Here is a 69693-nt window from a genome sequence, read left to right as displayed (position 1 = left end):
ATCTTCAGACATTTTTGACCTTTTTGCTGGTTTAGATGCTGATTCCTGAAAGTGTAACCAAGTCCAACTCTCTCAAGTGTTAATGGTCTAATATTTCAGCAGAACCTCTTTGTCAAAATATTTTGAAAGAAATTTTATCCCAAACAAGTTTTACTTTGTAGTGAATCCTGTTTTAGAACAGCACTGAGTGTAACTTGTCTATCTAAGTCTAATCTGAGGAAAAATTACTGAAAAATAATCTGAGCTCTTTTTGTCTGGAAGTAAGGAATGTGCTGTGCAAAGTGAGCTTGATAATGCATTTTAAAAAATTAAGGCAAATCAAAGTATTCAAAGGAGAGGGAGCACTGCAGCTTCTAGACCTCACCTTCTGCCAAAATTAGTTACTTGAGGCCAGTCAGGTACACCCTGAGATCAAAGAATTTTTAAGTTCATTCTTGTCCAATGTTTTATTCCGTTGATAATTATTCATACTGTCACCTACCCACTGAAATGGAGAATATGTGCAGCTTTTCAGTTTTGTGTAGTGGTCAGCCTTATTTAGTCAGTAAAGAGTTGCAGGCAGAGCCAAACACTGTGCACCTCAGATGGAAGCATTTTGGGGCATACAGGGTAAATACTCTCTGTTTATAGCTAATAAATTCTTGTATTCATGATGTTTGTTAGATTTTGCTACATAGCAAAAAGTCTTCGAATACCTAGAAGTTTTTTGTTTTATACCACAGGAAATTTATCATATGAAAGGTACTAAAATTGTCTCCCTGGGTTGGTTGCAGCTGCTTCTGTTGATAATTGTAGCAGTCAGGGTACCAAAAAGATCCCCTTTTAAGTTGCTGACGTGCTGTTTGTGTTTTGGCAGCTCTGTCATGATACTGGATTAACCTAGTTTGCTGCTTCCATTAAAGAAAGCTTATGTGGAAATTTAGAAGGCAGAGTAAAGCCTTTCCTTAGAGCTGGCTGTAGCCTGGATCAGCATGGAAGTCATCACTGTGCTGGAGAGGACAGTCAGAAGTTATTACCTGAAAGTTACTCTTTGTCCATCTTCTCCCCACCCATTCTATCATTCCTGAAGAGCAGAGGGGAGATTTTCTGCTGGGTTTGTGCCTCAGCATTTGTCTGAGGTGTGCTCAGCCTTTCTGGGGGCCAGGAGGTGAAGCAGTGGGCAGATGAGCTGGTTTGGGCTGTTGGTACAGCTTAGCTAATGGTCTGCTGGGCTACCTGATTTTTATTACACCAGCAAAAAAGAAGAAATACATTAGTAGAAAGGAAGTCTGGCTGGCTCTGCTTTTCTCCCTCCTATTCTCCTCTAGTTTAGCCAAGTTCTGTTCTCACTGCTGCCTCTTGACTTGGGAACATGAGGAGCTTTTAGTGAGGGAACTTGGCCTCGTGTTTGCTTCCTTTGTTGAAAGGGAAAAGAAAACTGCTGGCAGCCAGGTAACTATGAAGATGTTGTTAGCTTGTAGTGATGCTGGGAAGAATTATCTAGTGCAGTGTTTGGTAAGATGTTAGATGAGAATTCTAGGAGGTGAGAAGCTTGTTTTGAGTTCCTTTCTGGGACAAACAGGCTGGAAAAGGAAATTCTGTTATTTCATGGGTACAGCTGAGATTGCACTTCCACAAGTACAGCGTGCTTCATTCTTCTTTTCTTAATTATTTCTGTGAGACTGTTGCTTTACTAAACCTTTCACTTATCTTTGTGGTTGATTGTCAGGGTTCCTTGTATTATCAGAAGGCTAAAAAAGGCTGTTGTTTGTTTCCCTTCAGTGCAATAGAGAATTCCCGTGCTGATATCCCTGTAGTCAGCTCTAGTGAAGCTGAGCAGTCAGAACCTGACTGTGATATTGGTGGGACACTTGAGGCTGACCCTCAGAGTGAGCCTTCCTCTTTTGTCAGTCCACCAGAGAGGTGAGTATCCAAGCAGGTTGTGTGTGACTCTGAATACTTCAAAGGGAGTTGTTCTATTCTGTGCTGGCTTTGCAACAAACATTTGCATGTGCTTGCTTATCTATGTACTTGTTTGAGTGTGATGCTGCATGTGGTGACCATGTTACAGATCCTGATACTCTTTAAACTTCCAGCCTTGCAGGCCAGCATATAGAGAACATATCATCTTCACATGGCAAGGGAAAGAAGACAAAATCTGAGTTTGAGTCCAAAGTTTCAGCAGCTGCAAAGGGGGCAGATGAGCAAAAATCTGCTCTTAATGCTTCAGAGAACCTAAAAAGGGAGGTAAGTTGGTATCCCCTCAGTACACACAGGAGTAATGCCCACTGTTTTTATTGTAAAATATATGGTGTGCTTTTGTTCTGTCCCAGAAGTATCACTTGGCCCTTGTTACGATGGGATATGTAACTGGCCAGGCCTGCTGTGCTTAACTGTATGACTTTTTTTCATGCTCTGGTTGTGAGGTACTTCCTTGTGTTTTTTAATAAGACTCTTTTTAAAATCAGAATGACTAAGGCCGTGGCAATATCATTTTTTGCTGGTTTAGGATCATGTTTAAGCTGTCACTTGGCAACTACCTCTAAAATATTGTCTACAAAATAATCTCTACACTTGAAATGTCTGCCAAAAGTGTTCACTCATCTGGTGGTGTGCTGAATATGTTTGTACAAAGGAGAAATGAAAACTTGAAATGGAATGATGTACAGTTTAGTTGACAGGGTTTTTGCTTTGTCAGGCAAGTCCAAAGCATTTTTTCTGAGATACTTAAAAATGGTTCCTTTAATATTTAATAATTCTGCTGGTTTTGACATGTTCAGAAATTCCAGAGAACCTCTGGAATTCTGTCATGACAAGCACTGATGTTTAAAGATTTTTGCTACAGGGAAAGCTCTCTTCATTAGGAAGAGGAAAAGCAAAAATTGGGAAGAAAATGCAGGGGTTGGAGAAGAAGGCTTACATTTTATTTAAAATGTGTTAACTTAGCCACAAAAATTGCCAGTATTTCAGTGAAATAATCTGTAATTCTGAGAGAAAATCATCACATGTTTTTTCTGGTTTATAATCTTGCTTACATTGGCTCTAAGTTGTTAACACGGGTGCAAATGATGTGTCTGCCCTTGACTTGATCAGAGCATGCTTTGTTTTTTCAAGTTCATCTTTGTTTTCATTGTTGGTCCTGAAAAATATTCACAATCAGTGGTTCTTTCTTTTGCAGAAAGACTTTAAGAAGACAGGAGAAATTGACCCTACATCAGTAATAACTCCGAAGGACCCTGGAGACATTCCAACATTTGATGAATGGAAGAAGAAAGTCATGGAAGTGGAGAAAGAAAAGAGTAAGTTCAGGATTCATTAGTTTGGTCTAAATACAGAGCACTGTCATCTCCTGGTAGAGCTGAATAGCAGGACTGTCTCCATTTGGAATGCAGCCTGGAACTTCATTTTTCTGCTAGAACTATGTAATTAATAGCTTTCATTATATAAAAGCAGTGAGCAGAAGTTCCCTGACAGTGCAAATACTGCTTGTTTGTGTGGTTTGTTGTAGTAGCAATATTTTCTTGTTCCTAGGTCAGTCAATGCACCCTTCTGCTGTTGGTGGGCAGCATTCCACTAAAAAGGTCCAGAAAAACAGGAATAACTATGCCTCTGTAGAGTGTGGTGCCAAAATTTTGGCAGCAAATCCAGAGGCAAAGGTAAGCATTTATTAATTATTAGTGTTCAGGTTTTAGTGTACTGCTATGCAACAAAGTACACTTAAAACTGAGCACTGGTTTGTGAAATTGTTATTCTGTGTTTGGATTTATTGGGATTTTGATTAATAAAAATAGGATGTAAACAGTGATCAGGGCTTTTTTTAAAGAGGGATTGCTATAGAGCTTTATGTCGTTTTAAATGATTTCAGAAAATGGGAGCAGAGTCTACTTCATACAGAAACTGAACAGAGTTATATTAAAGAGCTCACCACAGTAAATAATCCATGATTGCCCCAAAGTATGGCATATTGTGTCCTGGATAATTGTCTTGCTCAGAGTGTTGTTGATATTAGTCTACAAACCTAATTTCCAATATATTGTTGGAAAGAGGGGAAAAATCCTTGATGCTGTTGGTATCTACCATGCAATTCAAAATACAAATTATTTTCTTTTTACAGAGCACTTCAGCTATTTTGATGGAAAACATGGACCTTTATATGCTCAATCCTTGCAGTACTAAAATCTGGTAGGTTCCTGAGCTTTACTTTTGTGGCAGGAGTGATTACAGTTTTCCATTGCTGTGGGACTGACTTGACCTTGATGTGTTGCTCCTTGGAATGGGTGTGTGAAGAACTCTGACAGAATTAGCACAAGATGATTTATTATGTCTTCCATAGAAATCTAGCTCTGGTACTGACAAGTAATTTTAAGGTGATATTTTTATTTATCTTTAATATGTGTAAGTTTTGCATAATTATCTTATGGCAGATAAAGCACTTGAGCATTCAAATAAAGATTCTTGGTTTCTTTTCCTGACTGTCAAATAATTGCAGGACAGGTGAACAGAATTTACCATACATTAATTGGTACTTCAGGCATGATTTAAATTGTTTGCTGTCCTTAGTTTTTAGTTCTGTGATGTGATGCCTTTGAGTACAAGATGGATGAAACTCGTGTAGCTGCAGGTGCTACCTGGAGTTATTTAAGGTGATGTTCAGAAAAACATCACCAGTGATTCTAATGGTGCAGCATTTTTGTAGTGTCCTCCTTACACCCAGTGAAGGATGTGATAATGAGGGGAAGGGCTGAAGGTTTTAACTGCAGAAGGAAAAATTCTTTCTTAAAAAAATATTTACTTTTTGTCTTTAAGGTTTGTTGTTGAGCTCTGTGAACCAGTGCAAGTAAAGCAGTTTGACATTGCAAATCATGAATTATTCTCTTCCACTCCTAAAGACTTTCTGGTGTCAATTAGTGACAGGTATGTTACCTAAACTCATCCTTCTGAATGAAAAAATGAAATAATTATTAGATGCAAGGCTTTATGAAGCATGATCTCTGTATGCTTGTTATTATGAAAAGTGTAATGTAATGTGAAGTCACATGGTTTTTCTTTGTGTATATTGTCATTTGCTAGCAGGTTTTTTCCTTTGCCACCTTAAAAATTAAAAGGAGAAATTTGTTGAGGAGCAGAACTTACGCAGTAGCTGGGTAGTGGGTGGCAGACTATAAAATTCCTTAATAAAATGCTACTGAGTTTGTGGGCTCTCCCCTCCTTTGTCATTCAGACCATTTTCATGGTTTGAGCTGTCTTCAATGCTGAACTATGTCCAAAACCCCACAGATTATTCAAAAAGAAAGGAAGAGTAGTACACCATTGAGAAGTTGGAAGGGGGTTAGAGTGTTGCACGTTGGCCAGATGACTGCTTAGAGGGTGGCTTTAGGATGATTAAGGCAGTGCTGTGCCCTCACTGCTTTCTGGAGTGAGCAGGCATTCAAAGGGCATCAGGAAAACTCCTTTTCTTCTTGGATGCCTAAAGCATCCAAGACTTTGAACACTTGTTCTGTTGTGCAGTTCTGGCTCTGCCCAGTTTTCTGCTGCCTGCTTACAGTAATGCAGCCTGCCAGGTGTTGTGTTCTTCTGTTCATCTGGGGGGCTTCACTCTAAACTGGCTGAATTTCAGTGACTGAATAAGTCTGGGATTTTGTGCTTCAAGGGGTTGCACACTGTTGTCATTGTGTGAGGGTCCTGCTGAGGTTTTGGGTTGGGAACATTGCTGCTGCCTTGCAGCTGGAAAGAACAAAATGTATTTCTGCTCTGGAAAGGCATTAGGAAAAACTTCTGTAAATACCTGTAAATAGAGAGTTCCTGCATTTCATTACCTGACTCCATTGTTTCCTTTCTAGGTATCCAACAAACAAATGGATTAAATTAGGTACTTTCCATGCCAGAGATGAGAGAAATGTCCAGAGCTTTCCTCTGGATGAACAGATGTATGCAAAATATGTGAAGGTAACTCAATACTGCAGAAGCATCCATGCTCCTCAGGGAAGGAAGAGTTTGCTGGGTTTCATCTGTATAACAGCATCCCAAGAAATGTGTTATCAAAGCCTGCTGCCTTACCATTAATTGCCCTTGGTTAATTAGTGGCCCCAGCTGGGCTTGTCTGGGTGCTAAATCCTTGTCACAGTTGTGACCTTATTACCTTGCTCACTTTGGTAATTGAGAGGATCTTGGGAAGCCCCTTGGGTCCAAGTACATACTTAGCTGATACCTGAATTAAGGAAAATCTAGACAAAGTTCTGTTCTATTTGATTTACCCAACTGTCCCCTGAATGTAAGAGCAGAAGAATCTTGACCTATTTTGTTTCTTGGCTGTACCTGCTTTAAATATATATACATATATCTGTATCTCCCTATTTAGATTGATTTGTGGATATACACATGTTGCCCACTCAGTCCCTGGAGCACAGATCACAATATGCCTATTTCTTGTTATTTTTGTACCATGTTGGGCTGTACAGTTTAGTGAATCTGAAAGTGTGCAGGGTTGCATCTTGGTTCTCATTAAGAGACTCAAAATGCAGTTTTCCAGTTATTCAACCATAACTCTGACTCAGGCAAATTATTTATGCTCACTGCTACTGGAGCATTGCCATGATACCTCCACCTTCAAAACAGTTTGCATTAAGCTATCTTTACTCAGGAGACTCAGAGGGAATAAAACTCCATAAATAATTAATGTGGTACTTGAACTTGGATAAAAGCTTCTGTGAAAATACTGGGTTGTAGTGAAGGTTTAAATTCAAATAAAATACAGACCTTTTAGGTCCTCTTCAGTGATGTGTTATCTTCCAATTATGGTATGGCCAAAAAAAAAAAAGAGATTGGTTTGTGCACCTTAATTATGCTTTGTGCACCTTAATTATGCTTTGTGCTTTTATGAAAAAGTAGCTGTGAATGACAATTTTCTAACTTCTTTACCTAGAAATTCTCCATGAGTCATAGAACAGAGATTTCATTTATTTTTAATTCTGTTTTCTGGCTGAATTAATTAATGCCTTAAGGTAGCTGCCATTGTCACTGAAGTGGCAGAATTCCTGTAGATGCTGCAGCACTTAATCCCTTGGTGGATACAGTGCTCTGCCTTGAATAATACAGCGCAGTAAAATTTCCAAAGGTTTTTTCACTTCATAGTGCAAAAAGTAAGCAAGTTCTAAGTGTGTCTGGTCTACAGAATGAGTCCAAAATATTTTCCAAAGTTAAATTTTTTGAAGTGGATTAGTGAATTTGTATCAAATACAGTGGGATTTTTGTGGGATTATCTGTCTTGGTCTCACTTACAGATTATTCCAGTCCTTCAGTGATAGTGTCTCCATAGTGGTTTAATAAATGCTTGCAAATTAATTCAGATTAAATAATTACCAGTGCGTAGTCAAGGTTGCACTAGAAATAGATGTCTGAAGCTCCCAAGTCTGTCATCAGCTGCTCTGTTTGTTGCAGTTGTGCTTCTGTAAATGGAAGTATTTTATAGTGAGTTGCAGCAGTACATAGAGAGTGCATGCTACGTGGGTTTGTTTTTCCTTTTGAGTCACTTTCTGTAGTCTATGTTCTTTAAGGGGAAAAAATACACTTAGTACATTTAACACACTTCAGGACTCTATCTGCAGTCATGCTGCCCTGAAAAACTGAATAACTTCAATTGCCTAATGAAACACTTTTTGCATGTTACCTTCAATCTGCAATGTACAAGGGCTAAATGAAATCTTGCTACCCAAGGCAGATGAAGTTGTGTTACAACTTAATCCTTCCCAGCTTGTCCTCTTAGGCATTTATAGTACTGAATTAAACCCAGCAGGACTCTGTAGTTGCCTGTGGCATGTGTTCAGCCTTTGTACTGACATCTACTTTTTTGTTTTTTTGTTTTTTTTCTCCTTTCCTCTCTCTCGCTTCAGATGTTCATCAAGTACATAAAGGTTAGCAACTCTTCTGGTGGAGTGATGGATGCATGGGGCTGGGGGTGTTCTCTGCTGCGGCTCAGCTCTTTAATGCATGGCAAGAATAAATCTGGGCTTTTCTGCTCTGGGCAATCTGCAACTCCCTGGAGTCAACAAAACTTGCAATTTCAAGACTGAATGTTTATGTTCAGTGAACTTTTGGCTCGTGGGTCTTTGGAGTTTTATTTTAAGTACCTTTTATTCTTTAGGTGGAGTTGATATCACACTTTGGATCAGAACATTTTTGCCCTTTAAGTCTTATAAGGTAATATTTTGTGTTTTGCTTAGTCTTTCTACCTCCTTGCAGTGAGGATTAGTCTGCTTTTAGAATAGTTGGGCAACAATTCCAGTTTTAAATTCCACTTATTGTAGGTATTGTGGATTGAAGTAGTTGCCTGACCTGCCTGCTGTGTAGTGTCTTTCATGTCTGTGTAAAGAAGCTTTGAATCTCTTTATTTGCTTCTCCAGTATGTCAGGAATAGTTTATATTTGCAGGGGGAGTGGAGGAGCTTTAGAGCAGGACATGAGCATTTCAAGGCTGACCAAGCAAAGCAGGGAACAAGTGGTGAGCTAAAAAGAGCAGGTGTGGTGAGTGCTTTTTGGAAGCTGCTGGGTCGTTTGGCACCACAAGTGAATGCAGTCAGTAATGTTTGCAATAGCTGAGTAGAAACACCTGTGAATTTTTAATTTGGAGAACCATCAGCCTCTGTACTGCTCCTAAAAACCAGCTTTTGAACCTGGGAGGTCTCTAATGTTGCAAGTCAAACCATATTTTTAGTCCACAAGGCTGCTTTACATTGATTTAATTTTGGCAGAAGAGGTCAAAGAGAATGTGGCATGTAAAGGGAGGTAGTTCTGAAGAGATATTCCTAGAGCAAGTCAAAGGTGAAACTGAAGAGGAGGCATAAGAGCTCATGCACAGCCAAAGGAAGTCTAGGTGCGAGTTTAAAAGGAAGAAAAGAATCTTTGGAATTAGAATGAGAAACCAGATCTTGTTTAGGTTCCTTGTATATACAGGTCAGAGAAAATAAACATCCCTGCTGCTTGATCTTGCTTAAGTGACTGCATCTACTGTATCTCATTTACTTGTTACATAAAGTTAATACTGCTTATCAATTATGTCACATGATTCCTAATACTAGGTTTTTATTTTAAAACTTTGATCATAGAGTATTTGGTACTAGCATGGTTGAAGAGTATGAAGAAATAGCTGATTCTCAGTATCAGTCTGAAAGACAAGAACTGTTTGATGAAGATTATGGTAAGCAAATATTTTGTGCATCTTTAGCCATTCAGATAGCTCTTGTGCTGTTGATGGCTCGTCACTTCCTGCATCTGATGAAAGATTTGACTGTTAAATTCACTTGTTGACAGTGTTTCAGCATTTCTGGGCTTTTCCAGCAACCCTTTGAAGTTTTAAACAATGTGTTTAAATCTAACTACATAGAAGGTTGCTTTAAAATTACAGTTCTAAGTCTCTGTTTGACTTGGCAGAGTAGACAATTTCTTCACGTGCTGACAGTGGGAAAGGATTACTAAAATAAAGCAGCTTACATGGAAAGTTCTATTCTTAAGTGTCTATTTCAGTTCATAATATCTGACCTCAAGCTTTCTGTAGTTTTATTTCCACACTGTCAAGTTGACATAATTGAATGACATGTTAAATCTTGAGGTTCATTTTCTCTGCCCATGACAGATTAAATTCTAATAGTCACAAGTTGTTCTTCTTTATACATAGATTATCTATTGGATTATAACACAGGGGAAGAAAAATCTTCAAAAAATCTTCTTGGTTCTGCTACAAGTGAGTATGATTTATTAGAAAATATTATTTCTGTGCTTAAAACAAGATGTGCTGTTTGAAAGTGGAATGACATTTTGTTGTGCAACATCTACGACTTTTATATTCTGCTGAAGCAATTTGAGATTCTTCTTTAGTTTCATAGGAATAATTAAAAATTTGGAGTTGGGGGATCGTTCTTAGTGCTCTAAAAATGAATTTTCAATTTGTAAGGATATCTATTTAATGGAGACTTTTCTGTACTTAAAGATTCTGAATACTGAAGATCATGTAAAAGTTGCGTAGGGCTGTAAATGGCCAGTACTAAAGTGCTGTAGAACTGTAATTATATGGAAGTTGGAAATCTGTGTTTAGTTAAAATGCCTAACGTGCAGAAGGCAATATAAAGACTTCCTTTGTACAACTTTAGGGAGAGAGAATGATGGAGAATACTACAATTTCTGATATGGCTTTTGTAAATACTGTAACTTAGGCTCTTCGTAAGGGCTGTGTATTTTTTTTGAGAGAGCTAAAGGTTCTTGACTGTCTCCTCTCACTTTTCCCATTGGAAAACCTCCATGTGTAGGGTTAGTTTGGCTGAGAATCCTGGAATATTCAGTTTTAATGGTAGTCTTCACTGCTGCACTATTCAGGATGGTGTCACCTCCACACACCATTTCCTAAGGAGCTCTTGCACTGTCCCACTCTTCCTTCTGTCCCAGCTAATGAAGATTTGTTATTCTAGTGTAGATCTGCACTCAGTTAATGCTGTTTGGAGTCAGGCTTTGCTTTCATCCTGTAGTGGATCAGAGCCACAGAAATCTTTTATACTTTTTCCTAGAATATTTTTGTTTCCTGAGAATAAGGTCATGGCTAGGAATATTCACAGGTTGGAACAGTTTTCTAAAGGGAAATAGATAGTGGAAAAGGCAGTTTATTTCTACATGTGTGCCTCTCACAGACGAGATAAAGCAGTAAATTCTTCCCTGACACTGCTTATCTCTTCTTTGTGACTTTTAAACTTCTGTCTTCAAGCTATCTTGGTGATGCATATTCATTCACATGATCTGTCTGCAAGGGCAGTATTACAAGTTTATATTCACTGTCTGAAAAAGGCAGTGACTTTCTATTTAATTTTTTAGACTACTAAAGCTAAGATTAAAAGATTTTAAACACCTGTTGCTGATGGTGCTCAGCTGTCCCTCTAATGCACTGAAACGTTGCAGTGACCAGTATTTAGTTCTGGCTGGTGGGTTTTGACTGACAGCTTTCCTCTCTGTCTGGGTGGTCAGTGCTCCCCTTTTGGAAGGAGTAGAGTTTGTGGGAATTGTTTTTTAGTGTTTTTTTTTTTTTTTTTTTTAATGCACGTAGACAAATGTGACAGGTTCCCATTTTGCATCTTAAATGTAGAATGAGAAAGAGGGTCCTTTGAGGAGGAGGTGGAGGGTTCTCAGACAATCTCATAAGAAGCATTCTGCAGTCTTGTTCTCTCTCCTGCCATTCTCCCACATTGTAAAGCTTCTATACCAACTCTGTATTCTCCTTCATTTTCTCATTTTTGTAAGAAACCATCCACACCTCAAGTTCAGCATCTATTGGCTATTGTGACTTTTCTCATCATACATAGCCAGATAGATTGACATAAATCAGGAATGCAGCTTCTGGCAGCACCTTCTGCAGTTTCATTTTCTGGAGGAAAGGCAAACCAAAGTTTGAACACAACTTCCTGGAGCCCAAAGAGTTTGTCATTGCTGCTAAAATGCCTCTCTAAGATGATGACCTTGGCCATGTGAGATACACTGCTATGTGTTGGTGGGTGAGGGAGAAATGGGCAAAATCAAGCCAGCTTCTGTGGGTTTACAATATAGTGCTCTTTACCTGCTCCTCAGCTTCTAAATAAGCCTGGTCATTATGTTTGTTTTCCATATCAAGACCACAGAGGAGCTGTATTTAATTCCTGTGCTGATGTAGAGCAGGACCTCTTGAAATTTACTTCTGTGAATTCAGAGGGGAGAGGAACTGTTCTACTTAACAGCTCCTTAAAATAAATATAAGTGTAAGCCAGATCTGTGGGTGTTATGGTGCAGGTTTTCAAATACAGGTTTCTATCTTATACATTTACCTTAAAAAAAAAAACAGCTGCCTCCAGTGTAATAGAATCACCAGATAGTATGTCCTTACACTGTGATTAATTTCGAGCAAGTATGGTAAAACAGCAAATTTCTTGGTGCTGCTGAGCTCTGGGCCATCTGAGAATGTCCTTGTTGAGGAATTGTTGTCTCTTTTAGATGCTATCCTGAGTATGGTGAACATTGCTGCCAATATGCTTGGAGCCAAAACTGAGGAGTCATCTGAAGCTGAAGGTACTGTAGTTTTTTAGATGAAAATCTGTCTCTGGAAAGGCAGGAGTCTGCTAGGGAAGTCAGGAGCCTCCCTGAAATGGAGAATGTAAACCCTCCCCACCCCTCCAAATTGCTATGAATTTTAAATTAAGGGGATCTCAGGCAAAAAATATGGGAGCAGGAAATAACAGTTCTTTACTAGAGAAGGAAATAAAAGGATAAAACAAACAATGCAGTACACTAGAACAACACTGACAGAGTCAGATCACAACCTGACACCCTGTGGGTCAGGATGTTGGTAGCAGTCCAGTTGGAATTGTGGCTGCAGCCCTCCTGGAGTGTCAGGTGTGGTTCTGCTGAAGCAGGGATCCTGTAGGAAAGGGTGCAGTCTTCTTCTGAAGATCCACTGCAAGAAGAGGCAGCTGCTGTTCCTCTGGGAAATCCAGTGGAGAAGCCCTGCAGTTATTCCAGAACCTCCAGATTATATCTGGGTAGGAATGCTTGGCTCCTCCCTCTGGGCTCCCATTTCCCAATGGGATGCTGTAGTTCTTATCAGCCATGCAGTGACATTCAGCAGCCTGTTATCAGCAGATGTTCCTCCCCCCAGAGGGAGGAGTGATTGTGATCACTTAGAGAGATAAGGCAAACTGCCCACTTGACACATGGCAACTGCCATACAGGTGTTTGATAGAATACATCTTGCCTTGCAATCTGGAACAAAAGCATAATGGGAAGTTTGCATTTCTTTGTTAAGTTGGGTTTTTTTGGGTTTTTTTTTGGTGAGGAGTCAGTGTGTCATGGTTTAAATGACTTTTTTCACCTTTTGTGACACATCTGATTAGTGTCATAGGACCTAGTGACTGTGAAAAGTGGAACAAAGATGCTGAATTTGCTGAGAAGAAGACCCGTACAAAGATGACATGTGCTTGTTCAGCTTTCTTGGAGATCTTTACTCTCTGTTACCCAGCTGGAGTTGTGAAGTCCTAACTTGCTGCTTATTTCTCTGAAGTATTTTGAGACTGTTCACAACACCATAGTCAAAAACCCTCAGTAGCATTTCATTCAGATAACTTTGGATGATGGCATCTGCAGTTAATTTGGTAGCACAGTTAATCATCAAAAAAAACCCACCAATAATAAACCCAGATCTCAGAATTTGTTGAAAACAAAGATGGTTCTTGAGTTGCCACATTCACATTTTCCTCCTTTGTGCAGCTGGGAACAAAAGTGTGTCTGAAAATGTCACTGCCACCCCTGCAACTTCAACAGCTGCACCAAGACTGCCTGAACCAACACCTGTTCCTTCACCAGAGTAAGTGACTGCTCTTGGGGTGTTTGTAATGTGCTCCAACCAGAGACAAACATGGGCCAGTCTGCAATCGTGGGTAGTAGGATGCTCAGATATGGCATGCAGACTTAAACAAGGGAAGAAATAAGTATTTGGTAAAATCTGTAATATGGTAATGGCACTAACCAGAGACATACAGTGTTTTTGTTGCTGTCTATTATAGCTATTTCCATTATGGTGTATTTTGTTTTGACACAGAAACTGGCTTCATATTGGTCCAGGTTTTGTTGTCTCCTGTAAGGGAGACTAATTAGGAATGTAAAATGTGTTGCCATAAACTTCTGGTTTGTATAAACTTCTGATTTGGAAGCTTATACTTTGGTAGACTTCTCTTGATGAAAACATGTATGCAAATGTACAGAGTGAGCTTGAGATAAGAAGTTCTGTATAGAGTCTGTTTCTTAGTAATTACAATTGCTGATAATTAGGCTGCTTAAGGCCAAGACCCTGCCTCTTAAATGTTAAGATATGACTTGTGCTGTATTTAGTGGCTTTACAGTTTTCTATCATTCTTGCTGAGAGACTCAGGCAGGTGAGTGGGAATGTTGTGATTCTTGTATTTGAGGATTGCATCAGCAGAGTGAGATGCTTGCTGTGTGAAAAAGAGGATTTGAACTGGTGGCTTTTCTCAGGGGTGAGGGAAGGGGCAATATCTAATTGAGAAGGCTTACTGTTTAAGAGGCAGTGTTTGAAATAATTTGTTTGCCTATTGGGACTGAAAATCACCAGAGAAAATACTACCTTGCAGAATTTCGGTCTCAAAACTGGCCTTTGGTCACTGGACTAAGCCTTGCTAATTTTCTGAAAGACTTATTTTCACAGTCTTCTATAGCAGGGATGTAAAAGTATTGAATTGACACCTTGTCTTTTTAACTCTGTTGTAGACTTGTTACTACAGATATTCCACAGATAGAGAAGGAGCAATTAATGGTGGATTTGACTAAAGAAAGCCCAATTGTTCAGCTAGTGCAGGAGTATGAAGAAGATACAAGCCAGTCCACAGTAACTTTGCTGTCCAGTGATGAGCAGGAAGAGGAGGCAGCAGCATGGTTTGAGCTGGAGACAGAGAAGTACTGCAGTGACATGGCAGCAGTGTGCTGCATTTCCACCTTCTCTGAGTACCTGCTGAAGTGGTGCTCGGTTGCAGCAGCCATGCATCGGCAGCACAGTAAAACTGGAGGGGAAGAGAGGCCAGCTCACCCTGTGGATGTGCAGCAGCCACAGCCAGCTCTGACTGAGTCTGCCCACACAGCAGCAGAGGACCCTCTGCCTGAGCAAGTGGACAGCAAAGCTGAGAAACCCCCTGGGTCTGCTGTTGCAGTTGATTTCAGTGCAGTCCACGAGGAGATCAGCAATGAGACCACAGAGTCCATTGAGCTGGAGCCCAGCCATCCTCAAACTGTCTCTCAGTCCCTCCTGCTAGAAGTTACTTCTGAAGTGAAGCCATCCCCCACCACAGACATGGTGCTGGAGCCTCCAAAAGAAGACTCAGGCCAGGTAGCACCAAGAGTGACTCCACAAGTGGATGTCCCAGAGCTCAGCACTGAAATGGAGAAGGCTGAGAGCTCTGCTGTACAAGAAAGCCCTGAGCCCAGTGTGGCCACTGAGGTAAAGGAGGTGAGCACAAGAGAGCCTGTTGCTACCCCAGTGATTCCAAAGCCTACAGAGACTGTTCTGCAGCCTGAGAGCACAGCAGATGTGGTAGCCAGTGATGCTGTGGAAGGGAAGGAGAGCACTCCAGAAGTGCAGAAACCTGCTGTGCCTCCTGCTGAGCCTCCTGTGCCTGCCGAGACAAAGGAGGACGAGCAGGTGGCAGAAGAAGCTCTGCTGGCACTCCCGGTCTCAGGGGGGCCACAGAGAACAGCCACAGATTTCTATGCTGAGCTGCAGAACTCCACAGAGCTGGGCTACGCCAACGGGAACCTGGTTCATGGATCCAACCAGAAGGAATCTGTCTTCATGCGCCTCAACAACCGCATCAAGGCCCTGGAGGTCAACATGTCCCTCAGCAGCCGCTACCTGGAAGAGCTCAGTCAGAGGTGAGGCTGAGCAGGGCTGGGAGGAGTCCAGGCTGTGAGGTACAGGGGAGCTTGGGCAGAGGGGAAATTGTAAGGGCTGAACTCTCGGGGCCTGATCTGGCCAGCTTTGGACCCTCGGCCCCTCACAGCCTTACAAGGAGAAAAGTAAAAGACTCGAGGAGCTCTTTCCTCTCGGGCCCAGAGCCCCACTTTAGTCCTGGATGGGAGCTGCCTGGACAAGGCTGAGTCCCTGGGGGGAAAGAGACCAAAGAGACCAGAGGGTCTCGTCCCAGGAGATTTTAAACCCAGGGGAAGAGGGGCAGAGGAGAAGGGGCTACAGCCAGTGGGATAGAGGTGATGGGAGGGACTGACCCGGGACAAGACCATCTCCACTGGGGCTTGGGGGAGGGGGGTGTGTATGGAACAGACAGTATGAACTACTCAGTGCAAAACAAGATCACCCAGTGCAAAACAATAACTAAAGAAACCACTTAGTGCAGTACAGCAGTAAATCACAGCTTAAAGCTTTATGGAAAGCTCAGGAAGGGACTCAGCCTAGGTGGCTGTTGGAGTTACCCTGTGTGAATCAGGGCTTCTTCCCTCTTTGTATTTCAGATAAAATCCTGTTTGTTTTATTTTGAGGAGTGTTGCTGTGGGTTTTTTAAAAGGATGAAGTGTTGTCAGGATATAGGCACTAATTCTGTCCATAATTCTGTCTACCAAAGGCCACATCCTTCTGTTACTGTTGAACTGAATGTCACACACCTACAATGCCTTTTTTATTAAATTGTTTCCACTTAAACTACCCTGTTATCTGTAGTAACTCCAGTTGAAAAAGTGGCTGTGGAGAGGGAACCAAGAGTTTACTGTGAAGGATGTCTCTGTGTATTGGTGTTTATCTGTGGTGTTCCTTAGCTACAGGAGAGTGGGGAAATGTACCCATTTCAGAATTGGTTCCAAAGAAGGGGCTCACAGTTATATTTATTGTGCAGAGTGAATTCAGTAAATTGGCACTTGAAAGTGTTGAAATAGATTGGACCATAACCTTGGGGGGAAAAAAACCAAAACAAATGTGACATCTGTTTTATTTGTGAAATTTAAAAGCAGGTACCACTTGATGTTTAAATAAAGCTCTTTGGGCAAAGAGAAGGTTTTTGCTGTCAGTCATGTTTTAGACTTAAAGACAAGTCTAAGCTGAGGAGTTTTGTGCACTAACATTTCAGCATTCAACACTTTTTGTTTTAGGTACCGAAAACAAATGGAAGAAATGCAGAAGGCTTTCAATAAAACGATAATAAAACTTCAGAACACCTCAAGAATAGCAGAAGAGCAGGTATGATTTGTTTGGAGTATTGAGGTGTTTTCCTAGTTAGAAAGGCTTGCTTTTAATGAAGAGTTGCACGGAGGTGCAGAAATCCTCTTTCAACTGAGCTGTATATCTGCCTTTTAAGAGCATCCATTCCATGCTTCCCTATTGTTCTTCATTGTAAGATTTTTAGACATGTTCTCAGTTGTTTCAGAATAAAGCCATTTTCAGCTCTGTTTTCTGATTTTGTACTTAAAGATCAGTTGTCAGCTGGTAGTGGCTACAACTCTTCAATGTCTTTGTCAATGAAAAAGTTATCCAGGTCAGTTCCAACCCTTGTTTCTTCGTTGTAACTGCACTCAAAACAATTTTTTAAACTTGGTTCATTTTTTGTATCTGATTTAAAGTATTGATAGACAGTTTCCCTGCTGCTGAAGAGACTGAGCCTATAGAAAGGCAGAGGGGTACAGTAATGGCTTAGGCTAAATGTGCATTCAAAAATGCTGTGCATGGAACAAAAACTTTACTTCATTCTTTAAAATGTGGGTTTTCCCTGCTCTGCCATCTTGGCTTTCCTGAGCAGCTGTGAAATTGAGCAGTAACTGCTGTGCTAAACATTCACTAAAGCAGCTGTGCATGTGGCATAGCAGACTTAATCCCAGACTGTCTGAAAGCTTCTGAAGTGCAGTCCCAGGCCTGGAGTTTCTTCATCCATGAACAGTGAAGAAAATGGCAGCTCTCATGTGTTGCCTCTTCTGGGTTGGGTTTGGGTTTTTTTTGGAAGAGTATCAGTGCTGGTCAGTCTGAAGTTAGCCCCCCTGGTATTCTGCTCACCTTCCTTAATTTTTCATAGGATTGAGTCCTGTTAGGGCTCTTCCCAGGGAGTAGCTGTTAGCTGGGAAGGAGCCATTCCTGGCTGGTGTGGGCTCCTGTCCTGTGCATCAGCCTTGGACTGGAGCTGTGCCTGGCAGCTGTGTGTGTGTTCTGTGGCCTCCTAACAGTGACTGTGTGGAGCTGCCTGCTCACTCTGCTCGTGGTGAGGACAGCAGAAGTGTCTTTAATGAGATGCACTTGGACTAATGTTAGGAAATGTTAGTTGACAAACAAAGACGTTATGTGAGCACTGTGTTGGAAGCAATGCTGGGTAGGCTGTGTGGCTGCTGAGTGCCTTGCTGTGTCAGACAGAACACTAATTCTGTGGCCATGAGGGCTGGTGACAGTGAACCTGGCCACTGACAGCATGCCCATGACTGTTCTCCACAGGATCAGCGTCAGACAGAGGCAATCCAGCTGCTACAAGCACAGCTCACCAACATGACCCAGCTGGCTTCCAATCTGTCAGCAACCGTGGCAGAGCTGAAACGTGAGGTAATCACAATCCAGAGGAAATGGATGCCTAAACACATCTGTTTGAAGAGACCAGAGTCTTCAAATGGAGTTTTAAATTGTCTGCTGTGTTGCTTTCAGCCTACTCTATCTGAAACTTCTGGCTGCAGATTTGAGTGACATGAGCTGTCTTGGTCACAGCAAAATTGGTCATAGTTACTGCAGCCCCCCTAGCCCCCGTGACTGTAGTCTGAGCCAAGGCACCCTTCTCCTTTCCTTGCTGGCAAATGTCATCTTTAGAGATTAGGGAAATCTTGGCAACAATATTAGGAACATTTTCTCTCCAGTGTTTATGTTCTGCCTGCCTGACATTTCAAGCAGTACCATAAACATGATCTTATATATTTTGTGGGTATTGCCAAAGACCTCCCTTGAGCTAACACTTGGTGAGACTCCTCCTTTGATGCCTGGCTGGATGAGCTCCTGTTTGAGTGCTGTGGTCAGTGAAACCACATTGAATCAAGTGATTATAAAGGTATTTTGTGAAGTACTGCAGTGCCAGCTGATAAAAAGTACAGTTTAGTTTTGCCATAGTGTTGCATCCATGTCAGCTGTGAACCAGAGAATTTACTTTCTGAGCCTGGTTTCTTATGGGAAGTGTATTGCTTTCAAGGAGATTGGGATGCTCTTTGCAGGGGCTGGCAGCTTCTGTAGTTGTGCTGATATTGGAGGCAGGGGAATCTTGTCCTGATAGCAGCTAGTAGGATTCAGCCTTCACTCCTGAGTGCTGCACAGCCAATAGACTGCATCAAACCTCAGAAAAATTACTGAAACATGAACAGGTGTTTAGTGAAACTAAAGAAAAGTGAGTCGAGAACATAGCACTTGTCTTTTAGAGCTTAAAACATAAGAATGGCAATGCCATGGAATTGTTGTGCCTTCAGCAGTTGTCTCCAATCCCTGCAGGTTTCTGACCGCCAGACTTACCTGGTGATTTCTCTGGTTCTCTGCCTCATCCTGGGCTTGGTGCTTTTTGTTCAGCGGTGCAGGAGCCCTTCTCAGTTCTGTGAAGATTACCTCTCAAAAATTCCCAAAAGCAATCACTACCCTAGCCCCAAAAGGTAATGTGTTTATATTTGAAACCTAATTGTTCTTGCAGCTTTTTTTAATGCTTCCTAAGTCTGCTGGTACTGGCACATCTGCTTTAATTCTGAGTTTTCTTTCTGAACACAGAATTGATAGCAAGGGGCACTCAGTCATAACACTCTCCTAGGAGCATTTTGGGGCTACTGTACTTGAAAAACATGGCATGGTAACTTGTAGCAAACACAGTACTGTGCCTGATATCCAGGCTTTGTTGGGCACCTCAGCAGACAATTCTGTCTTTCTGCCAAGAATGATTTTTAATGAGAAACGTACATGACAAAGTCCTGAGAAAAATGTGTTAAAAAAGCTTTCTGGAATTTCCTAGGTGTTTCTCTTCCTATGATGATATGAATTTGAAAAGAAGAACTTCCCTTCCACTGGTTAGATCCCAGTCTTTTCAGCTAGCTGGTAAAGAAGGTATTATTCATATCATACATCTGGTCTGTGGTGTTGCTCTTAGTGCTGCACAATGTGTCTGTGTTCGTGTATGTGTTCTGTAATGTAAGGTGGTTTGTGAACAAGTTACCAGATATTCAGAGAACTGTGCTGAATTATGCTAAAACCTTACAGGCAGTTTTTGCTACAGATCTCTTCTGCTTTGCTGATGGTTTTTTAGGGTTAGGAGCAATCAGTGCAGGCATTCAGGTCTGCAAAGCTGTGACGCTTGCAGAAGGTAGCTTTTTTTTTTTTTTGTCTTGGAAATGCCAGACGTGGGAAGTCTGAGTGTCCTACTTTCCTGAAGTCCTGATAGCCCGTGTTTAAAACTTGGCAGGTATTTAGGATTCAAATTTAGTAACTTCAGTAAGAAAACTTAGACCATTTATCTTGGCTTGGGTACGAGGAATGATCTGATCTTTGCAGTATTCATGGTAGATTTGGGACAACTGAATTTTGATTTCTGAGGCCAGGAGTGCCATGCAAAAGCAAGTGTTGCAGATCATAGTAACTAGCAAGTTTCCTGCTGACACAGCTCTTCTGGGTACAGCAAACTTGCCTCACAAGTTTGTCCTGTGAATAAAACTCCATTACAACTCTGGAGTTGGCAGTGTGATGCCATGAACACTAGCTAAGGTATAGATTGGGAAAAGCATTGTTTTGAAAGAAAAAACAAATTCTCCCCACTGGTCTCAGGTCAGTGTGAACACCTGCCTTGTTGGTAGGTGCACATCTATGCTGTCTGGGGCAGGCTGCCCATGACACACTCTTACACTGGGAGCAGTTTGTTTGCCTAGACTGCAACACTCACTGACTCCTCCTTTCCTCCAAAGGATATTCTTTGCACCTCTCCCATTGCCATAACTTTGAGAAAGCCAGGGCTTTTCCAGGTGTGTGTCACTGGCAGCTGCCACGACAGCACAGGGGAATTTCTCTGTGTGCTGACTTTACTTAGCACACAGAGAAATTCCCCTGTCAGTTACAGTGTTTGTGTTGTGGCCCCCTCAACTTAGAAAGGGAGAGAGGGAGAAATGTGCCTGCTCAGGGGAATATTTTGTCATGCTGTGTTTAGTTGGGACTGTGTTGCTCTAGAGCTGGCAGTGTCAGCACTGTTGAGTGTCTGTTCTCTCTTGCAGTGGATCCAGAGGATCTGTACATTGTGGAGCCCCTGAAGTTTTCCCCAGAGAAGAAGGTACAGTCTCAGCCTGTGGGGAGGGAGCTGCTGGGGTGTGGAATTTGCAGGCAACCCCACCAAGGGAAGAGATGAGATTTTGACTCCATGTTTCAGAAGGCTGATTTATTGTTTTATGATATAATATTATATTAAAAATGCTATACTGCAGAATAGAGAGATGATACAGAAGGCTAGACAAGAATAGAACAGAATGATAACAAAAGCTCATGACTGCTTACAGCCTTGACACAGCTGGCTGTCATTGGTCATTAAGTAAAAACAATTCACATGAGACCAATCAAAGGTGCACCTGTTGGTAAACCATCTCCAGACCACATTCCACAGCCATCAGATGGTTATTGTCTACTCTTCTTTTCTGAGGCTTCTCAGCAGAAAACCCTAACCAAAGGATTTTCATAAAATATCACAGTGACCCTGGGGCTGAGGTGTTTGTGCTGGCAGGTGGTGCACGTCTCAGCTGCTCTCTCTGCTGGTTCCTAGGCTTGGCTTGCATGCTCTCCTTGCCTCCCAGAACTTAACCATTTCTTTTTTTTCACTTGTGGTTTCAGAAAAAGCGTTGCAAGTACAAAAGTGAAAAACCAGAGACTGTTAAGCCAACGACAGAGCCCCTGCACCCGATAGCCAACGGGGAGATCAAAGGAAGGAAGCCCTTCACGAACCAGAGGGACTTCTCTAACATTGGGGAGGTTTATCATTCTTCCTACAAGGGCCCTCCCTCAGAGGGGAGCTCCGAGACATCGTCGCAGTCGGACGAGTCCTATTTCTGTGGCATCTCAGCGTGCACCAGCCTGTGCAACGGGCAGACCCAAAAGACAAAGACTGAGAAGAGAGCTATCAAGAGGAGGCGGTCGAAAGTTTCAGACCAAGGGAAGCTTATAAAAACTCTAATACAGACTAAGTCGGGGTCGATGCCAAGCCTGCATGACATAATCAAAGGAAACAAAGATATAACAGTGGGAACACTCGGTGTCACGACAGTCTCTGGACACATCTAAACCTAGCTGAACTTCTCAAACAGGAGAGTGTTTGTTCGTTTGAGAACAGTCTGTGGTATTCTGGGGGAGGATAGTGGGAGACGAAGAGCTCAACTCATTGGAAAGTATTCAGAAATTTGGTTTCTGCCTTTTTAAATAGATGGGATTGTGTCAATCTTGGCTATAAGCTGCAGCTTTACAAGGCTGATAATTTCCTATGAGAACAGCGTGGGGGGGAGGGAGGGCAGGGTTCATTTTATAAAGGTTTTTTTTCACAGTTCCTGGGGCAGAAATTTTTTGAAACCCAGTTTGTTGGGTGGAATAGGGATAAAAGCCTAATCCTCTTCCTTTAGCTTTGTTCCTATTTCTTGCACCTTCCCATATTTATGTGCCTTTTGTCTATTTATAATGCCACTGGAAGAGGGGAGATACAATTGTTTGTCATTTGATTTATTTTGTAACTTCTCTAGCTTTTTTTGAAGATGCAACACTACAGTGCTGTAAAGGGACATGTTGGCCTTCGGCTGGACTTAGTAATGTGGACTGGATACTGTAAAAATACCAAGAGATGGACTTGCCTGACTAGATTCTTGTTTTGCAAACTCTGTTCAGGAAAATCTCTCACCAGGGATGGCAATTGTATTTACTTGCACCTTCAGTCACAATCAGAGCTTACTCTGATGTGCAGAATCAGTGACGTTGGCTCTTGAGGATTTCCTGTTGGTGATGGAGGCTGAGGAATGCATTTGTCACCTGAATGGCCTGCTGCAGCTCTCTGGAGGAAGTGGATGAGGAATGCTCACTGCTGTTGTGCTGAAGAATGTGAGGGTGCATTCCCAGAGCCTGCTCTGGGCGTGTTGGTGTTGCCAAGCCTGGGAGTCTGAGCCTTGGGGCTGGCTCACAGCAGGTGTTTCCATAACGTTTGCTTTTGTATTGGCTAACAAATGTGCAGTGTTGGTATGGCTGGTATTTCATACTCAAGTGTTTTTTATTTTGACTGTGACTGTGTACTTGGATACTATAGGATGTGTGGTTGCTGAACTGCTGAGTGTGGTTCTGAGTGAGTGAAACAAAAGGTTATTCCTTTTGACAGGTGTTACAGGTTCACGTTGTACAAAATAAGTTAATTTATTGAGCACTTTTAGTGGTACCCTTTTTAACAGATGTGATGCCTTTCCTAGGTATTGTATGTAATGTGACTTATTTAAAGCCTTTGTTTTTTTGCTGCTTTCTTGTTAGTTTATGAGTACTTCAAAGTGATGTACTTTCAGAGTTGATCTGCACAATTAGCCAGTCAGAGCACATGAACCAGACGTGTTGAACATGAATTCAGAAGAATGTCAAACCTGGATGAAGAAAATTCATACCACCAGAGTGCAGCATCCAATGTTGTGGAGCAAGAGTATGTAACTACAGAGCTGTAGTGCCATTAGAAACTGTGAATTTCCAAATAAATCTGAACACTTTGTGTTTCATTTACTGGCGTTTTTGAGAATGAAACTTGTGGCTTGCATTCTTAGAGAAGGACTGGTCTTAAAATTTCAGTCCAGGACTAGGACATGGGATCCTTTGGGCTGTAGCAAGGAGTTCATAAACTTGTCAGCCTAGATGTGTTTTTCTGTTTCAATAAAGAAAAGTGTGGGGGAGTGGATTCTGAGGGCTGAGTGGTGCTTTGTCCGAAAGGTCAGGAATTGTGGCCCTGTGAAACTGCTGTAGAGGTTTCCAGCAGGTCAGTTCACACCTTGCCCTGGGAATCCCTGCATGTGGTGGCTTTCTTTGAGAAGAACTGCACGAAATGACCTCTTGCTGCTCACAGCTGAGGCTTGTGAAGGGTGGTACAAAAGGCCCTGAAAGGAAAGTTAGAGAGTCATTATCTCAAACCAGAGTTTTCAGCTTGAAGTTTGCCCATTACTGGTCGCTCCCCCTCTGACTTATTTCTGTCAAGCCCAGCAGGACTTGGGCAGCCAGATGCCAAATTCACAGGCTCGCCAGCATCTGCTTGTCAGAGGAGACCTCCCCAGCACTGAGTTTCCACTGGAGTGTCTCAGGACTCTGCTTCATCACAGAACTGTGATTTAAAAACATGGCTGAATGTGGAGTTTGATGAGGGAAGAGAGTGCTGGGTGTTTTGTGAGGGGAAGTGTGGGTTTCTTTTACTCATTCCTTCCTCTTATGTCACTTGTTAGAAGCAGGTGTACCTTTATTGCCCAGGCAACCACTGGGCTTTTCAGAAAAATCGCCTGAAGCTGGACATGACTGAATCCTTAAAACAGCCCCTCTTTGAAAACACACTGGCTATGAACTGAAGGACTCCCAGCTCTATCCTGTGCTGATACATGAGGCTGCATGTTGAAATCCCAGTCACACATTCAGATTTCCAAGTTAACAATCCAGATGTAAAACCAAATGCCTTCTGCTCCCTTAATACCCTGCTCCCTCTGTATTGGGCCTGACTTAGGTCCAAGGTGTTGATGCATTTGTGGAAAAATAGTAGTGATAGAGCCTGTCCTGTAATGAGCACAGGGGAAATGTGCTATTGTAAATTCACAGCGAGCCCTGTGGCAGGGAAGAACGCTGCATCTGACTCCATGTTGTCAGAAGGCTAATTTATTACTTTATTATACTATATTATATCAAAGAATACTATACTAAAGAATACAGAAAAGATATTTACAGAATGCTAAAGAGATAATGAAAACTCGTGACTCTCCCTGGAGTCCTGACACAGCTTGGCCCTGATTGGCCAAAGAGTGAAAACAACTCACAGCAGAATCCAATCAGGCAATCACCTGTGGGTAAACAATCTCCAAACATTCCACATGAGCACAGCACAGGAGAAGCAAATGAGGTAGGAATTGTTTGTCTTTTCTCTGAAGCCTCTCCCTGCCTTTTGGCTTCCCAGGAGAAAAACCGTGGGTGAAGGAATCATGTTCAGAAAATGTGAATGCCATAGTGTGCCTGGGAATAAAGCATCTGAAGGAACCTACAGGGCCAGTTATGGTTTGGCAGACTTGAGAGTGTGTTCTGGTAAGAGACTGGAGATTAAACCACAGCTTCCACCTGCTGCTGCCACCCTGCTTTTAGTTATCTGTAACCACTGCTAAAAAAAATTCCTCTTACCATCAGGTTATTATTGCCTAATGTTTTCCTTTCATGTGGGCTCTTGAGTCATTTTTTACTTTCAATTTTATTAATGTCATGCAATCTAGCTTTCAAAATTTGGTTCTTTGGAGTAAAGTCTCTTAAATTGGTTATAGACTTTATGTAGGGATAATAGTTTCTAATGAAGGGAGTTTATACATCTTAAAATTCCTGTGTGATAGTCTCATGATATTGCAAGCAAGGTTGGACAGCTGTTGGTGTAAAACAGAAGCCAAAGTGTGTGCTGGAGTGAGGATGGTGCCCCTCAGTCCTTGGGCAGGTCCTGAGCCCAAGGTCAAAAAAATCTCTTTAATGTGGAGGTTTCCATGTGAGGGTGAATGGCTGCAAACACACCTTGTGTCAGTGCATGCTGTGTTGGCCAAAGGATACATTAACTATCAGTGGAAATCGGGCTTTTTTAAAGCTGCACACTCTACCAGCTGTGTGGTGATGCAAGCAGAAAACTCAGATCTAAGGTGGTGTGTGGCTTTCTGCTTTTGCCAAGTTACAGCATGAGGTGGAACAGCTTAGCAGGTTTTGCTTAATGAGGTACAAACATGTTCCACTTCATTTGCAACAGAGGAGTGGAGAGCCCTGCCCACGGAGTGCTGCGGGGTGTCTCATCTCCTGGAAACCCTGAGTGTCCAACTGCAGCTGCTGCTGGGCTTTGTGACAGCTCCACAGGTCAAAGCTTAGTGCTGAAACTCACCTTGCTCACTTCCCCTTCTCTAACTTAAGCAGGATGGATTTGGAAGAAGTTTCCAAGGAGGATCCTTCTGTCTGACCCTGACAGGGGCTGGGGGCTGCAGCTGGCCCTGACTGTGCTGCTTTCCATTGAGTCACTTGGAGCTCCCATGCAGCAGGGCAGCTTTTGGGAGGCAATGCAAAGGAACTGAGCTCTGCCCCTTGCAGACCTAGAGATGGAAAGGAAGCGTTTGCCACCTTGAGGCTTGTTTTTCTCCCCTGTCAGATGTGGTTGGAGCCTCCGTCCAGCAGCGGTGCCCTCTGTGAGCTCACAGCAAACAACAGTCCCTGTCTGCTGTTTCTCTTTTCCCAGAAAAATAACTGAAAGCAGCAGCTACTGAAGCTTCTGTGAGTTATGATGACACTGTTAGAGTTTGTTTGTCTTGAATGGGCTGAGAAGAAATTAAGCTGTCAAACAGGAACCAGGCACCCCTGGCCAGCAGAGCCAGCTGGTGTTTGCCAGGGCTGGGACTGCCTTTGTGCCCAGAGGCTGGGACAGGGCACAGACCCTGCAGAAGGGCTTGGGAATGAGACCCTTGGGAATGTCCTGTCTTCCCTTCACCTGGGACAGGAACTCAACACCTGCACATTCTCTTGGTCTTCCTCACATCTGGCCACAGCACCTTGTTCTGTTTTGTCCTGTGGCACCCCGGAATGACCCTGCTGCTCTGTTCTCAGAATAGATTCCCCTTAGCTCACAGCCACTCCACCTCATTTCCCTGCACTTACCACAGGCACAAAAGAAATGAAAGCAGCAGAGTAATATTTTAATTTCTCTTTTTCTCATCTGCTTTGGCTCCTTGGGTTCTCTCTCACCTCAGAGCCCTCTTTTGCTGAATCCAGAACTGCTGGTTTCTTGTTGGAATCATGGTGGAGGAGAGGACAGAGCACCTTGCTCCCTGGAAGAGGGATGTATTAAGCACTGTAATGCCAGGCCAAGGCTGTTAACAGTGGACTTTGAAACCTGTTCTTGTGTGTGATTCTGAATGCCCTTGCCATGGCTTATATGTGCAAGAAATGCTCCCAGCAAGGAGAGCAGTTGTGGAGGAAATTTGAGAAACCAAACTGTTAATAAACACATAATAGAGAAAACGTGAAGATGTTGGTGCTATCTGCAAAGGCTGGGTGAGTTAGGTGCCTTCCACCCCTCTGAGGCTTCAGCAGATAGAGGCCCACTCCCTTTGGCGGCAGCTCTCACAAGCATCCATACCAGTGTTCAGTCAAAAATCCAGCTTCTTGTTCAAACTCCTTCAGATTTGGCTCACAATTAGTGGCTCCTTGGGAGGCTTTTTATTCTGTGAGATTTAAGAGCTCTCTGCTGCTGGAAATCATCCCTCTCTTCACAGAGATGCTGTCCATCCCTCCCTGCCAATCTGCTCTTGAACTGACAGATTTGAACCTCCTTTCTGTCCAACAGCTCCTGCAGCTTCTTCCAGAGCCTCTCTGGAGTTGAAGTGAGTTCCAGGAATGTTTGCCCTATAGATCCCCTGTGCCCCATGGATCCTGTCTGCCCCATAGGTTCCAGGGGATCTATAGGGCAAGATCTATGCCCGGAGCTGTGTGTGAACTCTCACAGGAGCCTGTGGGCTTTCCCTGCTGGAAGCTCATGTCTAGCTGAGGAGCCTCTCAGCATCAGACTTCTTTTCTTTCCAGCACATTGCTTTCTACCCAAAGAGCTGAATCTGCAGTCTTTGTTTCTTGCTTTGTTTTATTCTGATTCAATTCTCTGTCCTCGTGATGTTGAGTCCTGTGTTTTTGAATGCGAATGATTCTCAACTTTCTCAGTTGCTCTTGGCTGTAATTCCTGCAGCCCTGTTGGCTTTCAAGAGTTGCTTTTTAACATTTCCACTAGTCATTAGTGTAATAGGAAATATTTGTTAATTGCTTCCCGAGAGACTCTGTCCAAAACACGATGAGAGACTCTCCTACACAGAGGTTCACACTTCAGTTTTTGTTTTGAGTTTCAAGGTTCATTTTCTGTCAAGTATTAGATCTGGACCATTGTTCAAGTCCTGCTTGCTTTGGGCTGTTTCAGGCAGGTCCCTAAATCCTGCTGATACAAACTCTAAGCTGCTGACTGATTCTCTGCCATCAACTTCAGCATAATTGTGTCTTGTTAATTAAGAGCTCCCACCTCTCCTCTGCAGGTGAACTGGGGAAGGAGAGTGTTCTTCTGAGCAAATCCTCTTTTGCAGCCTGTCATGTTTTTTGTTGGTTTGGTAAAGGGGAGCAGTTCTCTGCTGAGGGCTATGGAAGGTGTTTCCATTGGAAAATATTCCTTCCTGTTCAAATGATATAACAGGGCTGCTGGAAACAGGATGTGCAGATTGGTTCAGGAGGGGGATAGGGTGGTGGAGGCAAATCTGACATCCCTTTTGTCCTTCTCATGCCCTGTTTTCCTGCCCAGCTGTCCTTGTTAGGAGGCCTCAGCCTTGTCTAAATTCTGGCCTTCCAGCAAAATTCACGTGACTGAAGTGCCTACCTGCAGCAAATTGTCCTGCCATGATTTCAGCAGTCCTGTTCATATCCTGTGTTGTTTGAGCACAGGAAGCCACCAGAACACAGAGCCTGCAGGCACCACTAGCTGCTTTTTTTTAGGACTAGAGGATCTCCAGGGGTCCCTTCCAGCCCCAGGCTCTGTGATCCTGATGTGCTGTGCAGACACAGCCTTGCCTGGCACCATCTACCAGTCAGTGTCTGTCATCTTGTGGTGTCTGAAGGGGGTGGCAGGAAAACAGAGTGACAGCAGGAGCAGCAGAGGGAGAGGTCCCTGGAAGCACGTTTTGCACTAAGCATTTTAGATGGCACAATAACCCCAACCTTTGGTTTGCCACCACATGGGCTATTAGCAGGCTCTTGATCTGGGCATCCAAAAAAAGAAGGTGCAGCTGAAATGGCTTCAGTTGGTTTCCTTGCCTCTCCCTCTCACCCACCCTTTAAAAAGGCATCTTTGTGAAAGTGGGAAGCAGTGGGTGTGGAGTAAGAACACTCATGACATTTAAGGGAAGCTGCTACTCTCTCCTCAGTCCCGCCTCAACAAGCTGTTGGCATTAACACAGTGTCAGAAAAATGTGGAAGTGGATCTTCTCCAGGCAAAGCCATCGTGTGACCCTCTCTTGTAATGGCTGTGGCAGGGGATGGGGACCTGTCCTTGGGTGGCTGCTCTGGGACAGAGACAGGGGAACTGAGCCAGGCCAGGGGTGACCAAGCTTGACCTTGCTAGAGTTGGATTTTTGTTGCTTTTGTGTCTCTTAAACCCTGAAGTGTGAGGAAGAGCCAAATGGGGTTGTTGAAACCTGTGCTGTGGATTGCTGCTGAAGCAAAGGGCTGGTGAATATCTTCAAAAAGCAGTGGGGTGTCTGGAGGTGCAAGACTTTGTCAGCACGTCTGATTTATTGGTGTGGTTGCAGGCAAAGCTGAGCCCTTGCTTTGGAGAAACAAGTGTACAAAAGTTCAAATGTGCCCTTTTCAGAGATCCCAGGTTTGATGTTCAAGATCAAAGCCCGTGTATTGTGATTGCTTCCTTCAGCCACAGGAAACTAATCTCTGGTTTGCTCTTGTGTTAAGCATTTCCTTTTTTTAACACCACCCCATAGAAAAACACAGTTCAACACGGGGCTGTGAAGTGAAAGAAAAAGTATTCCTAATCCCTTGTGTGCACCTGGGAATCTGTGGGGAAATCTCACTGTCCCCGCATAGAAATCTGCAGTACATGAGGAATGGAAATTGAGAAATGGAAATATCCCTGTCTCTCCTGATTAGGATGTTGTAATGAGCTCTAAACAGTGCAACATGGTCTGGACTCTGTGTTTTTCTTTGGAAGGCGGGAGGGCAGCCCCGGAGCCGGCTCTGCCCGGGCTGTTCCCGCCGGGACAGCTCTGCTCAGGCTGCCTCCTGCTCTCTGAGGCTTTAACCGGGGCAGGAGAGCGCCTGAGCCCAGGCTGTGCCCGGGCCGTGCCCTGCGGAACGGGGAAGGGCAGGGAGAGATGCCCGGGGAGCCGGGACGGAGCGATCCCTCGCATCCCACGGGCTCGGCTCCGCATCCCCTGCCGGGGAGGACTCCTGGGCTCCGTCTGTACCTGGCAGTGCAGCATGCCGGAGGGTTTGTCCTTCCTGCAGTTCCGCAGCCCCGCCGGCGGTCGGGCGGTGCAGAGGCAGCAGATTTTGGGGAGCGGCTGCGGCTGCGGCAGCGCGGAGACCCGGGCGGCAGCGCAGCCCCCGGAGCGGGGCTGTGGGAGGAGGGAGGGTCCTGCCGGGCCGGAAGGGGCTCTGCTGCTGATGCTCGGAGGCTTTCGGAGCCGCAGCATCCCTCGCACCGCACGGATGCAGCCGCAGCAGGGCAAAGCCGGGGCTCGGGCAGTGCCCGGCCCGCCGGGGTTCGGCTGCCACAGGGACGAGCCGAGCAGGCAGGTGCGGCCCGTGCCGCTGCCACCCGTGCATCAGAACCTGAATTACTGCCCGCAGATCTTCTGGGTGGATGGATGTGCCGAGTCAGGGGCTCCCTGTCCCCCCCCGGCTCCGTTCCCACCGCCCGTCCCGGACCGGAGCAGAAAGCCACGGAACAAAGACGGGGAGAGGAGCAGCTCCGGCTTCCTCGTGATGTTCCTGCTGATCCTGGTGGCCTTCACCGGAGTGGGGCTGAGCATATTTAAGATTTTTCACCTGGAGAAGGAAGTGGATGAACTCAGAGAGGTGAGGTTTGCCTGGCTGGGCGCAGGTCCCTGGGGAAAGGGGAAAAGGAGCCCTTGGAATGGGCTCCTCCCAAGGGGCACAGGGGTGGCATTTCGGTGGCTGCTGGGACAGAGGGAGGGGGTGCTTGTTCCTCTGAGAGACTGCTGTATCAGGATATGTCTGTGCTCTCTCCCTGTGTATTTCTCAGCACTTAGCAGCTGATAAATCCCCAGATTTAACCCCTGCCAAAGGCTGCTGCTCACGCTCTAAACCAATGTCCCTCTTCTCTCTTGCCAGTCTGCCAGCGCTGAGCTCATCCCTCCAGCCTCTCAGAAACTCACAGGTGAGTCCGTGCCTGCAGGAGGAGCCCCATTAAATTGAAACTTTCCACAAGAACCTGCCAATTTTTCCCAGATTTCATTTAGGGGGGGAAAAAAAAGTTTCAATTTGTGTGGAATTTAAAAACTGTGGTTTGAACTTCCATTTTTTTTTTTCTTTTGCATTCCATGTTAATGTTATAAGTGAGGATATCCTTTTCAAAAATGGCCAAGTCAAAAAGAAACTTTCACTCCTCTTGACAGTTTTTTTCTAGCTCTGAAAAGTTTTATTTCCCCCACCTCCCTGAGAATTTTATTAATTAGAAAGTTTCTTTTCAAATTTGTTCTGATACTGAATAAAAAAAAATTAAATTGCAAAATTCTTGGGAAAGGGTTTTCATCAACCCCTATACCAATGAATTTTCACCTTTAGGGGAAGGGGAGCTCTCATTTGAACTGGATGCTCAGTGCTCTGATCACAGGCTTCTTTAGCAGAGGCTGAACATAAATAATAAACCTGAATTTCTTGAGGGGGGCTGGAAAAAGAAATAGAAACGGGGAAATAATGTAAAGGAGAAGGGGGAGCGGAGAGGAAACTTTAGTTGGCTCGAGAAAGGAAAATGCTGCTTCTGAAATTAGAGAAGATGAAGTAGATGTGGAGGAAAATGAAGGGATGGCGTGGATGGGCTCCAAACACCAAGTCACTGGAACAGGGCCATCTCTCCAGAGGGAACTGAGCCCTGCAGGGCAGGCAGAGCTTTCCCAGCTGTGCTCTCCCTCCAGAGGACAGCTCCAGTTCCTGCCTGGACAGTGGCATGGATGCTTTGCAGGGTCTCAGCTGCCCCCTGCTCTCCGGGCTGACTCCTCCATGGAGCTCGTGGCCAATGTCTTCCCTTTCTTTGTGCAGGGCACAGGAAGGAGGCCAGGAGGGCAGCCCATGTCACAGGTACGTGCTGGGGGGGCAGGGCTGGCACCTGGGAGGGGGGCAGGGGGTGCCATGGCAGCTGGAACGGGATCAGAGCGTGCCATGGCACCTGGGATGGGGCCAGAAGGTGCCATGGCAGCTGGGATGGGACCAGAGGGGGCCATGGCAGCTGGAACAGGGTCAGAGGGTGCCATAGCTGGAGTTCTGAGGAGCCCACCCCACAAAAGCTTTGCTGCTCTCCTCGGGTGACACGTTTGCTCTGACAGTGGAAATTTGCTCCACAGACCAAACCCTCCCCCTCACTTCTGCTCCTCAGTGAGGCCTGGCTTTGGTTTTTGGGGTGTGCAGGGCAGGAGTGGCACTGGGGCTGGCACTGCTGAGGGCTGAGGCCCAGGAGAACTTTCCACGCTGCAGACAGGGCTTGGAGAACATCTGCCTTGCGATGTGACCTGAGCCAAAACCACCCAACCAAACCCACTTCCCACCCTTTCCTTTGGCCTTGTTTCACCTTCCAGGCAACCCAGCCCAGCGGGAGCTGCCTCTGGAGTGGGAGCCCAGCTCTGGCCATGCCTACACCAGCGGCATCCAGTACCAGGAGCGGGGGCTGCTGGTCAGCGAGCCGGGGCTGTACTTTGTGTACTCTCAGGTGCTGTTCCGGGGCAGTGCCTGTGACAGCCAGCTCCTGGCCCACGTGGTGTACAAGAGGAACCCGGCCTCCCCGGGCAGCCTGGTGCTCATGGAGGACAGAGCCACCAACTTCTGCGCAGGCCAGAGGATGTGGGCCCGCAGCAGCTACCTGGGGGCTCTCTTCAGGCTCAGGAAGATGGACAGCCTGCATGTCAACGTCTCCAAAATCGCCCTGGTCAACTTTGAGGAATCCAAGACTTTCTTTGGTTTGTTTAAGCTGTGAAATGGAGGGCGGCTGGCAGCCCCTTCACACACGCACCCCCACACAGATGTGTGAGGGCTGGGAGCGGCCTGGGCACCACAAAACCCACCCAGAAACCATGCTTGGGCTTCAGCACGAGGGGATCCAGGCAATGGGAAAGGCTTGAAAGCACCAGGGCTGTGCTGCCTCAGCCTGAACAGACCTGCACGTGTTCTCCTGACAGGAACCCCACAGACTCAGTGTGGCCCTGCTGGGACTCACTGCTGCTGCCTGAGGAGATTTTGGGACCCGCTGCTCCCCGTGGTGGCACAGCCCTGCTGGGGACAGCTGGGGGGGGGTTAAGGAGGTGTCTGGGTGGTGCCACGGCACCTCAGTGGTGTGGGGATGAGCAGTGTGAATGACTGCTCCCCCTGAGCCATGGCTGGCCCTGCCCAGCGCTGGCATTGCTGCGCCACAGGCCCCTCCTGCCAGCCGGGCTGGGACAGGGGCTGTGCTCATCCTCTGTTAAGCTATGGACCGTTCCCAGCCCAGAAAATGCTCCCCAACCTCTTTATTTAACTCACCCCAAGTGCCTTGCAAGGAAGGTGCCGGGAGCACTGAGGGCTGTCCCTCAAGTGGCAGCGTGAGCACGCCGTGGTGCTGGGGATGGTGGGGTGGCCGTGGGCTCTGCAGCACAGCACTGCAGGGCACTGGGGCTCAGGGGGAAAGCAGCACCTCGAGCCCCTCCTGCCCCTTCAGCACATGGGGGCCTGCTCTGCCCCCCCTCCCCTGGTGCGGCTGGTGACACCTGGCACCTGTCCATGCGTGGATTTGGCTGGGCCCCTTGCCATGAGATGTTCTCTCCTGAGAAAAACACAGATGGTAAATATATATTTTTCTAGTGAGTGGTGCTGTCCTCTCCTCATTTGGTGCAGTGGGCCGTGGCCAAAGCCCTGCAAGGCCTCTGTGATCAGGGCTCAGGGCCCCATTCCTTTGCCAGCAGCGTGGCAGAAATCTGGGAGCCTCATCCTGTGGTGTTTGTGAGGGTCCCCAGGACGAGGTGAGAGATGAGGAATCTGACTCCATGTTCTCAGAAGGCTGATTTATTATTTTATGATATTATATTATATTATATTAAAGAATGCTATACTAGAACTATACTAAAGAAAGAGAAGGATACAGACAGAAGGCTTCACAAGAATGATAATGAAAAACTCATGATTGACTCCGCAGTCTGACACAGCTGGCCATGACTGGCCATTAAGTAAAAACAATTCACATGTTTGGTTAAACAACCTCCAGACCACATTCCAGAGCAGCAAACACAGGAGAAGCTGAGGCTTCTCATCTTCCCAGGAGAAGAAATCCTGGCGAAGGGATTTTTCAGAAAATATGCCAGTGCCATCATCCCTCTTTGCTGCCTGCTTGGCACTGCACAGGGCCCTTTCCATGAGGCTTTGGAGCTCCAGCACTGAAACATTAGGATCTGGGGCCTGGGGAGGTGTGGGGTGGGCAGCACAGAGCAGGCAGCCTGAGCCCAGCAGGAAGGGGCTGATCCCAAACCACAGTTTGGAGCTGGAGTGGAGCTGGGCACGGGTGGCTGCCTGTCCCAGAGGCTCCATCTGAGTGACCTCTGGCCCCAGAAGCACTTTTCACAGAGTGGTCTGGAGGGCAAAGAAACAAAGTGGTGTAAAATAACCCCCAAACCCTATTTGTTCATCCTGGTGTCAGCTCCACGGGGTCCTGACCCTGGGGCTGTCACTGCCACTGCCGCCAGGCAGGACACAGAGGCTTCCCTGATCCATCATCAGCCCTGCTGCTGCTCTCAGTGGCTGGGGCTCCTCAGCAGCCTGCAGCATTTGTTTCCTTTGCCACGGTGCTGCTCTCAGCTCACTGTGGTTTGTGTTGTCTGCTTCAGGGAAGTTTACTTCTTTGAAACTTCTCAGTGGTCTGGCTACTGCTGTGGCCAATAGGAGGGGAAAGCTGCAGCCCTGCTCACATTGCTGATGTTTCCACTGCATTTCTCAGGGTGGAAAGTATCTCAAAAGGACAAAGTTCAGGGGTCTTCTGGCTTGACTTCTTCTCTGCACGTATCAGAGCGTGAAACTGCACAGCACAGGGATGGAGCTGCTGCATCCAGACCTTTCCAGGAAAGGCTGGAAACTGAAACTGCTGTGCTCTTCTGATTGCTCTTTGGGCTGTGCTGCCCTGCCGCTGATGGGACATCCAAGTGAGGAGTGGGAAGCTCTTTGTGCAGCTGTCTTTGCAGCCAAACCAGCTGAGCACCTCAGCTGCTTCCCTTTTCACTGGGGAGCAGCCTGGAGAGAGGCAGGGCATTTTGGGCCCACAGGGAACCTGCCCTGTGTCTCCTCTGCCTGCTGGCATGGCGTTGGAAGGGCTGGAAGGATCCCAAAGGCCTCTCTAGGTCACCCCACAGTACCCATGCAGGCTGTGGCTGCAGTCAGCTCTGGAGCAGGATGAGGGGAGCCTCTGGGAGGGGAGGAGATCTGTCCTTACCTGAAGTGCCAAGGGCACCCCAGGGCTGCAGCTTTCAGAGGCAGGGGCACAGAGGGGTGGGCAGGGGCACAGAGGGGTGGGCAGTGCTGTTACAAACAGTTCTGGGCCTCCTGAGGAGGGCAGAGCTGGTGCAGGTCCAGGCTGGGGCTCCCAGGCTTGCTCCTGGTCAGGGGCACAGGTGCCAGTGGGACGTGGGACGTGGTTCTGCTCCATGATTCCTCCCTCAAACATCCCTGCAGTGCCCATGCTGAGCTCCTGGGCTCTGCCTGCAGGCTGGGAGCGAACTCATGGCAGGATTGGACCTTTTCAATTCATAAGCTGCTTGTGCCATGCTGACTTTATTAAAGTCATCAGCTGATCTAGCAAGTTAGCTGTTCATTTAAAGACCTTTTTGCTAATTGTTACCATTAAATACTCAAGGAGTGTTTAATGCTGACATTGGGCTCTCTCAGGCTGAGAGAGTTGGGGTCATTCAGCCTGGAGAAGTTTCCAGGGAGGCCTCAGAGCCCCTTCCAGTGCCTGAAAGGGCTCCCAGAGAGCTGGGAAGGGGCTTGTGACAAGAGCATGGAGTGACAGGAAAGAGGGGAAGGGATTTAAACAGAAAGGGTGCAGGTTTAGATTGGACATTGGGAAGAAATTCTTCCCTCTGAGGGTGATGAGGCCCTGGCAGTGCCCAGAGAAGCTGTGGGTGCCCCATGCCTGGAAGTGCTCAAGGCCTGGTGGGATGGGACTTTGAGCAAGCAGGAGGGGTCCTGCCATACACTGGGGATGTTGGAGCCATCTTTAGGCCAAACCATTCTGTGATTTTTTTAATAGCTCTTGGGTTGTATTTAAAATTTCTAAAATAAAAATAAATTATTGAAATTTAATTAGAACCTTCCAAGAAGTTTGTTCTCTCCCCAGCAAGGGAAGGGTCTGTGCACAAGAAAGGCAATCCCAGCTGCACCAGCAGGGTGAGCATTGGGATGTTTGGGTTTTCCAGGCCCTGGTTGCATTGCTCTGAGCTGACATCCTCTCCCCCGATGGAGCAGCCTGGGTCAGGTGTGGAGGTGCCTCAGGGGTATCAGCAGCATTTACAGGCTCCAGAGACCTCCCTCTGCAGAGAACGTGGCTGACAAGAGGTGAGGAGCTCAGATCATCTCCTGATCGGAGTTCTCTGGTCTGCTGTGGGCAGCTGTTTGGATGTGCAGCTGCCCAGCTGGGGCTCTGCATGGCAAATATTTCTTGTTTTGTTCCGCACAGAGAGCTGCTTGGCAGAGGTTTGGCCTCTCTTGTGGCTGATGTGCATTAGATGCTGTATCCTATTTACCTGAGACCAGGTCCCAGCACCTTGCAAACCTTGTGTAGGCTCAGGATGGGCTGTAACCCCTTGGTTGCATCACAGATTTCTTTTTTAAATCTCTTTTTACCTCTTTTTTTTCCCCCAGAAGCCAGCCGTGGGCTCTCTTGAGTTTCTGTTACAATGTCCTGTGTGGGGTCACTCCTTCCAGCCCAAGGAGCTGCACAGACTCTGGCACATTTTTACCAGGTTGGGAAGGAGCTTGTCTGGTGGTTAGAGACAGGGGAAAGGGAAGAGGGGTAGATTCAGATATTGCTTTATTCTCCCAGTGCTCTGACACATTACATCATGGTTACAGATGTGGAATTTTAGGCATGACTAAGTGGCTGAGGTTCAACGCAGCAGAGAGGAGGAGATGAGTAAAGACAGAGTAATTTTGCTGCAAGGTGAGGCAAGTTGCATGTGAAATTCTGGTTGATTTTCATGACTGAAAAAAAAAAAAAAGGGAAATGAGGAAGAAGAAAATCTTGACTGTTGCTGATTGATCTCTGGGCATAATGAGGAGAGCCAGGTGCTCTGTTCCTGCACATGTCCTGTCCCAGGAGCTGTGGGAACAGGCACGAAGGCTTTCTGCTCTGGGGACTCCCAGGTTTAATTGGAAATGAGCTGCTCATTCCTCTGGGTAGCAGAGACTCAAAGCTGCAGGTGGAATTTCAAACCACAACATGCTTTCCTCTCCCTCAGCTGCCTCCCCATTCCTCAGCACAGGCTGTGAGAGAATCACCTTCTCTCCCAAAATATCTGTGATGGTCTTACAAACCATCACAGATATTTTAACTCTCCCTCTCTCTTCTTCCCACATTCCACAACCAGTTTCCTTCAACAACAATTGAAAAAGTCTCCCTGTCCAGATTTCTTTTGCTGTTGGGGATTCCTCTGGTTCCCCTTGGTCAGGTCATTCCTGGGGACTGAAAGCCAGCTGATCACCTAATTCCCTGGGGAATTCACCTTGGACAGCTGCCCTGGCAGGGGGACAGCTGGCCTTTTGGGCCATCTGAATGGCTCCCAGGACTAGGCTGCATGTTCTCCGCAGCTCTCTGCTGGGCACATCCATTTCCCCTGGAGTTCCTCTCTCCTCACTCCTGTGAGGTTTATGTCAACACAGAGGCAAAATATGCCAGAGAAAAAGGCAGCAGAGAGGAACATTTGTGCTTCCTAATAAGATTTATGCATGAAGAAGAGATTTAAATTATCTCAGCGTTAACTTTCATTACGAACCTGAAGGAGAAATCCAAACCTGAGAAGATCAAGAATGCACAAAGGAGAATGCCATTTTCTCAGATTCCCTGCTTGATACCAGCAGTGAAGGTATCAAGGAGGATTTCAGGAGGAAATCCTGAACCAGGGGGATTGCAGCACACACAGCAGTTAAATCCCATTGCTGCACTCAGTTTGAGCCAGGGTGCCTTGGCTGACTGTTCTTTTTCCTTAAGCAGCAGAAGGAAATTGTCATTTTGCTTGAAATCCCCCCTCACATCCTGTGCAGACCCTGCTTGCTGTGCTGGGGGAGGTGACTCAGATAAGGGTTGGATGGAAAGAAGGGGATGGTAATTTCCAAATCCAGTTTGAGCCATCCTGAGGTCCTGTCTCCCTGCCCTTGAAGAGTTTACTTTGTCACCACATGCATTTTATTCTGCACAGTGGGGTGTTAGTCACAGGACAGGTTGAGATCCATCTGCCAGCTGAACCATCCATGTCTCCAGAGCCCTCCAAGGCACAGATTAAACACGTTCTGTCACTGTCATATTTTCTGAAAAATCCCTTTGCCCAGGATTTCTCTCCTGGGAAGCTGAGAAGCCTCAGAGAAAAAGAAAAACAATAATTATCTCATTTGCTTCTCCTGTGTTTTGCTGCTTTGGAACGTGGTTTGGACATTGTTTACCAACAGGTGGTTCTTTCATTGGTTTCATACTTATTGGCCTATCAGGGGCCAAGCTGTGTCAGATTCTGGAGGAGAGAGTCACGAGTTACTCTTTAGTATCTTCTAGCCTTCTGTAAGTATCCTTTCTGTATTCTTTAATATAATATCACATCATAAAATAACATAATAAATTAGCCTTCTAAGAACATGGAGTCAGATTCATCATATCCTTCCAACGACAGGGGTCCCAGAAAATACAACAGTGTTCCAGAGCTGTGGGGTTGCAGTGCCACAGGACAAGTGCCAGGGCTGGTCACAGGATCCCTGCAAGGAGCAGAGCAGCACCTGCACAGGTCACTGCTGCCATCAGACTCTTTGCTGTGGCTGCTACTGGCTGTAGCTGGCACTGGGAGCTTCTGCCTCTGTCGAGTTTTTATTTTCTTTTTTTGCCAGGGTTGGGATTAAATGTATGAGATGGAATTTCTTGTTTGGACTCAGGTGTTTATTAGCTCTTATCTATGTTACAGTCTCACAAACCATGAGGTCTACAGGACTTCACTCTCCCCATCTCTCTCTCTACAAGGCCTTTTAAGGATAAACTGTCCAATTAAGAAATGACGCCTGAATTATTTTCACTTTTAACCCAATAACCAACCACCCATGGCCTGCAATATGGAATTTTTTTTTCAATTACACAAAACTACCCAAACCCGAGGAGAAGAAGGAGGAGAAGAAGGAGAAGAAGAAGGAGAAGAAGCAGGTGAAGAAGGAGAAGAAGCAGGTGAAGAAGAAGGACCAGCCACTGCCCTGAAATTTCCATCTTGCTTTATAGCTATTACTGTATTCTAAACCCTAAACTCTAAGTTTTCCACCATGTGATACTACACACTTCTATTCAAACTCCACACCCACAATCCCAGTTCTGCCATTCCATTTTGGAAGCCTTCTCCACGGCCTCAGGTCAAATGCAGTGTTCTCTTGGGAGTCAGAGCCTGTCAGCTCAGAAAGTCTCAAATTCTCATCAGCCAGGACTCCAACATGGCTCCAAATGCTGATTCCTCTCTCCTGCAGGACACTACCTGAAAGTCCTGACCAGCATTTCAGCCAAAATTGTTCCACTCAGTGCCATCCTTTATCCCCCTGCAGACAGAAGTCAGCAAAACCCCAGCCCTGGTGCTTGAAGGAAGCTGGAGGATGCACTGAGGGGACAAAGCAAGAGAACTTGGGGACGTGGTGGCAGCCACCAAGGCTGCCATGCTCAAGAGTGCTGCTTGGGGTGTTGGGGCTGAAGGCAGAGTTGCCAGCAGCCATATAACCACTGAACTCTTCAAAAAAACCCCAAACCCTAAAACTGGCACTTGGCAGCAGTGCTTTGGTTTCAGCTGGCTGCCTGGGAGCCTTGGGATTGCAGGCACTGGGGAGAAGCTCCTGGGAGCCCTGGGGTTGAGGGCACTGGGGAGAAGCTCCTGGGAGCCCTGGGATTGCAGGCACTGGGGAGAAGCTCCTGGGAGCCCTGGGATTGAGGGCACTGGGGAGAAGCTCCTGGGAGCCCTGGGATTGAGGGAACTGGGGAGAAGCTCCTGGGAGCCCTGGGATTGAGGGAACTGGGGAGAAGCTGCCTGGCCTGTGGTGGGGCCATGCCCAGCACCAGAAATATGTGTAGAAATGGTGACGGGGGGAACTTGTCCCCCCCACCATCCCACAGCCGCTGAGACAAAGAGAATAATGTTCTAGGAATGCTGTGGCTTAGAGAAAATAAATTCATGGTTTCTGCCTTAAACCCTTGTCTCTCCAGGAACACTAAGACAGCAATTGTTGCTTCTTTGTACAGCCTTCTTTGGAAGACTGACCTTTTCTTGTCACCAAATTGCTCTTCTTTGTTTTCTTGCAACTCTTTTCTAGTGGTTTGTGCCCTCTGTAATTCGGGTACCACTGTTGAACACTTTGCTTTTGCTCTCAGGGTGTGAAAACCTCGTGCAGAACCATTGAATCACCTGCAGGCAGAACCCATCATGTAACTGGTTCGGAAATTCAGCCTTTCTTTAACTGCTTTTTACTCATCTCATTCTTTACGTCTGATTAAGAAAAAAAAAAAAAAGAGAAAAAAGATAGCTACCCCTCTCCTGAAGACCTACTTTTAAAAAGTGCTATTTCCTGTGGTCTCCAGGAGCACATTAAACACAGAAATGTGAAGCATCTCTGTTCTTTCTGGCTGAGTGTAAAAGGGCTGGGCAGTGAGACTCTGGTGACTTCCAGTAAACCCTCAGTCTCACATGGAGCTGCTGGGTCAGCTGGGCAGGGCCTGGTGGCAACCCCTCTCTCCCTGTGCCCTGCCAGGGCTGCAAAGGTGTTTCTGCCAGAGATGCAGATGGAAATGCATTTTTTCCCTCTCAGCATCCCTGTGTGCTGAATGGGGCAAGCAGGGCTGAGCCTGGTGTGATGCACTCAGAGTGTGCCATGGAGCAGACACCTGCTGGCTGGACACACCTCTCTGTGCTTGAAATCTCAATATTGGGCTGACCCCAATCAGCTCCCCCACAGCCACCCAGCCACTGTCACTGCCCCTCCTAAACAGCACAGAAAATGAGTAGGAAAGGCTCATGGTTGGCATAAATGCAGGTAGAGTGCTTACCCTCACTGCCTAAACAGACTCAGCTGGGGGAAACCAATTTATTGTCAGTTCAAAGAGGCTTGGATGGTGAGAAACAAAGACAAAGCAATGCCTTCCACATGCCTCCAGCTCATATTTTCCCCCTTTGTGTCTTCATTCCCAGCTCCTCTGCCTCTCCCGGCTGATAAAACAGCTCCCTGCCATTCCTCCCCCTTATGCATTCCCCTGCCATGGTGTGGATCCTGGAAGGGCACTCATGGGAAGGGAGGTGTTGGAGTGGGCACCCAGGAGGCTCTGGAGGTGGGTGTGGAGGAGACAAACAGGACTGTTCTGGCACAGTGGGTGACGTGTGGCTGAGCTGCTAGAAGCTGTGGCAAACGGTCTGTGTGGAAAATGAAATTATTCATGAATTAATGTGATCACTCTCTGTAGACAGGCATTTTCCTCCTCAAATGAAGCAAACCTACCCATAATACAACCTGCAGCCAGCCAGGGCTGGTAAAATGTCAGCACTTCAGGCAGGACCCTTGAATTGTGCTGCATTTCAATTCACAAGGAAATGGGATGTAATTGTTCTGCAATTGATGTAATGCTTTGATTTCCTTTCTTAGTGAGTCCCCCAGTATCACTCTTAGAGCCTGAAGGCCTGGAGGACTTCTATGGGAATTTCAGTTTGTGTTGTGGCTCTGGCTGGAGCCACCTCAGCTGCTGGAGATGCACCAAACTGAGCCCTCAGGTGTGTGCTGAGGAGAGGGTGGTGGCCTGAACTCTGCCAAAAGTCAAATTTCTGTGCCAGGGGATGGAAGGGAAAGCCTGGCTAGAAACTAAGAAATGCTTCTTTTTAGTAAGGAACAGTTCAGGGCAAGGAGGGAGAACAAAACAGATATAAAATGTTTCCCTTCAGTGCCTGGTATTTTGGGGATGCTGGTCTGAACTGACTCTCAGTGCATCCTTTGTGAGTTTTATTTTCAGCAGAAGGGTGATGCCTTAGGATTTTAGTTTGTGTATTTTTCATATATTTCCAATCCTGCAGTTCTTTAGTGTATAGCTCTAAATTCCACATCCAGTGTCAGCTTCTGCTTTCCCATTTTGGGCAGACACAACAATTCTTCTCCAGGCCTGGGAACCAAGGACACCTCACTGCCTCAGGCCCTAAGAAATGTAAAACAAAAGTGAATTGGGGGGGAGCAAACTTGGGGTAAATTACTCCATTACCTGAAACAGTAATTGGAAGATTAACCCCCAATATGGAAATGGACCAAACTTATAAAAGTGTGAAAACCTGTGACCCATTGTCCATTTTTTGGTGTAGCCCTTGAGGGGGCTTTGTGTGCCCTAAATGTACCTGAAGGCCCTTCAATAAATAGAACAGCTTTTTATTCCCTTAATTTTGTCTGGCCTCTGTTTTTAGGGAGCCCCAAAAGGCATCCAGGGGAGCAGGACAAAGGTGTGGCCACACGCACCAAGGCTGCAGTAAAGCCAGGGGCTCGAGGCAGGGCTGTGAGGGGAGGCCCAGGATGTGCACAGCTTTGGCAGGGGCTCCATACTGCCTGCAGGCTCTGCCAGCACATCTCTGGCAGCACAAGGAGAGCTGGGCAGCTCCAAGCTGCCTGGCACGGGCACCACTGACACCTATCCCTGTGTCCCTGTGTCCTGCTGCTGCAGGAGGAGCTGTGACAGCCCCTCAGCTGCAGGGCTGATGTGGCACTGTGACACAGGGGTGTCCAGAATAGCCTGGAGACACCAAGGCACAGCTGATTCATCAGCATTTGCATCCTGCAAACAACCAAACAACTCTTCACTGGGGAGGGTGAGTCATAGCTGCTGCTGCTGAGGGCTGGGGGACAGAGCCCATCCTTCCATGAGGTCAAAGCCCATCCTTCCATGGTGACAAAGCCCATCCTTTCATGGGGACAAAGCCCATCCTTCCACAAGGATGAAACCCATCCTTCCACGGAAGCAGAGCCCATCCTTCCACAGGGACAAAGCCCATCCTTCCACAAGGACAAAGCCCATTCTTCCATGGGGACAAAACCCATCTTCCATAAGGATGAAGCCCATCCTTCCATGGGGGCAAGGTCCATCCTCCCACGAAGGCTGGGCTGCTGGACCCTTCCCTGCCCCAGGTGCTCCATGGCCTGTGCTGAGCTTTGGAAGGTCCTTCCTCCCTGCTGATGGGCGAGGTGCCCGCCTGATCCCGCAGCAGGGCCATTCCCCGTGAGCAGGGATGGTGCTGAGGGTGCCCAGCCCTCTCCATGGCTGGGCTCCCCCCCATGCAGTGTGTTCCCTGGCCTGGAGAGCTCCACATGTCCTGCAGGGCCGTGGTGACCACCTGGAGGGTGGGAGGTGACAATCAGAGGCTTCCATGTCAGCTGGTGGTGGCAGGGGCAGGAGCTCTGGGGTGGGATGACACCTGCCAGCACTCTGCTCTGCTTGTTAGCTCTGCCTGGCACAGGAGGCTGGGCAGGGACTCCCCAGAGAGCCTCTCTCACCTTCTGATCCCATGGCTCAGTGCCAGGTCCCAGCTAGAGCTGTCCCTCTCTGTGCATGTCTCTGCTCTCAGGGTGATGCTCCCAGGTAGGCAAAGCCTCCTCCAGCAGGCAGGGAGGAGGAGGGGGTGGGCAGGAGGGGATGAACAGCTCCTCCCTACAGCAGACACCTCTGGAGTGACAGACTCCTTGCAGCTGTAGGTGCTCCTACAGTGATGCCTCTCTGCCCCCTGGAAGGGAGAAAATCAGCAGCAGGGGTGACAAGCAGCTGAGGGGCTAAAAGCACAGCAAATACAAACAGAAAATGTCTCTTTGTTTGGTAGAAAGGCGGCGACAGGAAACCAAGGCACACTGGGCAGGAAGCAGAGGTTACTGAGGACAGGGACAGGACAGCCAGTGGGGGCTGTGTGCTTCTGGGGGTGCTGGTGCTGATCTACTGCTGCTCCAGAGAGCTGTCACCACCTGAATTCCTGACAGGGGAACCTCAAAGGGCTTCTTGAGGGCAGCAGGAATGAGACATAGCTGGCTCTGCTGTGCATCCTGCACCTGCCAGTCACTGCTGGATGAGCTTTGTTTTTGGAGCCCTGGCTGCTGAGAATTTGAGACTTTCTGTACTGACAGGCTCTGACCCCCAAGAGATCACTGCATTTGACCTGAGGCCGTGGAGAAGGCTTCCAAAATGGAATGGTAGAACTGGGATTGTGGGTGTGGAGTTTGAATAGAAGTGTGTAATATCACATAGTAGAAAACTTAGAGTTGAAGGGTTTAGAACATAATAACATATATAAAGCAAGATGGAAGTTTTAGGACAGAGGCTGGTCCTTCTTCTTCACCTTCTTCTTCATGAGTTTGGGTGGTTTTGTGCAATTGGGTAAAAAAATCCACATTGCGAGCACAGGTGTTTGTTTATTGGGTTAAAAGTGAAAATAATTCAGGTGTCATTTCTTAATTGGACAGTTTATCCTTAAAAGGCCTTGTAGAGAGAGAGATGGGGCTCCATTTTTAGTTTGTTAGAGTGAAGTGCTATAGAACTCATGGTTTGTGAGACTGTAACATGGATAAGAAGTAATAAACATCTGAGTCCCAACAAGAAATACCATCTCATACATTTAATCCCAACCCTGGCAAAAAGAAGATAAAGACTCCACACTTTCTCAGGAAACAGCTCTGCAGGGAAGAATCTGAAAGTCATGGCAGCTTATGGAACTGCTGTGATCAAAAAACATGGAGGCCTTGAAGGCTGAGGAAAGGAGGCTCAAAGGGCACTGTTTAAATGAACACATTTTACACATGCAAGCATGCAGACCTGTTGAAATGTGACCATACCAAAGTGGGTTTGGGAAAAGTCATAGCCAGGCTGCTCTGAGAATGTTAAGTGGAAAGCTGAATGCAGAGTAATGTCAAAAGTAAAATCCCCAGGAGATTATCCAAATCCAAAGTAGATTAGGATCCAAAGAAGCACTGGCTGAGTTCAAAGGAGCTGGAGGTGGCTGTTGCCAGCATTGTGTTCTGGGGCTGCTCACCAGGTAGGCCCAGGAATGTGACTTCCATCTGTGTCCTGAAGAGCTTTAGGCAAATAAAGTGACATTAAACTGCTCAGGGACTGGAGCTCTCCCAACTCTTCTGAAGATTTGTCACATCGTCCTCTTGGGACCAGTGTGGGGTGAGTGTGATATGAAGTATATCAAATTGAAAGTTTTAGGTTGGCTCATCAGCAAAGTGATGGGAAGGCAAAGGGTCCAAGCACACAGAAGATAAATCCTTCAACACCTGGATGGGTTTCAGCCTTCCCTTGCTCTACCTCTGCTGTTGATAACCCATTTTACTGAGATGCCCTTGCCAAGGGATCACTGCTCTCTTCACAGCCCAGCATACAAAAAACTGTCCTAAAAAGAGTCAGGAATTTGTAACAAAACTGTCACAGGCTTGGGAAGGACTATATTTTTGGGGAAGCAGCCAAAGCAGGAGGAAGTGAGAGGCGTTTATTGGATTTGTATGGCAAGGTTTTGGTAGCAAAACCTTGGTAGTAAAATTCTAGTTTGAAATTAACCATTCTTGGAAAAAAAATAGAGAAAAGCCACTGGTGAAAAACAGCCTGATCTGGGTGAGAAATGAAACACTTGGTGATTCAGTAGCCTGAGGAACTCTGATTTGCTCATTCTCTACACCTGTGTGGAGAACAAGGCACAGCAGAGCTTAATTGCCCTGATTGGGCAAATTACTGAAGTGGGGAAAGGTGGCTGGGAGCCAGGTCAGTTCTGATGTGCTGGTGGGAGGTGAGGCTGTGTGCTTTTCTCCTTTTTGCTTTAAATGCTGCAATTTAATGTTCCTGCCTGGGCCAGTGTATGGATTTGAGTTTGCTGTGGGTATTTGCAAGTGGCCTGGCTTTGTGCTAATTCACCTCTGGCTGCTGAGACAGTGCTCCAAAAGGAGGCTTGGACTTTAATAATGCACCAAATATCTGTTTGTGGGCAAAGGCTTTTGTGTGACCCAGAGCTGTGTGGCTATCACAATGTGACTCCTTGGAGCTACATCTCCAGAGCTCTTTGGGACAGCTGCTGGGACTGAGGCTGGACAAACTCCAAAGGAAGCAGAATCCCAGTCCACAAGGAGTGCTTTGTTTCCCTCCTCTGTGGCTGACACCTGTAATGCAGAGGGACTGGGGCACTTTGGCTCTAAAATTCTGCAGTTCTGTCGAGGCTGCCCAGCTGCAAAAGCAGTGAAAGCTGTGCCTCTGTGCCCCTGGCTGCTGTGCAGCTCCACAGTGCCCTGTTTGCAGGCCTTGGGGCTACAAGGCTCTCAGGACTGCAGCCACACAGAGATTGTTCTGCCATCGCTAGCCTTAAATCTCACACGGGAGTGTTCGAGGCGAGGCTCAGCAGCACTCCCCCAGGGATCAAACAGTGTTTACAAGAAAGGAAGCCACCTAAGAAATCACCCTCGATGACTTTACCTGATGAGAGAGCTCTGCTGGAGCATTGTCACTCCCCCAGGCTGACACACATGGGCCAGAGGGGCTAAAGGGCATGTACCCAACATGGGCACCTCCAGGGCAGCATTCCCAGCTCTCCTGCCATCAGCTCACTGGGAACAGGGAGCATTCCCAGCTCTCCTGCCATCAGCCCACTGGGAATTGGCTGAGCTGTGCCTGGCTGGAGTGGAGGCAGTGATGGAGCTGGCTGTGGACACTGCTGAGTGAGGTAAGGGCAAAGAGGGGCTCTGGCTGTAGGGTGTGGAGGGTAAAGAGGGGCTCTGCTCCAGGGTGGGGTTGGCTGCTGTGCCTGGTGTGCTTTGGGTCCAGCAGTGGTGTTGGGGCACATCTGTGTGCACCTCAAGCTCCTCAGCACTGTTTGATCAGAGGCAGTGCAGTGCAAGTGCTTCCCCTGTGAAAGCTGATCTGGGGAGATAAGATACCAGGCAGGCATTTCCATGAGACATAAAGCAACCTCTTTTCCACCACCACCACGTTTTTTCCATACCCTGGTGGAAGGAGATGAGGAGGCAGGAGGGCTGAGTGGGTTGAGCTGAAGGCCAGTGCTGTCCCAGGCACTGGCAGCAGCCTGGGAGTGCTCTGCAGCTGCATGGGACGTGGGACATGGAGCAGGAGTCACAAGGAATGGCTGTCCCAGCACTGTTTGTCAGCAGCCCCTGCATAAACGGGTCTTTGAACTCACCCTGTGCCTTGTCTTGCCCTGCTGTGCCTCAGCTGAGTGTGTTTCTATCCTTCCCCACTGTACAGCAAGGCTGGAAAAGGGCAAAGAAGCTCTGTGTGTCTACTGAGGAGCTGTGGGGGATGGAAAAAGCCCTCTCCATCACTTGCTTTGAAATTATTATTATTTTTTTTAATTATTGTGTTCTCCCCTTGGTTTCTTTGCATGTCAGAGGCTGAGCATCTCCTTGACAGACAGCTCAGAGCTGTGCCCAGTGCCAGGCTGTGCTGCCACAGAGGGGAAATGTGCCTGACCAGGGCTTCTGAGGGTGGATAATGAGAGCTCTCTTCCTATAAGTGCCTGGGAATGTTTTTGAAAGGTTTTGAGTGAGGAAGGCTCCCTCCTTGCAGTGCTGTCTCCATCCTGTGTTGCCTCACACTCTCACCTGTGCTGAGGTGGTTTCTGCCACTCCTGAGATGCAGAATTTTGTTTCAGAGCTGTTATTTTTATGTATAAAACGAACTGACTTAAAATAAGCAGGAGAAACACCATTTCTCTTTCCAGAGCCCTGTTCTCCTGCTCTAAAACTCCCTGCTTGGGCAAAAGCATTGCAACTGCCCAGGCTCAGTTATTTGTTCTGCTGCCAGGGGATGGATGCTTGTTTGCCACCAAGCGTGGGGGACAACATCGTGTTTATTTCCAAGATAACAGAAAACTCTTCATTTAAATATGTATCTGAAAACCACATTTGTGGTTTGCTTTCCCACACTGGCTGGTAAAGGGAGTAGTTTTTCCTTTAATCTGTTTCAAAATCCTCCCCAAAGGTATAAAATCTTTGTTCTAGCCGGAGTTCTGCTGTAAGAACAGTAAGATTCTTGTGATGCTTTTTTCTTCTGAGGTTTTGCACTGTTTCTGATTTTTTTTTTTTTTTACTTCGTAATTTTTTTTTTATTTGTAATTCTGTGAACACTGCTCATGGTGGAAATGCCGAAATGCTGATGGTGGTCAAGGGTGTGAGGGAATGAATGTGGCATTGCTTGCTGTGCCTGAGGTGGCACCTGGCATAATGAAACCTGCTCCATTTGTGCTGCCCTGGGCTGGAAGCTGTGAAAAAGGAGTCTGGATTCTCTGGAGGAGCCCTGGGAAGGGGCTCTCTGGATGCCAGGCAATCAGGGAGAAAGGGAAATGCAGGTGTAGAGAATGAGTAAATCAGAATTTCTCAGAAATGAATCACCAGGTGTTTCATTTCTCACCCAGATCAGGCTGTTTTTCACCAGTGGCCTTTCTCCAGTAAGGGTAAAACCTTTCTCTATTTTATCCCAAGAATGTTTAATTTTGAACTAGAATTTTAATACCAAGGTTTTGCTACCAAAATCTTGCCATGCAAATCCAATAAACTCCTCTCACTTCCTCCTGCTTTGACTGCTTCCCCGAAAAATACAGTCCTTTCCAAGCAAGTTTTGTTGCAAGGAGCAGAGCACAGGACCCCAAACTTTGAGAGGAGACGTTCACCAGTTATGGCACAGGAGCAGGAGAGGTGCCAGCCTCTTTTTATTTTGAAGCAACAGTAGCTATGTGATGGCATTTTAATTTCATTTGTGTTGGTTAATAGATTCAGGTCCACCACAGAAAGTCTTTAACAAAGGACATGAGGAAGAAAAGCCTAAATCAATTTCCAAGAAGTTTGTTAAAGGACAGTTAAGACCTGGAAAAGCTGCTGTCAAACAATTCAAGAATAAGCAGCAACCAGAAAAGTTGGCAGAGAAAGTGCCAGGATGGTGAAGAGAGAGGTGAGCAGATTTTTAAGCCTGGATATCAAGGGAAACCAGGTTTTGGAAAACACATTGTTCATCTAGATTTTCCTCTTTCTGTCTGCCTTTCCAAATTGGCTGAGTAACTCCAGGTTTACTTCCTGTGTAATCTTTGATGTGGGAAAAATTACTTCACTCGACTAAGCTTGAGGCTTAGTCAAGTCATTAAAATCAACAGTTTGGAGTTTTCTTGGAAGTCAAAAGTAAAGACACAATAGCAAATTTTAAAATTGTCGTGCCATCCTAAAGCTCTGTTTATTTTAATGGCAGCATTAAGTGGTCAGCTAGAAACTGGCAATTGTTACACTTGATTTGCAAACACAGAGCTTTTCATAGCGTGTTTTGGACTGCTCTAAAGTAATTGCTATAAGCTTTGGAACAGAAATTCATGAAACAAAGTCTCAGCCGCTCTGCACGCTGTGCTGATGCCATCAGCCTTACAGACACGCAGATAAGCAGGAAAAACCCCATCCTCGCGGTGATTCTGCCTCTCTGTAATCACCAGCAGCATCTCTGCATTGTTTTTGCCCTGCCCACGCTTTTACATCTCGCAGGGCTGGTGACTCACGCTGTGCCCCCCAGGAAACCGAGCGCTCACCCCGCTGGGAGCGGCTCCTCCTCGACCTCACGGGGCCCGGCAGCTCCCGAGAGCTGCAGCAGCAACAGCTCAGGGCATCCCCAAATCCCCTGTCCTCAAATCCCCTCCTCCCCAAATCCCCACCGGTCGCTATAGAGTGTGACACGGCACAGAGCACCACGGCTCCATCAGAAGGGTGCATAAGAGAGATTTATTACAGTGACAGCTGCCTTTATAGTTTTTCAAGATATTTACATTTAATTAACAGACACATTCACTAACCATTGGTCATAAGAAAGAAACAAAGTTTTCTATGGGTGAGCAAGGAGCCACGTTACTCTGTGAGCCAGCCAGAGTCCGTATCTTTTAACTTTCTCTCTTCTATCACGTTGTCATGGGGATAGCCTTGGTGTCTTCCTCAGGAGAGATACGGGGCTTTCTTTTTCTCCAGAAAGCCTTCCCTGGCTCACAAGAACAGCCCAAAATGCCTTTCCTACACCCACCTCCTCAAATTCAACTGTGCTCAGGAGATGGAGCCGGGTCTGTCGCTCTAGGACATGAAATAAAATGACGTGGACGCTGGAACCTCCGAGGTAAAAGAAGGGCAGTTTATTTTCTGACTCCAACATTTATAGATTTCTAAAAGTGACAGTGGGTTGGAGGATGAGAGTGCCACCTCTCCAATGACGCTGGACAAACCAACAGCCCATCAAATTTCTCCTCCTCCATAAAAGAATGTAAAACAATAATTATTTAGAGAAAAGTGCGTGAGAAAGTTTGTTACAAGAATGCAAACGTCAGAAGACTCAGAAGAACAGGGTGACAAGAGTCACCTCTGCGGGGATTCCTCCTGGGGTGGCTTTTCTCTTCCCTGCTTTGAGCTGGGTGTTATGAACCCTTTGAGGGCTGTTCTGCCCTGTGCTCCAGCCCTTTCCTCTGCAGGAGCCGTGTCTAAAAATAATTTAGGTGTAATTTCTTAATTGAACAATTTATCCTTGTGAAAAATGTGTATTTTATGATTGGCTTTTCACAAATATTAGAATGAATATTATATATATTGTGTTAGAAAGTGATGCTGTATTAATTTTCTTAAGTAGCATGTTAAGCATAGTTTTAGGTTATAGCATAAGGTTAAAATAGAAACTATGATATGTAAGATAGTTTTTTTAAAAAGAGAGGAATGAGGTACTTGCACCACAATAGCAGCCACAGGACACCTAAATCTTTCAGAGAACGAAAATGTATTGCCCCATTTTCAGGAGAAACGAACTTCTTCCTGCCTTGCTCAGCCCTGAAGACCCTGTCAGGGTTCAGAGGAAGAAGCTGACACTGCCCAGACAGAATCCTGTGTTTGAATGGAATTCATGCCTCATGTATGAGGTTTATGAATATGCAACAGGCTGTTGCTTTTAAGGGTTAATCCTCTGTTAACGTGGGTCCTTTTTCAGGCTTATTTTGCCCAGAAACAGGTACCTGGATGTCTGTAACTCTTTGTTTTTATTGTCTCATATTGTCCTAATCCAAATTGCCCAAATTTTTCTTCCTCTAATTATATTCCTATTTTTATAACCATTTTATTACTATTAAACTTTTAGAATTTTAAAAACAAGTGATTGGCATTTTTCACAACCTTAAAAGACCTTGTGGAGAGAGAGAGAGATGGGGCTCCGTTTTTGTTTGTTAAAGTGCTGTAGAGCTCAGGGTTTGTGAGCTGTAACATGGATAAAAACTAATAAACACCTGAGTCCCAATGAGAAATACCATCTCACACAGTCACAGTTGGGATGTGTCACTGTCACACAGTCACAACTGGGATGTTTCTGTGCACAGCAAGGCGTGGATGCCCTGGGGGAAAGCCCAGTGGGAATATCCAGAGCAGGGTGGGAAGGCTGTCTCTATTTTGGGATTATAGTCCCTCTAAATAACTGCAGAAAGCCAAGGCACGCTGTGGGTGCAGAGGGCTGGTGTGCACACACAGCTGCCAGGGCAGGGCAGCTCTCCTGCTTTTTCTTCACCTGAGATTTTTGCTTTGGCAAAAGAGCGGGAGTTCAGGATTCTCTGGCCTCTCCTGGAGGCCTGGTGGTGGTGTCCAGCTGTGTTTGATTGTAAACTCTGAACAGTGTGAACCCTCAGTTGTTGCCATCTGCTTCCCCCACCACCCTGTGGAAATGACTGAAATAAGACCGAGTTTGCTGGGGGAGACAGGCTGTCCTCATTCCAAAGTGGAGATGTAGAAACACAAATTAAGGCTGAATTAATGCTTGTTTGGGTACTCCAAAGAATGGTGTGAATATTGCTTTCCAGCAAGGTGTGTCAGAACTCAACGTGTTCAAAGCTGCCCTGCTCTGTGTGAGTTCAGTGCTGCACCTCCATCCCAGCAGGGGATGGCTGCCAGGAGTCACAGCTGTGGGGGTGTGGGACCAGGCTGAGCACGGTGATGCTTGGGCATACCCTGCAGGACACAGCTTTCTCAGGCAGCAGTTTCCCTGTGGAATGGGTGTTAAGGTGTGTGGTGGGGACCTTTCAAGTGCCACAGAGGGAAATAGACTCTTTAAAGCTGTCAGGGTCCCAGCCCCATGGTTTAATTCTTGGAGAAAATCCCTGCAGGTCACGGGGAAGAGCAGAGCTGAGGTCCCTGCACTGGATCACTGATTGATGCCTTCAGTCCTGCCACTCTGGGAGCTGTGCTTGCTGAGATCTCCCATTTTTTGGGTTTCCTGTGCTTTTGATTTTGGGCTGGCAGGTTTGGTGTTATCAGGGCAGTGCCACCTGTTGCCTTTCCTGTGTGCAGGGATGCACAGATATTTATCAGATGTGCATCACGCAGGCTGTGTGCTCCCTCCTCTTGCTGTAAAAACTGAGCTCAAAAACACCCAGGGCATTTGGTTTGAAATAATTTGTTTTGTGGCCTGGGCTCCCTAAAGGTGCCAGGGGAGCAGAGCAGGATGGGATTTGAGGAGTTTCCTTATTTAACTGGCAGCTCCTTGGGGTCGCGCAGGTTTGTTCTGAGTGTGTGGCAGCCCGACTGAGGACCGGGCTTGGCTTTGCTGTGGCAGTGCAGATGAAGGATGGAGTTTGAGCAGAGGCCACTAGATGTCTGTACAGACCAGGCTGTGACCAGCAGCGCTCCCAGCTGCCGCTTTATTGGCTTATCCGAGCCGAGGTGAAGCCCGATTGATAGCCGGGGGTTGCACTGGCAAGCTAAAGTGATGTGCTTGGAGTACCCTGCTCAGTCTGGGCTCCTGTAAGGAAATCAGCGTTTACTAAATAGGTTTGAAACTTGGCAGCTACAAAGCTGAGGAACATTTATGTGGATTTTATGACTACAAATGCACACAATGTGTCTCTGATTTTTATCTCTAAATAATATGAACAGCTTAACTGGTTCTTTTACTAGTATGATGTTCATAGGCAAGCATGAATCCTGAAGGTACTTCTGGGTGGCCTGTGCACCTGTATCTTCATTATAAATTGTGTAATATTGACAGATAACAAACTTGGTTCCACAACAATCTCAGAAATTGAAATATATATATGTACTTTTTATATATGTATAAAAATGTACTTTATATATATATATATAAAAATGTGCTTCCCATATGCAAATGTGGTTCTTTCCAGTGCAACCTCTGAACTATGCTAAATCTCCTCAGTGATCTTTTACTCTCAATTTCCTCATCAAGCTGACTTCTCTCCTCTGTCTGTTCAGCAGTGGGAGACATTTAGTGAATGCTCTTCAAGCTCACAAACTCTGACCCAATTTGCTGGAATTCTGTATTGCTCAGGATGCCTCCCAGACCCAAGCTGCCACCTGTGCCAGCTCAGGCTGCTTTGACAGTGCCAACTGCCTCCTGCAAAGTGACACCAGGAACCCAGGCTGGTGAGTTTTGTTTCCTGGGGCAAAGGGCTGGCGTTGGTGTTTAGGGGCCTGTGGCCTGGAGTTGCCATCTGCGAGGGTTCTGAAAACCAGGCTGCCACTGCCCCTTGCCTCACTCCATCCTTTGCCTCTCTTCTTCCTGCCCCTACTCCGTCCCTTACTCTGCCCTTCACCCCTCCCCAGTCTGTCCCTGCCCCATCCCTCACTCCCCCCACCGCCCACCTGTGACTCCCTACAGCAGCACGTGGGAGCCTGAACATGGGCTTTGGGTGACACACAGACATTGTGGGCTTAGGTGTAAAGACAGGGGGTCTTGACAGATGGAGAGCTGACACTGAGGGTTTGGGGTGCATAGGATACAGGGTACCAGCTAGGGTTAGGGTACAGGTGCAGCAGCCTTCACCCCAGCCCGAAGCTCACCCTAAGCAGCACCCCTGGGTCACCAGTTTTCCCCAACAGCAGCACAAGGCAGCAACCCTAAAGGTGGGACAGCCCCAGAACCCTCCCAGCAGCTGCAGGCAATTCCCTCAATTAAAAGGTAGGGATGATGTTTGTCGGCTAGAGAGCTACAGGTAGGGTTTGGGGGCTGAGCAGGTTTTTAGGGCTTTTTTTTTAGGTTTTTTTTCAGGGCTTTAACAGGATATTTTAGGGTTTTTTTGCTAGAGTATTTTAGGAATTTTCTGGGAATGTTTAGGATATCTTTAGGGCTTTTTCAGGGTTTTTAAAAGAATTTTTTAGGGTGTTTTAAGGGCTTTCTTACTAGTAATTTGAATTTTAGTGGGGTTTTGGGTTTACTTGGAGCTTTTTAAAGACTATTTTAAAATATTTAGGGCTTTTTAAGGACTATTGAGGGTATGTGGAGGACTTTTTTAGGGCTAAGGTATTTCTAGAGTATTTGATGGAATTTTTAGGTTTTTTTAGGATCTTATCAGGGCATTTTAAGGGTTGTTGGGTGTTAAGTTGTTCCCCCTCAGTTATGAGTTGGACTGTTCTGTTTTCCCCCGTATCTGGTGTGGTTCAGCCTTGGCTCACTCCACCCTCCTCCTCACTGCCCATCAACACCGCTCCTCCCATCCCTCAATGCATCCTTCCCGGGCTCCTCCCTGGTGCCCTGCCTGTCACTCGGCGCCCCCTCCCTTCCCTCTAGAAAGTTCCAGCTGGGGCGTCGGGTGATTGGCTCAGGGGCCAGGTTTCTGCCCCCCCATGTTCCCTTATTGGATGTTCCTCATTGTCACTCCCTCAGAGGCCGAACCCCTCTCTGCTCCCCATTGGCCCAAGGACTGTCTCCACCCTCATTTCTGGTGCCCCTCAAAGGCTGGTGTAAGCCGGATTTGTGCTTTGTCTCCAGCTGTAGGTTCGTTTTCTTTTCTGAGGCTTCCCAGTTAATAAAAGGCTGCTTCAGCCCTCAGCTGGAGTCCCTCTCTTTCCTGGCTGGATTGCTGCCGCGAGTCTCCCGTCCTATGTAGGGAGCTGTCTCCTCCACAGAGCGGGGCAGTCGTCCCTAGGCGCTCTCTGGGTAACCCAAGCCTAAGGGAGTGCCCCCTACTGCAAGCAGCGTGCTGTGAGCTTGCCGGGCGGCTGTGAGGGTCGAGCCCTCCTCTGAGATCTCTCGCTGCTTCAGTTGGGGTATTTTTAGGGGCTCTTTTAGGACTATTTAGGGATTTTTAAGGTTCTTTGGGGATTTTTAGGGGTGTTTGAGGGTTTTTTAAAAAGGGTATTTTTTAGTGCCTTCTGAAGCTATTCTTAGGTTTTTGTGGGGTGTTTGGGACGCTTTAAAAACTAGGGCTTTTTTCGGGAATTGATAGGGTTTTTTTAGGGTCCTTTCAGGGCATGACAGAGGCTGAGGGGCACTGTGGGGGCTTCAGGCTAGCAGGTGCTCGGAGCTGAGGGAGGAACAGGGAGAGGGGACAGTGGGTGACACACAGAGATGCTGAGGGTGGCAGGGGCAGCTGGAGGGTGACACAGAGAAGCTGGGGGCTGAGGGGCAAAGGAGAGGGATTAAGGGTGACACACAGGAGCTGAGGGGCAGCTAAGAGGGGGCTTGAGGGGCATAGCGGGGGCTTGAGGGTGACACAGCCTGAGGGCTGGGGGGCAGAGGGTGGGCTTGAAGGCTGGACAGTCCAGTGGAGATCAGGGCTACAGGCTACAGCTTAGGAGGCAAGTTAGAGTACAGCTGCACCACTGCTCAGCCCAGCCCTAATCTCAGTTTAACCAGCCCCCCTAACAACAGCCTTTCCCCCCAACAGCAGCACAACACAGCAACCCTAACAGCGAGACCAGAGCGGAACCCTCCTGGTGGGACAAGACAGCAATCCTCTCACCAGGACAACAACAGAACTCTCAGCAGACAACAAGATCTACTGCAAAAAGGTAGGGAAGATATCTGAGGGTTAGAGAGCAACAGGTGGGGCTTGGAGGCTTAGAAGGTTTTTTCCGGATTTTTCCACAACTTCTAAGGATATATAGGGGATTCTTCAAGGTTTCTTAGAACATTTTTGGCTTTTCAGAGTATTGGAAGGGATTTTTAAAGGCTATTTCAGGATATTTTGGAGTATTGTTATGGTCAGGGTCAGGAACAAAAGGGGATGCTCGATGAAAATGCAGAGTTTTAGGACTGCAGTGGAATGCATTTGAAAAGGCTCAGTGGTGAGAGAGTGGATTGGGTAAGACACTGCTGGTCCAAAGGCTGTGAGTTCTAAAACCAGTGGAGTCATTGTGGCTGGGGTCAGATGCTGGCAGCTTTGCAGAGGAGAAAACCCAGACAGTAAAACACACCACCCCATGAGTTTGCCACATGTAAAGTGACATCAGGAACGTGGGCTGCTGAGTTTTGCTTCCCAGGGAAAAGGGACAGTGCTGTTGTTCAGGGGCCTGTGGCCCTGAGTGGCCAGTCATCTGCTAGGGTACTGAACACCACAAAGCCCAGAGCTCCAAGCACACTGCAACTGCAAAAGGCATCCCAAGGGGAACACAATCTAAAATCTCTGACTCTGTCAGAGAAAGTTACTCGCTGAAGGCCCTGAGGCCTGAGAGCATTGCTAAGCTATTGTTTTCACAGGTGAGTTTTGCTGTATGCTACACTGAGCCCAGTGAGAAGAAGAGGGGGGCACTGTGCCCTTTTTGCAACTGTAGTCTTGGAAGCTGTTCCCACCTCTCGGCCTGGCTGGACTTCTCCTTAGATTTGGAGTGGTCCCCCACAGAAGACCCTTCTCACTGGTTTGCAACTACTGTGACAGACAGACTGAAATGTGAGAAGCCTCTCCATCTAAGACCAAGACGTGAAACCCCCTATGTGAAAAGGCCCCCTCGCTCTTTCCAAGGACTGTGACTGAAACCCCTAACCCAGGGGAGGTGTGTGGGGGAGGCAAGCTAACCAAAACGAGATGTTTGCCTTCAGGTTGTGACCACTGGACCAAGAAGACAGTGGCTCTCGCTTACTGCTGAGAACATGGGCTACCTGTGTCATGGTTTGAGGGGAAATGGTTTTTTTGGGATGGTGTGGTCATGCCAGTCGGTGTCCAGATTTTAATATTGGCACCTGGTTTGTCCACTGAGGGCATAGATACACCGCTGAGAACACAGGGGGTTAAAAGCTGTGAACTCCCAGGGGAAGTTCCTTTTGAGTTCCGGCTCTGGACGAGAGGAGACCTCTCCCCTGTCCAGCTCTGAGCTGGGCAGGGGGTAGGGGAGCCATGGGAGGTAGGCCAGGCCGAAGGGAGGTAGGCCAGGCCTGGGCCGAAGGGTGGAGGAGCATTGCACTGCGAGGGCTTCGGGCAGCCATCCCCCATTCCCCCCCCGGAGGAAGAGAGAGAGAGCAGACTGTGCTTGTGATAGCGCGGCTGGAGTGAAGGAGAAGGGCGGGGTGCCCAGCAAGGCAGCCAGCCGTGGGAGTTCATGAACCAAACTGGCAGAGCCTGGGACTTTTAACCCTTCTTGGGATGATGGAAACCTTGCAAATGCTGATTCCTCCTGGAGTTGGTGAGATTGAGAGAAGTTGAGAAGAATTCTAGGTGGGAGGAGATGATGGAGTGGCTTTTGGCTGGACTTTTCTTGGATAGCTATGGACAGAACCCTTGAGTTCCTGTGACACAGAGACTGCATCCTAGGGGGAGGCAATGGCTCAGAGCCAGGAGAGTGCGGTGATGTGAAGGTGTGTGAACAGAGACGATGGGTGAGGAGGGTGGTGGTGGTGCCCTCCGTCTTCGAAGAAGAAGAAGAGGAAGATGATCTCTGTTCAAGAGACCCCTCAGCCCCAGGGGGTGAAACATGGGGGGGACAGGTGTCCCAAAAGGAAAGGGACTGTGCTCTTTTTTGGAACTGGACAAAGCATCCTTAAAGGGAAAAAACCCTAGAAGCAGCTCTGGTCCATATGCAGTGGTGAGAGCACTGGACGTGGAAGGAAGAGGTCACGATGGCAAAATGTTCTCCGGGCGGTGCCACACGTGACACAGAAACACGAGAAGTTTCGACTGTTTCCTGGGTGAAGTCTGTGGTGCAAGAGGGACTCCTCTCTTCTCAAAGAATTGAGAATTGATTATCCAGAGGGTGGTAACGAAATTAGGAAATTTGGTGGGGGGAGGAGGAGGAAATTTGGAAGGTTTTCATCCCGTGTTCTGTGTGTTTTTTCCCTGTAGTTTTATGTTAATAAAGTTTTTTTTTCTTTCAGTCGTAAGTTGGAGCCTGCTCTGCTCTGTCTCTGATCACATCTCACAGTAGATACCAGGAAAAGAGGTTTTCTCATGGAAGCACTGGCATTTCGCCAGGCTCAGACCATGACAACCTGTTACATATATTCTTTATTGAATCTGTTTTTCCCCCCCTCGCAAATTCCAATAGAGTTATCACATTAAAAACCTCTGAGTTAGCTAGAAAATTTGAGATCTCCCCAATGTAACAGGTGGATCCTGGACTGGACTGGACCAAAGAGCGTTGTCTCGACTTTTGGTAGCTATATTCCCCCCCCCTTTTCTATATCTTTCTCTTTCTTTTTCTCTCCATTAATCCCTCCATGGCATTTTACCATGGTCATTTAATAAATGTAGATTTCTTTTTATTATTAGGGCAAATCCCCTGTGCTGCGTTGGTTTTTAGCACCCTGAGATCAATCCACGAACCAACATGAAACCCGTTTATAAGAACGGTTCGTGACAGATGCCTCCCAGACCCAAGCTGCCACCACTGGCAACTTGGGCCGTTTGACAGTGCCAAGTGCCTCCTGCAAACTGACATGAGGTGACGGAGTCAACGGGAGACAAACACATCCGATGATGATCAACAAGTCTCAATTTATTGATTTAACATGCATGCTCTTACAACAGTGATAATAAGGCTCATACATATTGCAAAACTAAAGCTCACTATTGGTTCGCTATAAAAGGTCAGCTCAGCCTTTGCTATCAGATACTCAGGATGCCTATGTTTTCTCCCCTCATTAGGTAGTCTCTGCTTCTGCATCCCGTTATTGTATAACTTCCTGCTCAAGGACACTCTGGCCCTGCCAAAGGCCCCCCACCAAAGGCCCATTGCTTTACCAGCTGTATTTTATCATGTCCCTTCTCTTCAAGCCACGTCTCCACAAAACTCTCCACACTTCCCCCGTTTTCTTTTTGAGCAAGAAGGTTTGTCTGCCAGGTTTTTTCTATCATTCGACTGACCATATTCTGAATGCAATTAAAAATACAAGGCAAAATAAGCAAAAGCATCAAAACCACGCCCAGTATCCCTATAGCATATATTACAAAGTTCCTTAGCCATGGTCCAAGTCCCAAGCTTTTAAGCCATTCGTCAATTCCTAGTCCTTCCTCTTCTTTGAGACTGTGAAGTCCTTGTTGTAATTCTTTTATTTTAGCATGAATTGATACAGAGTGGTCGGACAAATTCATGCAACACATACCTTCAAATTCTTCACATCCATGCCCATGAGCTAAAAGCAAAAAATCTATAGCGGCCCTATTTTGTAAAACAGCATGATTAACACTTTGCACATCTGCAGTTAGCATATCTAGAATTTCTGACGTCTTATTCAATTCATCCTTGGCCCAACACCCCAATTGCTTTGCTAAGTTCATAGCTTTATTTGCAGCTCCTCCTGGCAAGATAGTTGAAACTATCACTTGTTTTAACTCACTCCAAAACTGTGGGATTCCTATCTGATTGCAGTCTAGGTCGTGCAAGCTGCGTCTCTGCCTGCTTGAATTTCGGCTCAATTGCATCAATAGAGACACATTGGGGTGAAACAATGACAATTTTCCCAAATAGCAAGGTCCTCCCTGTGGTTTGGCCGGTATACCATTCCAAGCTCTGTCTCCACAAATTAAAAATATCCCTGTGGGTAATTTCTTCGGGGCAGTGATATTACTGCCATTGCATCGGCTATAAAGCTGCTTATGCACTATACCTGATTCCAGGGATGAATCTAGGGTAGCCCATTTCCCTCTATTCTGATTAAGATCCTGGGAGTCTAAGGGCTCAATAACCTCACTTGACTTACAATGCAGTTCTGCTGGGGGTTGTCCTGCGTCCCCAAATACACACAAATGATTGATCACAAACAAACTTTTTAACAACCTTGCCTGGGGGTCGGTCACCCCTTCATGTTTGGCTAGATACTTTTTCAGGGTACCATTAGCCCTTTCAATAATAGCTTGTCCTGTCGGGGAATTTGGGATGCCTGTAATATGTTCAATTCCCCCAATTCTTTAAAAATTTCTCTATCCTCTGACTGATATAAGCAGGACCATTATCCATCTTAATTCTTTTGGCGTCCCAATTACTGCAAAACAACTGTACAAATGTCTTTCCACGTGTATTGCTTTTTCTCCTGTCTGTGCTGTTGCCCAGATATATTTGCTGTAGGTATCAATAGACATATGCACATATTTTAGCCTACCAAAACTGGAGACATGTGTAACATCCATTTGCCATAACTCATTTGATTGCAAGCCTCGTGGGTTTACTCCCATGCCTAGACCACCACCCCCATTGTGGTGGCTGCAAATTGGACAGGCCCTAACAATAGCTTTTGCTTCTGCCAGTGTCACCTTGAATTCTCGAGTTAGGCCTTTTGCATTTTGGTGAAACATGGAGTGAGCTTCCCTTGCTAGCTGTTGACTTGACATGGGTGTGCTCTGCGCCACAGCAACCAATCTATCTGCTCTATCGTTCCCTTCCCCTAGACCAACATTCCACTTGTGGCTTCTAACATGAATCACAGCATAAGCATGCTCCCTTGATCGTGTGGCCTTTTTTAGCTGTACTAGCAATTCGTACAGTCTCTGATTTTGTACCTCCTTTATGGAGGAATCTTCAATTCTAGCTACAACCCCAGCAACATACAAAGAGTCTGTAACAATATTCAGTGGTCCTTTAAGCTGTAATATTACCCAATATACTACTGCCAAAAGTTCCATAGTCTGTAAACTGTCCACTGCCTCTGCCTGTAAGATCTGATGTTTCCATGATCCTTTCTCCTGCCAAGTTATTGCGGCAGTTCTTGACTTCCTGCCAGCATCTGTAAATGCAGTAGTAGCACCTGCAATAGAGGAACTTTCTTGCTTCGGGCGAGTAATCCAGTCCCATTCCCCTATCCACTGAACCGGAGCTGGTCGAAGCTTTCCTGTTTCAATGGGACAGTATGCACCTAAAAGTGCCTCCTGTAGTTCTTCCAAATTGTTCAGGTACCAGTCTAAGGTATCTTTTTTCATTGGTATCCTGATTACTGCTGGTTCAGTTCCTGCTACTTGTAACATTCTCTCCCTGCCTTTCTTTATTAAGTCTGCTAACATTTCGATTTTTTGAAAAAGAGTTTTACTCTCTTGTAACACAGGGGAAATCCATTCCAATACCCTTATCTCCCCCGTTTTCTTTTGCAACTGAGATAGTGCACTGAGAAGGTATTTGGGACCGTTCCAAATGGTTAAGTCTATTGCCAACTCCGGATCACGCCGATGGACCTGTCCTTGGGTAACACAGTCCATTATTTGCTGAAGGGCGTTTTCCTGTTCTGGAGTAGCAGGGATTGAACACGTCGGGTCTGTACCCTTAAGAAGCGGATGTATTTCATCCAATAATTCGTTCGGTATCCCAACAATTGGTTTTAACCACTGAAGATCACCCAATAGTTTCTGAGCCTCATTCAAAGTTGTAAGCTTTGTCTGCAGCTGCAACTTTTGTGGTTTAACTATCTGTTCGGACATGGACCATCCCAAGTATTTCCATGGAGTCGTTGTCTGAATTTTCTCAGGGGCTATAACAAGAGAGTACTGTGCTAGTGTTGCCCGTATTTCCCAAATTTGCTGTTCTGTGAAAGGTGTAGGTTGGGCAAACAGTATATCATCCATATAGTGATAAATTACTGTGCTCGGCCACTGTTTCCTTAAAGGTTGTAATGCAGAGTCAACATAGATTTGACATAAGCTAGGGCTATTGCGCATTCCCTGAGGCAATACAGTCCACTCAAACCTTTGATCAGGCTCTTCCCTATTAATGGCAGGTAGCGTAAATGCAAATCGCCTCATGTCCTGTGGGTGAAGTGCAATAGTGAAAAAACAATCCTTTAGGTCAATAATTAGTAGTGGCCAATCCTTTGGAATCATTGCAGGGTTAGGTAATCCTGGCTGTAACGCACCCATAGGTTCCATTTGATCATTAACAGCCCGCAAATCATGGAGCAGTCTATACTTCCCAGATTTCTTCTTTATCACAAAAATTGGAGTATTCCAGGGACTAGTAGATAGCCGCAGGTGTCCCTGCTCAAATTGTTCTGTTACCAATTGATGAGCATGTTGAAGACTTTCCTCTTTTAAAGGCCATTGCTTAACCCATACCGGGGTGTTAATTGTCCAGGTAATGGGAATTGGGAAAGTCCAAGCAATGGCTATTACGCCAAAGGGTGTTCATTAGTTAAGACCACTCCCAACTGAGCCAGGATGTCCCGCCCTATGAGGCACTGCATGGTAGGCGGCAATTGCACTATTGAAAAAATAGCTGTTAGCTGTTTTCCATCTATGTGAACCCGGAGGGAAGGAGAACGACTCGCCAGGGTTAAACCTCCAACCCCAGTCACTGTGGTGGCTGCTGGTTGCAAGGGCCAGTGTTGAGGCCAACAACTAGGGCTAATAATGCTAGAATCTGCTCCAGTGTCTAACAAGCCTGAGAATGACCTTTTCTGTCCTTGAAATTCCACTTCCACTCTTTTCCTGGGTCTCTCAGAAAGATTCAGAGTCAGCAAGGTGAGACCTCCAGTGGACCCAAAACTCTTTTCACCCCTCTCTTGTCCTTTTATTGTTTGTAATCCCTTAGTCATTTGCTCCAGTGGCACCAATTGAGCAATTCTCTGTCCTTTATTAATTTGGAGTGGTGGGAAAGGTGTATGCACCATAACCATAATTTCTCCTGTATAATCCGCATCAATGACACCAGGTAAAACAAATAATCCAAGCATAGACGCAGATGACCTCCCTAAGAGCAAAGCACCCACCGTTCGACCCTGTATAACAACAGGTCCCTGAATCCCCGTCGGGATTTTTTGTGGGTGTGGAGTCATCAGTGTAACCTCTATTGCCGCTGCCACGTCCAGGCCGAGGCTTCCTGTGGTGGCGGGTTGGAGACAGGAGAGGTTGGTAGTGCTGCAGCGACGCCTTGTGTTGGAGCGCGGCCACTGCAATTCGCGCTCCTGGAGGAGTTTCCCGGCTTCCACCGACAAGCCCCTGCCTGTATTGTGTGTATTCGAGCGGCATTTCTGGCACCAGATCCCTGTTGCTCGGCATTCCCGACGCATGTGACCCATGCCTCCGCATCGGTAACATCTCATCCGATTTCCTGTCGGAGCCGGGGTAAGTGCAGCTGACGCTTGAAGGGGTGCAAGGGCAGCCAACACCTGATTCTGAGAAGCCTTTGCTTGTTCTTGTAACCCTAATCCCAGCTGATTGATAGCATCTACCAAACAGACTTCTGATCATACCGGCATCTGTGCCATTCTTTCTAGTGCTTCTTCTATGGTCCAGTTTGCACCTAGTGTATTAATTACACTCCTTGTAGCTGAATTACAATTCTGAAGAGCACATTGTTTCAACAAAGCCCCTCTCATATACTCGGGTACCCCTGCCTTCTCAATCGCAGCAGCAGCTTTATCTATAAATGAACCGAACGATTCCTCCCGGCCCTGCTTAATTCCCATATACACGGGTACTCCTCCCGGTTCCTTCACTCTATCTATTGCTAATCTAACCAACCTCATTGCCTCTCGGCACTTGTCCGGTCCAATCAGAGCCTGTGCTTCAGTGCGAAGAAATGCTCCTAAACCCATAAGCTCATCCACAGTCACCCCATGGAGAGGGTCTCCTGGCTGCCGCTGTATCGCTACACGCTCATTAACAAGCGCCTGCCAATGTGCATTAAATAAAAGTTGTTGATGCTGAGTGAAAATCAACTTCACTATCCCTTTGCAATCAGCAGGCAAAAGTACCTGAGTATTCCAAACATAATCCAACATCTGTCTTGCTGGTTCACTAGTTACCCCAAACTGACTAACAGTAGATCGCAATTGTGATAGCAATTTCCAATCGAGAGCAGTGATTGTTGCTAGTAATCCTCCACCAGCCTGTGCCTGGAAGGTCACCGGGCATGCTTGCTGGGTTGCCGCACTAACTGCACCGTCATCCCCTCTCTCCAAGCCATCTTTCACCAGCGCAGCCCAAGCCTCCCTTCGCTCCCTGGCAATGGCCTCCGCTAGGTCGCTTTCCGCCCCAGGGATCGGCTCATTACCCTGTGGGAATTCAGCAGTGGGTGGCCTCGGCCATGGCCCCTGCTCTTCAGGGGGTGCAGAAGGCTCACAAGCAACCTCAGGACCGGCTCTGGTAGAAGGCGATGGTGGAGGCGGCAGGACCACCTTTGTGAACACAGGGGGTAAAGGAGTGGTCTGATCCTGATCACTCCCATAACTCCTATTCTTGGTGTGAGCGGCAGATGCCTGCTCAGCTGCTTTCTTTTCTGCCTGATGCTGCAGAAGCTCATTGTGTACCACCCTCCAAAGCTTTCCCAACTTTCTAGCTGTCTTATCGTCTTCTAATGTAGCCTCCCATAATAAATCCCCGAATTTGCACCACTCTGTCAACTCATGTACAGTATGAGGATTTGCAAAGACTCCCTTGGCATACCCATATGCTAAAAGCCCCGGTAACTCCTTTTGTAAATCTATCTCCTTAACCTGCCGCTTTTGTAAAAAAGCGGTAAATAAATCATATGCTGCTTGCCTTTCCATACCTAATTTGTCAGCTCTGTTGCAGCCCCTCAAGGTCTCGGCAGCACGTATCGGCCAGGCTCGTCTGTATGGACACCCAGGGCACGGCGCGTCTTAACTCTTCTTTTTCGTGCTTTTTTGCCGTCCCGGCTGCTTCGGGACCCAACCCGGTCGTCGCTCGTCCGTGGTGTCTGGCAAGGATCACGTTGGGGTCACCATTTGACGGAGTCGACGGGAGACAAGCATATCCGATGATGATCAACAAGTCTCAATTTATTGATTTGACATGCGTGCTCTTATAACAGTGATAATAAGGCTCATACATATTGCAAAACTAAAGCTCTCTATTGGTTCGCTATAAAAGGTCAGCTCAACCTTTGCTATCAGATACTCAGGATGCCTATGTTTTCTCCCCTCATTAGCTAGTCTCTGCTTCTGCATCCCGTTATTGTATAACTTCCTGCTCAAGGACACTCTGGCCCTGCCAAAGGCCCCCCACCAGAGGCCCATTGCTTTACCAGCTATATTTTATCATGTCCCTTCTCTTCAAGCCACGTCTCCACAAAACTCTCCGCAATGAGAAATCTGGGAAGGGGAGTTTTGTTTGCCAGAGAAAAGGCCTGAACTGTTGTTCAGGGGCCTGAGGCCCAAAGTGTCTGGCTACATGCTGGAATTCTACATTGCGCAAATTGCCTCTCGAAGGAAAGATGGCACCACTGCCAACTCAGGCTGGTTTGACAGTGCCAAGTGCCTCCTGCAAACTGACGCCAGGAACCCCAGCAGCTGACTTTTGTTTCCCAGGAAAAGGCCTGGACAAATGTTCAGGGGCCTGAGGCCCCAAAACGCCTGACTGCCTGCTGGCATTCCCGATATCGCAGATGCCTTCCAGACCCAATCCACGAGTACTGCCAACTCGGGCTGGTTTAACAATCTAAGTGCCTCCTGCAAATAGACACCAGGAAACTGCGCTGGTGAGTTTTGTTTCCCGGGGAAAAGGACTGGATAGATGTTTAGGGGCCTGAGGCCCAAAAATGCCAGCTGCCTACTGGCATTCCACATATTGCAGGATGCCTCCCAGACCCTCTCCACCACCACTGCCAATTCGGGCTAGTTTGACAGTGCCAAGTGCCTCCTGCAAACTGACACCAGGAACCCCAGCAGCTGACTTTTGTTTCCCAGGAAAAAGGCCTGGACAGCTGTTCAGGGGCCTGAGGCCCAGAAATTACCAACTGCCTACTGGGATTCCTGGCATCACAGATGCCTCCCAGACCCAATCCACCACCACTGCCAACAAGGGCTGGTTTGACAGTGCCAAGTGCCTCCTGCAATCTGACATCATGAACCTGAGCTCGTGAGTTTTGCTTACCTGAGAAAATGGCCAGTGTTTGACTTCGGGGGCCTGTGACCCAGAGTGACCAGCTGGCTACTAAAATTCTGCATTGTGTAGGATGCATCCCAGACCCAAGCTGGCACCTGTGGCAATTTGAGCTGGTTTGGGAGTGCCAAGCGCCTCCTGCAATCTGCCATCATGAACCTGGGCGGGTGAGTTTTGTTTCCCAGGGAAAAGGGACGGCGCTGGAGTTCGGGGACCTGTGGCCCGGAGCGGCTGGCTGGCTCCTAAAATTCCGCATTGCTCAGGATGCCTCCCAGACTCAAGCTAGCACCACTTGCAACTCGGGCTGGTTTGAGAGTGCCAAGTGGCTCCTACAACCTGCCATCATGAACCTGAGATGGTGAGTTTTGCTTACCTGCGAAAAGGGCCGGCGTTGCTTTTCAGGGCCAGGAGCCCAGAGTGGCTGGCTGGTTCCTGAAATTCGGCATTGCGCAGGATGCCTCCCAGACCCAAGCTGGCACCAGTGCTATGTCAGGCTGGTTTGACAGTGCAGAGTACCTCCTGCAAACTGACACCAGGAACCCGGTCAGGTAAATCTTGTTTCCCAGGGAAAAGGGCCAGCATTGGTGTTCCATGGCCAGTGGCCTGGAGCGGCTGGCTGGCACCTAAAATTCCGCATTGGGCAGGATGCCTCCAAGACCCAGGCTGACACCACTTGCAATTCATGCTGGTTTGAGAGTGCCAAGTGGCTTCTGCAATCTGCCATCATGAAGCTGAGCTGGTGAGTTTTGCTTACCTGGGAAAAGGGCCGGCGTTGGTGTTCTAGGGCCGGTGGCTTGCAGCGGCCGGCTGGCTCTTAAAATTCCACATTGCGCGGGATGTCTCCCAGACCCAGGCTGGCACCACATTAAACTCGGGTTGATTTAACAGTGCCAAATGCCTCCTGTAAACTGACACCAGGAATCTAGGCAGGTGACCTTTGTTTCCCAGGGAAAAGGCCTGGGTAGCTGTTCAGGAGCCTGAGGCCCAAAATGGCCGGCTGCCTACTGGCATTCCCGATAACGCAGATGCCTCCCAGACCCAGGCCGTTCCCTCTACCAGCTAGGATTGGCTTAACAGTGCCAAGTGCCTCCTGCAACCTGATACCAGGAACCCCAGCAGCTGACTTTTGTTTCCCAGGGAAAAGGCCTGGACAGATGTTTAGGAGCAAGAGGCCCAAAATGGCCGGCTGCCTACTGGCATTGCCAATATCTCAGATGCCTCCCAGAGCCAAGCCGCCCCCTCTGCCAACTTGGGCTGGTTTGACACTGCCACGTGCCTCCTGCCAACGGACACCAGGAATCTGGGCTGGTGAGATGTGTTTCCTGAGGAAAAGGCCTGGACAGTTGTTCGGGGGCCTGAGGCCCAAAATGGCCGGCTGCCTACTGGCATTCCTGATATCACAGATGCCTCCCAGACCCTGGCCATCCTCTCTGCCCACTTGGGCTGATTTGACCGTGCAAAGTGCCTCCATCAAACTGACACCAGCAATCTGGGCAGGTAAGTTTTGTTTTGCAGGGAAAAGGCCTGGACAGTTGTTCAGGGGCCTGAGGCCCAAAATACCAGGCTACCTATTGACATTCCCGATATCGCCAATGCCACCCAGACCCAGGGCGTCCCCTCGGCAAAATCAGGTTTCTTTTCCCACAGCCAAGTGCCTCCTGCATACTGACACCAGGATGCCTGTTGGGTGAATTTTGTTTCCCAGGGAAAAGGCCTGGACAGTTGTTCAGGGCCAGGAGGCCCAAAATGGCCAGCTGCCTACTCCCATTCCTGATATCACAGTTGCCTCCCAGACCCAGGGCGTCCCTTTGGCCACTAGGGCTGGTTTGACAGTGCCAACTGCCTCCTGTATACTGACACCAGGAACCCTGCTGGGTGAAGTTTTTTTCCCAGGGAAAAGGACTGGACAGTTGTTTGGGAGCCTGAGGCCCAAAATGGCCAGCTGCCTACTGGCATTCACGATATTGCCAATGCATCCCAGACCGAAGCTGCGCCGTCTGCCAACTCGGGCAGGTTTGACAGTGCCAAGTGCCTCCTGCAACCTGACACCAGGAATCTGGGCAGGTGAGAGGTGTTTTCCGGTGAAAAGGCCTGGACAGTTGTTCAGGGGCCTGAGGCCCAAAATGGCCGGCTGCCTACTGGCATTCCTGATATCCCAGATGCCTCCCAGACCCAGGCTGTCCACTCTGCCTACTCGGGCAGCTTTGACAGCGCCAATTGCCTCCTGCAAACTGATACCAGGAATCTGGGCAGGTGAGTTTGGTTTTGCAGGGAAAAGGCCTGGACAGCTGTTCAGGGGCTGAGGCCCAAAATGGCCGGCTGCCTACTGGCATTCCCGATATTGCCAATGCATCCCAGACTGAAGCTGCGCCGTCTGCCAAGTCGGGCTGGTTTGACAGTGCCAAGTGCCTCCTGCACTCTGACACTAGGAACCCTGTTGGGGGAATTTTGTTTCCCAGGATAATGGACTGGAGAGTTGTTCAGGGGCCTGAGGCCCAAAATGGCCGGCTGCCTACTGGCATTCCCGATATCGCAGATGCCTCCCAGACCCAGGCTGCCCCCTCTGCCAACGCGGGCTAATTTGACAGTGCCAAGTGCCTCCTGCCTACTGACACCAGGAATCTGCGCAGGTGAGATTTGTTTTCCGGTGAAAAGGACTGGAGAGTTGTTCATGAGCCTGAGGCCCAAAATGGCCAGCTGCCTACTGGCATTTCCGATATTGCAGATGCCACCCAGACCCAGGCTGCCCCTTCTGCCCACTCAGGCTGCTTTGGCAGTGCCAAATGCCTCCTGCAAACTGACACCAGGAACCCTGTTGGGTGAAGTTTGTTTCCCAGGGAAAAGGACTGGACAGTTGTTCAGGGGCCTGAGGCCCAAAATGGCCGGCTGTCTACTCCCATTCCCAATATCGGAGATGCCTCCCAGACCCAGGCCGTCCCCTCTTCCAACTCAAGCTTGTTTGGCAGTGCCAAGTGCCTCCTGCAAATTGACACCAGGAATCTGGGCAGGTGAGATTTGTTTTCCTGAGGAAAAGGACTGGACAGTTGTTCGGGGGCCTGAGGCCCAAAATGGCCGGCTACCTACTGGCATTCCCGATATCTCAGATGCCTCTCAGACCCAGGCCGCCCCCTCTGCCAACTCGGGCTGGTTTGACAGTGCCAAGTGCCTCCTGCAACCTGACACCAGGAATCTGGGCAGGTGAGAGGTGTTTTCCGGTAAAAAGCCTGGACAGCTGTTCAGGGGCCTGAGGCCCAAAATGGCCGGCTGCCTACTGGCATTCCTGATATCCCAGATGCCTCCCAGACCCAGGCCGCCGCATCTGACAACTCCGGCTGCTTTGGCAGTGCCAACTGCTTCCTGCAAACTGACACCAGGGATCTGGGCAGGTAAGTTTTGTTTCCCAGGGACTGGGCCTGGACAGTTGTTCAGGGGCATGAGGCCCAACATGGCCAGCTGCCTACTGGCATTCCTGATATCCCAGATGCCTCCCAGACCCAGGCTCTCCCTTCTGCCCACTCGGGCCGCTTTGACAGCGCCAACTGCCTCCTGCAAACTGATACCAGGAATCTGGGCAGGTGAGTTTGGTTTTGCAGGGAAAAGGCCTGGACAGTTGTTCAGGGGCCTGAGGCCCAAAATGGCCGGCTGCCTACTGGCATTCCCGATATTGCCAATGCATCCCAGACTGAAGCTGCCCCGTCTGCCAAGTCGGGCTGGTTTGACAGTGCCAAGTGCCTCCTGCAAACTGACAACAGGAACCCTGTTGGATGAATTTTGTTTTGCAGGGAAAAGGCCTGGACAGTTGTTCGGGGACCTGAGGCCCAAAATGGCCGGCTGCCTACTGGCTTTCCTGATATCGCAGATGCCTCCCAGATCCAGGCTGTCCCCTCTGCCAACACGGGCT

General features: G+C 47.2%; 2 protein-coding genes and 1 long non-coding RNA gene across 6 annotated transcripts in view; all 3 read left to right on the top strand.

Moving 5' to 3' along the window:
• SUCO (SUN domain containing ossification factor) overlaps nt 1-23255 on the top strand; it is a 39776-nt gene extending 16521 nt beyond the window's left edge. The window contains exons 5-24 of one of the 2 annotated variants that reach the window (XM_059854651.1): nt 1762-1902; nt 2076-2226; nt 3158-3278; nt 3511-3635; nt 4094-4161; nt 4786-4893; nt 5820-5925; nt 7869-7889; nt 8120-8175; nt 9080-9171; nt 9649-9714; nt 11979-12053; nt 13248-13344; nt 14265-15419; nt 16644-16731; nt 17968-18072; nt 18997-19151; nt 19502-19593; nt 20748-20803; nt 21355-23255. In XM_059854651.1, the coding sequence (XP_059710634.1) occupies nt 1762-1902; nt 2076-2226; nt 3158-3278; nt 3511-3635; nt 4094-4161; nt 4786-4893; nt 5820-5925; nt 7869-7889; nt 8120-8175; nt 9080-9171; nt 9649-9714; nt 11979-12053; nt 13248-13344; nt 14265-15419; nt 16644-16731; nt 17968-18072; nt 18997-19151; nt 19502-19593; nt 20748-20803; nt 21355-21801 (3325 nt within the window). In that variant the 3' untranslated portion in view covers nt 21802-23255. The remainder of the gene's footprint in view (nt 1-1761; nt 1903-2075; nt 2227-3157; nt 3279-3510; nt 3636-4093; nt 4162-4785; nt 4894-5819; nt 5926-7868; nt 7890-8119; nt 8176-9079; nt 9172-9648; nt 9715-11978; nt 12054-13247; nt 13345-14264; nt 15420-16643; nt 16732-17967; nt 18073-18996; nt 19152-19501; nt 19594-20747; nt 20804-21354) is intronic. The other variant, XM_059854653.1, reaches the window with a different exon arrangement.
• Nucleotides 23256-29883: 6628 nt separating this feature from the next.
• Nucleotides 29884-33351, top strand: FASLG (Fas ligand). The gene is made up of 4 exons (XM_059854650.1): nt 29884-30357; nt 30634-30679; nt 31561-31599; nt 32094-33351. Exons 1-4 carry the CDS (start codon nt 29944-29946, stop codon nt 32486-32488), a joined length of 894 nt encoding a protein of 297 aa, XP_059710633.1. The 5' UTR covers nt 29884-29943; the 3' UTR covers nt 32489-33351.
• Nucleotides 33352-54212: 20861 nt separating this feature from the next.
• On the top strand, nt 54213-57850 carry LOC132331311 (uncharacterized). 3 transcript variants are annotated; one of them, XR_009487544.1, is made up of 3 exons: nt 54213-54532; nt 55425-55548; nt 56237-57850. It is a non-coding gene; the product is annotated as an uncharacterized LOC132331311 (long non-coding RNA). The 3 variants fall into 3 exon arrangements; XR_009487546.1 differs by having other exon boundaries at nt 54520-54694; XR_009487545.1 differs by lacking the exon at nt 54213-54532 and adding an exon at nt 54665-54804.
• Nucleotides 57851-69693: the final 11843 nt, after the last annotated feature.

The sequence above is a fragment of the Haemorhous mexicanus genome, chromosome 9 (assembly GCF_027477595.1).
Source record: "Haemorhous mexicanus isolate bHaeMex1 chromosome 9, bHaeMex1.pri, whole genome shotgun sequence".
Classification (NCBI taxonomy): domain Eukaryota; kingdom Metazoa; phylum Chordata; class Aves; order Passeriformes; family Fringillidae; genus Haemorhous; species Haemorhous mexicanus.
Note: the sequence above shows the minus strand (reverse complement) of the source record. Positions and strands in the feature narration are given on the sequence as shown.

Coding starts and splice junctions, on each gene's coding strand:
- FASLG (XM_059854650.1), top strand. CDS start 29,944: ATGCTCGGAGGCTTTCGGAGCCGCAGCATCCCTCGCACCGCACGGATG. Junction 30,680..31,560: donor AGCCTCTCAGAAACTCACAG/GTGAGTCCGTGC, acceptor TTCTTTGTGCAG/GGCACAGGAAGGAGGCCAGG. Junction 31,600..32,093: donor GAGGGCAGCCCATGTCACAG/GTACGTGCTGGG, acceptor TTCACCTTCCAG/GCAACCCAGCCCAGCGGGAG.